This window comes from Coregonus clupeaformis, unplaced genomic scaffold (assembly GCF_020615455.1).
Source record: "Coregonus clupeaformis isolate EN_2021a unplaced genomic scaffold, ASM2061545v1 scaf3278, whole genome shotgun sequence".
NCBI classification, from domain to species: Eukaryota; Metazoa; Chordata; class Actinopteri; order Salmoniformes; family Salmonidae; genus Coregonus; species Coregonus clupeaformis.
In genome coordinates, this window is record NW_025536732.1 from 1 (window position 1) to 50686 (window position 50686).

Here is a 50686-nt window from a genome sequence, read left to right on the forward strand (position 1 = left end):
AACTTTGATCACAAGCAATAAATAGCCTACATCTCGTGGTCGCTGACATTCTATGGAAAATGTATGCATACAGTGCGGTATGAGTGAAGCGAAGTAGGCTACTAGGCTACAAGAACAAGCATTCATGGCTAACAATGAGTCAACAGTGATATTGTAACTTTTACAGAAGTCCAAAGTCGCTTCTAGGCTACGACTATGGGTTCCATTTTTTGATCTGAGCGCTGCTGTAAGACTCTATTTGCTGTATTGTTTCGTTGTATCTGTGGACTTCACTTTAGGCTTGGGACAAAGCCAAGATACTGAATTCACTTTTCTACTCCCTGCCGGCAGAACGGAATGTTTCTACCAAACAGCTGCGAAGAACGGAAGCCTGGAAGTAGAATACCAGGTAGCAGGCTTGGACAATTTAGTTTTCTGTGGTATTGAAAACACAGCTGACATTCTCTGTGTCATTCTCTCTCTGTGTGTTTGTTTGGTGAAATTGACAGTGCCTCTATTATAACAGTGTTATAAGTTGTATTAGTCAGTCAGTTACTGGATGCTTTATTGTTACAGCCAAAGGACTTTGCTCAGATGCAAATAATAAGATAAGGCATCTTCCTTCTATACAGGTGGAGCCTATAAGACAAAGCCAGCTTGCATAGCTGCTGGCATGCAATAATAATATGTTACCAAAGCGACTAGGGGGAGGAAGCTGAGCTACAGAGGACCACCAAGGCATGAAGGGCCAAGGCAGGGGAAGTGTTTGGAAAAAGGGATCCACTGTGTCAGCATAAGGCCAGATACTCAAACTAACCTCTGAGCTATAGTAGCTGTAGTAGGCCTATGGCTTCTTCCTCCTCTTTCCTTCAGACATGTAAGGAGAAGGAGAGAGCTTACCACCAAATGTTGGCCTACTTGGTGTGTTAGTTAGTAGTCAAGCGCTTTGCTGCAAAATGCATATTAATGATGAAGATGTTATCACTTATACTATAGCATTTTAGTCATTTAGCAGACACGGTTGCAGAGTTAGTCAGTTGACTAGTATAAAAGGGTAAACCATTACGGGTTAAGCCCTTCATAAATTAAAGTTGAAGTGATGCGCATCATGCTACCGTATCAATGCCTACTCTATGAAACCCAATCATCTGGCAGACACATGACTGTGGTAGGATGTCATGTTCCTCGCCACCCAACCCGCCAAGCCGTGACACATTTCTGTGGACTTTGTGTGTGTGTGTAGTCTGTGTGGAGCCTGGCAGGCTTACTGTGGTATCCACACAGCAACAGCTGAGACACACAGGGCTGAGAGAGACGACAGCTTGAGAGAGCAAGCTGAAGGACTGTGGGGATTGAGCCGTTTTATACAGCAGTCTGTGGTGTGTGTCTGTCTGACCTGCCTGTCTGTCTGTCCGTCTGTTACCCTCTCTCAACCAAGACCATGACACCACACTGGCAATGGCAGTGACTCATGCCTAAGGCCTAGTTTATATGGCCCAACATGCTGTGTTTCCCTCCTTATGTTTCTGCTGCCTGAGAGTGGAGTTAATTTGACATAAACAGACAGGTGGTGGGGAGTGGGTATAGTGGGTTTAGCTCATATCTACTGTGCTGTAGAGTTTGAATATGGCAATCAGAGACTGATAATGAGCTGTGCAAACACTTGGACAAATAATATATACATTGTTGTTGTGGAGTGTATAGTACACCTGTATACCCACTTATTTTTCAGTGGGCATTGCATATACTCACTTCTTAATCCCCACAATGCATATCAAAGTAGTGTAGTGGAGGTATACGCCATATCAATTAATAAGGCTGATGGAACAGATCAGAATGTTTAGCTTAAAACAATTATTTCTTGACAATTTAGGAGGTAGGCCTACGCACGATGGTTCCAAAATGAAATTTGAAGGGAGAACACTGTTCTAAAATATCAACATGCGAGCGGTTTCATGGACAGAGATGGAAATATCTGTTAGAAATGTAGAAAGAAGGGGGATTTAAAGATGCAACAACTATCATGGGTTGCTAATATGACTAGGATAATGCCTTTGGTTGCTAGACAATGAAAGAAGGTTGACCGAAAACCAATAGAACAGGAGAATGCATATGAGGAGGTCTTTATAAAATAATTGCCTCCACGTTTCTATGGTGGGATTTTGGCTTTAGGCTACTTTAGAGCAAGGTAAGACATGCCTCATATGAAGTAAAACGTCCAGGTTTCAAACAATTAAGGATCATGAAAAATGTAGCGATGCATAGTTGGAAAGGCTTTCCCAAAATCCTTATCAATTAAATGTTAACTAGCTACAAAGTAGCCTATGCTTACCTGGCAGAATGATATCATGATTATTTGCATCAATCCAATGGTCATTTGTTTTGCAAACTCCATATCATGTGCTACAGAAACACAGCTAACCAAACAACAGTGCTAGGTGCCTGTGCACTTGAATTAAAGGGTAACTACATTTTTCCCAGACCTCAAAAGTGGTATCCTGATGTGGTTTAAGCATTGTTATGGACTTAGAACATCACATTTAGTTGTTTGTCTATGAAGTGTGACTTTCAGAGCAAAAAAACTGAAGAAAAATATAAACAAATTCGGACTCCGTTGACAGCCTAATTTATGTTTCAATAGTAGGGCTATTAGTTTACTTGCATAGTACAGCTTGGGTTAGCCTGACTGTGAAAGACCAATATGGGATTTATCATTTTAGGTCGTTCAGAGTGTATGTCACTGTATCTCATAGAATGTTTTACAGAGGGCGCCTTTCCGTCGCCGGGCGGGCCGTTTTAGAAATGTTGGGCAACATTTGAGTATACCCACTTCTCCAGGCACCACTACAACACTGACTCTACCACCACTACAGTGTTCATGTGTCTACAGTATGTATGGACGTGGAGATGTGTGTGTAGACCTGGTGGCGTTCAGTCTGTCTATGGTGTCAGTCTGTAAAACTGGATATTCTCATAGGAACACTTTGAGTTAGATTATAATATAATTTCAACCATTCCCTCCTATTCCAGGTGATTGCAGGTGCAGGCCTGGATGTAGGCTTCACTCTGATCTCCCCTAGCGGATACAAGCTGGCCTCTGAGTTCAGGACATCTGACGGCATCCACACGTGAGTGGGCAAAACTTACTAACACAACCCTGACCTCCTCTAACCTCTCTGGAGTGGTATGAAGGTCTCACCATGCTCGAGGATGTATGATTCAAAGTCTGTGTATTTTTTGTAAGGTGATGCCAAAGACACCTTTCCATCCTCTGGCTTACGGACAGTAAAGTTCTACACTATTCTCTATGACAGTTTGAATACTGTCTGACTTGCTCTGACCCTCTCTGACGTCATGTTTTTCTTCCTCATTGGTCTGTCTCCCAGGGTGGAGCCTACAGAGGATGGAGACTACCGGCTGTGTTTTGACAACAGCTTCAGTAAGCTGTCTGAGAAGATGGTGTTCTTTGAGGTGATCGTTGATGGCCAGACTGGGGACGCCTGGGGGGACGAAGAGTGGGCTGACATGGCCGAGCCGGAGAGCATGGTGGAGTACAAACTGGAAGACATCAGGGTGAGAAGGAAAGGAGGAATACTCTAACTCTCAGCCACTGGGACTGGTGTCTTTCTATCACTCTGTTTTTACACATCCCTTTTTTTGTCTCTTTTCATCCTTTTCGTCTGTCCTGTCTCACGTTTTTCCTCTCTTTCCTGCTGTCAATGTTCTATCTGTATTGGAAAGATGTAGATGTTTTTATCACTGGTGTGTAACACCAACAAAATTCCTAGGAGCCATTTGTTGCACAGCAATACATTCCTGTCTCCCACCTTACCCACTGTCTCTCTCCCTGCCTCTCCCTGTAGGAGACCATGGACTCAGTGCACAGGCACCTGGAGCGGAGCCGTCAAGTTCAGACCATGCTGAGGGCCTTCGAGGCCCGGGACCGCTACCTACTGGAGGACAACCTGTGGAGGGTCTCCTTCTGGTCCTCCATGAGCCTCCTGGTCATCCTGACCGTGGCCGTCACACAGGTCTACACCCTCCGACGCCTCTTCGACGACAAGAAGAGGGTCTGCAAACCCTAGTGTCCAGTGTCATCTTCCATCACCCCCACACCCATCCCAGTGGTATCTTCCACCATCCCCACACCATTCCCAGTGGTATCTTCCAGCAGACCCACACCCTTCCCTGTGATATTTTCCACCACGCCCCACATCATGCCCAGTGGTATCTTCCAGCAGACTCACACCCGGCCCAATAGTATCTTCCACCACCTCCACACTCTTCCCAGTGGTATCTTCCTCAAAGATGCCATAGAAGGGTGTTGGGACTAACAGGACCCTACTGTAAAATAATGGTCTCAGAGATTGAAGAAGAGAGAGACTATTGACAACAGTGATGTGTGGTAAATTAGTGACTGTTAGCAAGGATTTAGTGATGTTTGTGTGTGATGAACTTGATTCAGCTTTTGAGTGGCAGAAAAGGGCATGTTTGTATGTGAGTCATGAACACTGTATAATGATGTTTTGACAATTTAGTGTCAATCTACGAAACAAGAAACCAATGCAATAATAGACCATGTGGTTGTATGTTTTTAACATGGGATCTTAAGAGTGACATTAAAAAGGTTATTTATTTAATGACATGGTTATAACATAACTACACCTAAATAAACACACACAAAAAACATTATACTGTGATATAAGTGTGTAAATGTAAATATAAGTTAATTGTGGAGAAAGAGTAGCCTCGCAAAGCCACTGATCCCGTCAGCTTATATTAAACACTGCAGCGGTTATCAGTCTGGTAATTACTAAGCAAGAGAAAGAGGTCTTAAATGAAACAATGACTGGTCTCATAAGGGACGGTTTATTGAATTACAGATATTACATTTTTATTGACATTTAAAGTGTTTGACAGAGATCTGGTGAGATGAAGCCAGGAGAATGTTGCACAGTCAACCACAAGCATGGTTGTTATATACATCTCCAACACCACAAAACAAGATACAATCATTAATTTGAAAATAGATTGTATTTATAAAACCATAAAATCTCCATGATCAATTCCTTTCAATTACAGGTAGTGCAAGTTTGAGTGTCAAAAGTGTGCGGCGAAAGAAAATAAGGCAAGCTTATTGGCTACAATAAAACAGCACTGGATTAAAGGCATATTGCAAAGTTCTGCAGCTGACAACAGTTGGATCTATTATTGACATTGTACTACATTATAATCACATTACCGGTATATGCCCTCTTCATATAATTACCCTTACTACAGTATAAATAAAGTGTATAATAATAATATATATATATGCCATTTAGAAGAGGCTTTTATCCAAAGCGACTTACAGTCGTGTGCATACATGTCACATATGGGTGGCCCCAGCTGTAATCGAACCTACGACCCTTGGCGTTGCACGCGCAATGCTTTACCGACTGACCCTTGCGTAAGGCATCCATTGGAACTGGAATATAGATGGTTTGAAGTTCTCTGACTCCTGAACATGACATGACCCTTGCTATTAAAAGTTGTGTATGCTTCTGTGCTTACTCATCGGTGCTGTACCCAGCACTACCTGATTCATTCAACTGTTCCTAGCATCCTTCACCTCATCCCATCAAATAGTCACCCTACCGTTTGGCTTTTGGGGCCCTCCTCCCAATACACTACCATAGAATATTAAGGCTTGTCATCATCCCAAGTGGTGTTCCCCAACTGACACATCAAGTGATTAACTGTAGCATCGAATACAATGCAGTATGAGTGAGATCTCAAATGGTCCTATCTACAATTCCACCTACACACAATGTATTTACAATAATCTAAATAAACCAAACTTCTACACTTCAATCATTTTTATGAGTTTTCTACAAACGTGTTCAATAGTAATTCAGACACTAATCTGTTGAGAAATGCCCATATTGCAAAACTGCACTGTACATGAAACCAAGAGGAGAGGTTGGGCCCCAGGAGATAGCTAACACAAACAATCAGTGGATTTCATTAAGAATTTGGCACATGAGCAGTCAAACTATTTGATCAGTACAAAAATAATTTAATTTTCTCAATGTTTGATTAGTATGGAAATAGTGAACAGAAGTTGAACCCGTACTGAGAATGGTGTCAGAATTCAGCCAGGCTACAGCTCACTAAAACCCCTGGAGGGGTTGGAAATGTCTGTGTAGGTGCCAGCTATTAAAGGTCCAATGCAGCGGTTTTTATCTCAATATCAAATCATTTCTGGGTAACAATTAAGTACCTACTGTGATTGGTTTCAGTTAAGAAATGTAGAATGAAACAAAAATAGCTTTTTAGCAAAGAGCAATTTGTCATCCAGTCAAAGCTATTCACTGCTCTGGCACCCCAATGGTGGAACAAGCTCCCCCACGATGCCAGGACAGCGGAGTCAATGACCACCTTCCGGAGACACTTGAAACCCTACCTCTTTAAGGAATACCTGGAATAGTATAAAAGTAATCCTTCTACCCCCCCTCCCCCACCCCCCCATAAAAAAAATTTAAAATGTGGTTGTCCCACTGGCTATAATAAGTTGAATGCACCAATTTGTAAGTCGCTCTGGATAAGAGAGTCTGCTAAATGATGTAAATGTAAATGTAAATGTCATGCAAGAATGTTGCTAGGACTGTCTGGGAGTGGTTTGAGCAGGGAGGGAAAAACTGAAAACTAGGTTAACAAATATACAGCCTGGTGATGTCACCAGGCAGGCTAAAACTTTATCCCACCAAAACAGGCTGAAATTTCAGGCATTTTTTTCAAACCGCCCTTACACTAAAAGGGCATTATAACTATATATAAACCACAGGAAAAGCACGCTTTTGACTGCACTGGGCCTTTAACAGTTTTAACGAGATGTTGAGTGAGGGTATCAAGTTGTCTTCTTTACCACGTGACTGTTCTCTCCCAGACATATTTTATTACAGCTTATGCAATGAGATTTCATTTCACTTGATAAAAAAGCATTTAAAGGAGGCTGATTTTCCTGAAATGCCTTCAGTTATTGTAAAATGAGTACATCTTTGACAGTTGCCATGGAAAAAGCTCCCTCTTGTATTTCATGTTATCAACTAAGTTATGGCTTTTAGAGTTTAACCAGCTCTGAAACCTATTATTTGGAGAATATTTAAAGTTAAGGTGTTCAAGGTTTATGATTCTTCACAGGGTCCGGTTCTCTTGCTGGTATGTGGACAGTGCATCTCCAATCCCATCCTGCTTTGGGGCAAGGTCACCACTGGTTACGACGAGCAGGAGCAGGCCGCCTGTTCAGGGACAATCATAACGACAGACCAACATTAATCACACTCTCTCCCATTCAAGTCTTTTTAATGCGTAATGCAGTTTGGTGATTGTGAGGGGTTTAGCAACTCACAACAGACCTTTTGAGAAAATATAGGTTTTTGTAAGGGAAGACCTAAGAACATTCATTTCCTATCATTAAGAGTTTGTGTCCATCTAATCTTCCTGCTTTATTTAGCTGATCATTCCTCCTATTACCATAGCTGCCTGTTTTCTATAGGCAATGTGATGTATTATGGGCAGCAAGAGACATAAATCAAATCAAGTTGAATAGACCATAAACATTTAATAGAATCAGTATAGTTGTAGACTAAAGGCCTTGTACAACCCACCTCCGCTATTGTTACTAACACTACAACAGAGTACTGCGTTCTATAGTACAGTATGTGCACCTTGCATTCAGAGAAACATCATCAGGAAGGCAGAAAAAAGGAAAGACTGAATAAGTTATTATTATTATTATTCCAGGAATTCTTGTCCTTCACAACTTTCATTCCACTTTTAACTCAAGTCAAAAGAGGCAGCCCGTTAGCACAGAAATGAGCATAGCAACATCCACAGTAGAGGAGGGGAAGAAGAAGAGAGGAAGATACCAGGAGAGAGACCCAGGAGTGAGGTCAACCAATGAGACAGGAGAGAGGGGGGACCACACAAGACACAAGGAGACACCAACCACCAGTCTCTTTATTGTACACAAACCTCTTTATTTAGCGCTCGTGTTCCAAATTGGTTCGTTTGTTTATTCAAATCCATTAAACTGCTACAGAGGCACTTGACAATGCTTTGCAAAAACAAAAGAAAGAGATCGATGCAGGTCGCCCCCCCAAGAGAGGGGAGTGGGTTGTGTGGGGGGGCACCATTAGGGAGAAAGGCAGTCACCAACATCTTACACTTCACAGATCAGGAAATGGGGTGTAGGGGGAAAGGCTACAGTGACAGATACCGTCAGGTGACAGGGACACTTTCATAAGAACGGGACGTGTTCAATTCCCCTACGACTCCTCAACATCGAGTGACAGCATAAATGTAAGGCCAATCTCTTCCTAGTTGGGGTTCTATACTTGGTCAAGAGATTGAAACCTTTGGGAGCATGGATAGACTGCATTTCCCAGAGGCTTTAGTTGGAGTTAGCTGAGATCAGAGTCAGACACCCACTAGCAGCACTGTCACTGTAGCCAGACCTGATGGAAACATAAGGGAAGAAAAAGCACATTCTGCCCAGAGAGTCTGTGGTTTTAGACAGTTCCTACCAAATTGACCCTCTACCTGTACCACATTTACTCATATAATGGATTTCTGTAAGGAGTACAAGGTATTGGGCTGAGCTCTATTTAGTTTGGACAGGTTCTCCAGGCAGGATGTGCATGTACAGCAAAAAGAGCAACAAAAGTATAACTTCCGTCACCCGCCCTCAATATTCATCATGAAATCAAAACAGAAAAACATCAAAGTAGTCCATTTGTCACTCACTCTCCGGACTCCTCCCCATCCCACCCCCAAAATACACCCAGTAAAGAATCACAGCTGTGAAGACAGACACTCTTCACTCCTATCTAAACCCTCCCAGTGGCAACAGTTATTCCAACTAGAACCCTGTAGTCTAACTCACTACCAGAAAGACTTTGTTTCCCTTTCTAGAGGGGGAGAAGTAGGCTGAAGGTGCTGTTTACAGCTGAAATCATTTCTATCAAAACGACACATGACAAATGCCCAGGGTTATAAATAATGAATTAATACGATCTGGAGATCAAATCAACGTTTCCCTACATCCCAAGCTAATTCAATATAACGGCTGTGTTAGTGCTTCAATTAGTATAACGATTACTACACAATAAAATGTTTGGTTTTCAATGAACACCATTAAACACCATTCTCCATCAGTCCTTTTTAAAAATGGAGACATCACCATCTCTGTGTGTCTGTACTGAGACTGTCCTTCAGCTATGTACAATGGTGTTTCCAAGACACCGGGAGGGTCTCTCAACCATAAAGACAAATTACCATTGAATTGTGACAGGAAGAAGTTTTGTTCCTAAACAGCCGTCTCTCCAGCTCTAACCACATAGCTCCCATTCCCTTGCCTGTCTCCCCACCCTCTCACCCTGCTCCAGGAAACCATACTGGACTCTCCCCTTCACCTGTCCTTGTCCTGAATGGGACTTTGAATGAAGGTCCACCCGAGGTTGGTTAAGGTCTCAGTGAGGTTAACAGACTTAAGGTGCTGGGATAACTCTATACTTAAGGATGAGTGGAGGAATCATCTCTCAAAGTGCTGACAACTCTCTCTCCTCCATGTTTATTGTGCATAGTCTTAAAGTAATGACAACCTCAACGCTACCAGAGGATGTATGGATGTACACAGAAGTGCTTCAAGTGGTATGAAAAAAAATTAAAATGTATGCACTCACTAACTAAGTCGCTCTGGATAAGAGCGTCTGCTAAATGACTAAAATGTCAAATTTAAATGTCAATCTAGATGACATTTTCTCAACGGTGGCAGGACATTCCAATAATAAACGGGCACATTTTATAAGGCTCCTCTCAGCCGCATGTGTTGCCCTGCACTGCTAAATTGTCTTTTTATGCCTCCTTTTGCTGTGATTAGAGACTGGTTTTTAAGCTACATACAGGGGGCACTAAAACGGACAAGTCACTCAAATAAAATAAGAAGAAAGTAATCATCAACACCACCGTAGTCATAATAATAATAACTATTTTCAGTATGAAATCAAGTTAGAAAAACCATGAAAAAAATGAACAGGATGAGTGTGTATATTACACAGAGGTCTAGGGTGTAGTAGAGCCTTTTCACCTTTTCAGAGAGGAAATGATTCTGTTGCTTAGGGGCATGTCACTTCCATGTACCCATACCCATCTGATGCCGTGAGTGCACCCTGCTGGTCAAAGGTGAGCGATTAACTCTATGAATCAGGTGGATCTTTTTCTATGGTACAATATCCAAAACAGTGTAATTATATAATCTTCTGATTCAGAATATTCAAGTGGTTATGGTTTCTTTGCTTCTTTAGAATGTGGAGACCAGAAAGACCCCACATGTGTTGGAGACTAAGGGAGGGTTAGCAGCTTATATCAGAGAACAGTTTGAGTCAACTACATTAGATAAGCCTGGTTGAAATAGTATATATATATATATCAATGTGCATAGATACTATATAGGCGCCCCCTTCTCCCCTCCTCTGTAGCCCTCCCCCTCTGGCCTCAGTACACACACAGGTGAACCTGGCTGGATCTACTGGGTAGTCTAGTCTAGCAGGGAGGGCTCGGCAGGGCGGATTATGGTGGGCCGGTGTGGAGCGCCAGGGGGTCGTCGGCTGCAGGGGAGAGAGAGAGCAAGAACAGGAGGTGAGATATGCTCACGGAGAGACATGAGAGACAGAGAGAGAGAGAGAGAGAGAGAGAGACAAACCCAGAGAGATAGAAAGAGCAGGAGAACAGAGGAGAGATCGTGAGACGTGAATGGAGAGAAACAATCCCACAGAGAGATAGGGAGAACAGAAGAAGAAAGAGAAAAGAAAGGGAGTTGAGCGCAAAAGAGACGAGGAGTTAAGAGAAAGGATTTTATGAAACAGAGAAGATAACCAAGTTCTAGAGGAGAGAGAAAGGAAGAGAAGTGTGTAAAGAAAAGGTGGTGGAGGTAGTAATGTGAAAGGTGGGTCTGGGAGGAAACGTAAATCCATCTATTGACATCAACAGACAGTCAGAGCCAGGTGCTGCAGTTATAGTGATAACCTGGCAATTCAACAATGAATAAAGAGGGTTACACAGGTTAATATAGTGTCCATGAGGAGATATTATTCCTGTGTAAGGATAGGTAGGTAGGTACTGCTCCCTCCTGAGGGGCGGAGGTGGTCTTACCTGGGCACGCCAGGGGGGATGCGAGCAGGCCGAGAGGGGATCAGCGGGGGGGCACTGAAGGGGTCCTGATGGTTGATGGTGCCAAAGGCGTTAATGGGCGGCGGGCCCGGGCGAGAGGGGATGGGGGGCCCCCAAACGCTGGGGAGGGGTTGAGGGGTGGTCCCGGCCTTGGGCCACTCACTGCAGGCGGACGGCTTGGGGGAGGGGCTGCTGCGACCGGGGGGCGGCGCTGGGGGGTGGGACTGGAGAGAGACGAGAACAGAGAGAAAGAGGCGTGGGGAATGGAAAAAAAAACAGACAATGAAATATACATCATTATACAAACAACTACAACAAGCTTTGGTCGACTGTACAGTCTCTCGCACATGACCCCCTTTAGTTCCGAAATGTGACAATGGATGAAGCAAAACATCTTCCATTATATGAATTTGAGAGAATTGAAGGTACATTCACTCAATCCATTTTTACGTCAAACTCAACAAATCCCTGTTGTGTGCGTATACACACACGCGCACACACACCCTCTCCTCTCCTCTCACCTGGCCTCCCTTCCTCTCCCCTCCTCTCACCTGTTCTCCTGCATCCAGCTGTCGTTGACGGGCGGCGGCACGGGGACAGTCACGGTGGTGGTGGTGATGTCCCCGATTATGTGCAGCGCCTCCTTGAGGGCGTGGTACATGCGAAGCATTTCATCGCGGCGCTGCGCCTGGTCAGCTGACTCCTCCATCAAGCTGTTTTGGTCACCTGATGAGTACAGGTAGGCCAGCAGCTCTGAGTGGATGAAGTCCTTAGCCTGGGGAGGAGGAGAGAGGAGAGGAAAGGTGAGGTGAGGAGAGGAGAGGAGAGGACCAACGACTATGGAGAAATGGTGGTGTCCTATTCATTTCAGTAGACTCACATCATATTAGTCTGCATGGAGCCATTGAAAGATGGAGTCACTGAATAGTCAACCCTCAGTGATGCTAGATGAGAGCACCTAACCTAAGCTCATCCACTAGAAAACACAAACACCCCGGCGCTTGTGGAAACACGTCAACACATAGGTACACAAAGCTGGCATGCAACCATTTCATGGAAACCCCTGCTATACGACAGAGCCTGCTAAGTATAGACTGTCTCTAGGCTTTTTTCACTCACGCTGTTGATCATGAGGTGCATGATGGTCTTGGGCATGAGGTCCCTGATGGACTTGTTGACGATGCCGATGTAGGAGTCCACCAGGTTACGGATGGTCTCCACCTGCCTCTCCAGCTGGGGGTCCATGGAGAAGGTTTCTGATGGGGCTGTATCCTCAGTGTCCACCTGGGGAACACAGAGAGAGATGTTACCTCTGGATGGAGGTAGAGGAAACATGACCGGTCCAAACAGGCCCTTTGAGTTGAGGCCACACATACCTGTTCTCTCTGAGTGTTTGAGGTCAACACACTATAGCTAATACTACTGCATGCCATTGGGATACATTGTGGTAGATGTATGCCATTGGGAATCATACATCCAATCCCTCTGATATTAGACAACATGTACCTCATAATCTCCCTTGAATCATGAATTGGTGTGCATGAGAAAAAAGAAAAAAGCCGTATGACAATCATCAGTGATGTCATCAATAAGTATAGGTGCATGCCTATTGTTAATCAAACACAGACAAAGGCTGTCACCACAATGTGTCCTGTTTGTTTGACCTCTGCTTCTGCTAACATTCAAACTTCAAGGGTCGGTTTCCCGGACACAGATCAAGCCTAGTCCTGGACTACAAAGCCCTTTCAATGGCGAAGCTCCGTTGAGCATGTTCTTAAGTCCGTCCAGGACTAGGCTTGATCTGTGTCCGGGAAAGCGACCCAAACGACTATTTGAGTGAGTTTGGGTCCAGTACCTGGTCCTTCTCAGGGTAGACCCCAGCCCTCAGGAAGGAGGCCTTCCAACTGTCCACATCCTCCTGGGTGTCACAGGCCAGCTCAATCTGACGCAGGTCCTTATACACATTCCTGCTTGATGGATGGCAAAACACAAACAGAATCAGGGGTCAATTCTATTTAATTTCAGTCAATTCACTGAGTAAATTTCCCTCAATGCTTCTCTGAGGATTTTGTAACATTTAAATGTCAGTTTACTTCCTGACTCCCTGAATTGAAATGACACTTCTGTGGAACAGGATACACAAGGACATACATACACACACACGGACCCACACACATACATTTCCCTGACCTGGATTCAGTGTTGAAGACGCCAAAGACGTGTTTGGTGGACATGAAGCCTTTCTCCACATCCCTCAGCTTCAGGTTATCTAGGGGCAGCATGTACTTCTTCTCTTTCTCCTAAAACACAGAGAGAGGGGGGATCTGAACTCACAGCAATAACATCTTGAGGAGCAAATCCTTGAAGGCATTAAAAAACACTAAAGTACACAAATAAGAGGAAGCCATGAAGACGGCCATTAAGAAACTATTCATGGTCAACTTTGAAAAACTGTGGAATACAACACTGGGCCACACTAGGCTTCTCCACCAATGAGCAGACAGAGTGGAATGCATTTCCTCTGTATGAGACTGAGACCACCAGGCTGGCAAGAAGAGAGGGAGAAAGGGAGGATGAGGGGAGAGAGGAGCAGCATGGGGGAGAGAGACGGGGGGAGGGATGCCAGCTTTGCACTGTTGAGGAGAAGCATCTGGAAGCGTTTATGTCTGCACGATCACAGAGAGCCGCTCAGTCCCAACAGTTACATCACTCAAAGCCTCTGCCCTCACCACACACACACACACACACACCCGAAACACAAATATATAACCACACACATGAAAACATACAAACACCCATGTGCTTGTGCAAACGCAAACACAGACACATGAAAGTGGCATACAACCACATAAATCAAGACAAACATACACCACCCCCCCCCCCCCCCAACCCGCCCCCAGTAACCCAGTACGATTTCCTGCAAATTCCAAAGTCAGATCCCTGCTGGAACATTTCAGCCCGCCTGCCACGTCAGTTTGCTTCCACCATCCTCCCTCCCTCGCTCCTCTCTCTCTCTCATGCACTTTCTCCTTCTTTCGCTCCATTCCGCCTCAGAGGACTGGTAGAAACTGAACGGTACCAGTTGGTTTTAGGTGTAGTCAGAGTTACTGGTTAAAGGTTTGTCTTTAGCTCTGGTCAGCGATCGGCGGTATCTTTTGAAGCTCTTTTCGTTTCGCTGGGAGAGAGAGGGGACATCTTTGCCAAAGCCTGGGCTGCTCTGAGCGAACCAATGGTAAGTTTAAAAGTAAGACTATATTTCCGAATACATCCGCTCCCTTGTGGTTTTGGTTTATTTCTTTAATATTATTTAAACTTTGTTCAACTAAAACATCATAAAATATATGTATTATCGATATGCCTTTTCCAACATTTTCCAGCCTTTGAAATGGCCATTTGAAATCTTGTTTTTTTGGGCTGACTGTGCAGAGTAGTGTGTAGTCACACAGAGTGGGAAAAAACTTTGCTGTTTTGTTATGGTGCAAAAAGTACTGAAAGTAAATACAGTAACGGCTGTTTAAACTTTAAGTTGATCAAAATCTATAAAAAAGTTGTAAGCTCAACATTTCTCCATTATATCATCATACTAAATTAGTCAATAGTTATATTTGGACCTCAAAGTCTGAGTGTGGTTGCTTTCTTTATCAGCGGAATGTTTACTCTCCTTCCATCTCTCTCCCCCCCCGTCCTGTCCCTAGGGCACTGACCTGCAGCCGGAGTGACCCCGCGGGCCTTCCCCCCCGCCCTCACCCCTCCTCACCTCCCCGCCTGCCCAGTGTTCAGACTACCTGTTCATCAGGCTGCAGCTGAACAGTAGTCTGCACATTGGTTAGGCTGGGCCGGGACACACACACACAGGACACATCTAACCACCGGCCGGCAGGGGCTCTGGTGAGAGGCTCTAGCCTGATCTGATTCTCCACCATGACAATGAGAGGGAGGAGGGAGCATGCAGTGCAGATCATATATCAGCCCAATGGACTGGTAGCAGAATTAAGATTATGGTTATGATAATTCATTTATTTTCTTTCTGGCAGTTTGTATTGTATTAGTATGTGTTGTATTGTACAGTATTTTATTATCCCAGTCTTAGACACTAACCTCCTCATCCTTGTACCAGGATAGTGACTCTGCGGTCAGGATGAACCAGTACTCCTTGGAGCCTCCTTTCATGATGCTGATGTTGATGGTGAGCCAGCCTTTACGGATCACCTGTTAGGGGAGAGATAAGGGTGGGGGGGTACAAGGTATACCAGGAAGATGGAGGGAAAACACATTTGTCATTAAAGTATTAATGAGTTTGCCTCCTGGAGATATTGTGATATGACTAAGTTAACTAATAAAAATATTCCCTGGGTACTAAGTGTGAGTTTTGATTTCTCCGGTCTTAGCAATATAAGCACTAAGATGTTCTACTTACTCTAAATAAACTATTCTATTCTGAGTATAAAGATTTACCACTAAAACAATGTTTCTGAACCTATATCACTGATGTATATAGTAAGCATACAAAAGCATCATTCAGAAAGGAGAATTAACTGGAGTTTTACACATTTTAAAACAGGAAACCTCAAACTTAATAACCTCAAAACAAACAAACAAATAAATATGGGGGCATCCAGACCAAATGGGCCCCACATGGGATCAGGGATCAAAGGTCGGCGGTGTTATGTTAGGGTAAGCAGGGTCAGTAAAAGCTAGCCTATACAAGGTTAGCCAAAAAGACTAGGGTTAGTGGGTTAACTGGGCAGAGGACTCGGACATACACTCCAGTGTAGGGCCTGTAGGAGGCTAAATACCTATCTAAGGAACAGGAGAAAGGGACGGGAGAGGCAAGAGGAGGAGGGCGAGAGTGTGGGAGAGGAATACAGCGATATGCAGAGACAGTGGAGACGGGTAGACTGAGCCACAGCTCACGGAGCGGACGGGTAGAGAGAGGGGGGATGAAAAAAATAAAATGAGGATTTAAAGAAGGGAGAGGGAGGAAAAAGAGATGAGAGGCAGGGATGAGAGGTTCTTTCTGTAGACAAGAGTTTATTAGAGCAGAGGTCTTCAACCTTTTCATGCCCAGGGACCCCCCTCGCAGACAAACCGGCAACCCAGGGACCCCCATCATACATTAGCAAACATTATTTTCACGTCTTGTTTATCAGGTGAATGATAATGTCAAGAAGTAGTAATGGTGATGTCTAGGAGAAGTAATAACATTTTTAAATGAATAGATTTGATAAATAGTTTTTCATTATTTTGACCTCCACACATTATAACTGGAAGAGGAAGTGTAAACTCTAACATAGCCTATTAGCTAGAAAGCTAACTCCAAATACATTTTTGCTAAGAACAACTGTTTAGCTGGTTAAACAAATGTTAGCCATGTGTTGCCAAAAATGTATGTCCTTGTCAAGAAAGCTTACCAGCAGCACTTGCCGCATTGGTAGCCTAATCGTGGGTGCTTTTTCAAAGCCTATGTCAGATACTCCAGTGAGCGCAATTGGCTCCAATGAGTGTAATTTGCTCAATATTAGGAGTTGAGAAATAAAGTTGACATAATTAGAAAGATACTCTTATTTTCAACTGTATGTAATTCAACATTTGTTTATTCTGTTGTTGCTAGTGATATTCATAAAAACATTTAAATAAAAAGCACTTTTTATTTTTTGGGGGACCCCGTGCAGTACGTTGGACACCTAAGGGGCTGCGGACCCCCGGTTGTAGTAGGCCTTATTAGAGTACTGCTCTTATTGTTAGTGCCATTTCATAGAACCATCAGGGGCAGCAGATATCAAGCTTTGACAAGAATTCTGTCAATTTATGCCGATAAAACAGAGAACATCTCAACCTCTCTCTCCCTCTTTTTCCTGTGTCAAAACGGCTGGTGTGGGTTTATGGGGGTGGGGTCATTAGTAGGAAAGTGACAAAAGAAACAAGAGAGAAAGAGGCTGTAACATAGGAGTTTGTTAAATTCTCAGTTTGCCTTGGCGAGGAATTCTCTTAAACCCCTCTGAAATGATTTAAAAATAAAAATATAAATAAATAACCTGGCTGGCAGTCAGTGGTAAGTGTTCAAGGTGAGAGACAGACAAGAGGAGTGTGAGGTGACAGAAAAGGGATAGTGAGACGCTTTTAATGTTATGACACTTCTTACCGCACTGTCTAAAAAGAAGCCCTGACATGCAGGATAGGTCAGTGATGATGACAAAAAGAAAAGTATTTTGCCTGTTCTATCTTTAGCTGTTGACTACATCTGATTTTAAGGTTATTATCGCTATAGAAAAGTTAGGGCACTTGATGGCATGATTGCCTACATTCCTGTCAAAAGCTTCCCTACATTGTAACCACTCATAATCCAGCAAGCATTTCAAAAGTAAACACATTATTTTAGGTCTTCTCACACATCTTGTTGTACTACCAGTTGGTAAATCAAACATGGATACATTAGATGTACGGATATATAAAGATTCCAAATGATTATTAAACCCAATTTATATTACTTCAAAATCATATTTGATCAGTTATTTCATGTAAATTATAATCATTGATTGAATCCTGACACCCTCCCTCTGCCCGTCCTCCTCTAGCGCCACCCTGTGGTCCCTGATTGGAATGACAAACAGCCCCAGAAGACCTGTGACTGGGTCCCACACAGAATGGTTTGTGGACAGTTGAGGTGTGCTACTAACATATTGTTATAGTGATGATTGGAATATTGAGTTGTGAAAATATTGAGTGGAAAGTTTACATGCAACGATAAGTTAGAGAGAAAACATCAAGAGGAGATTTCAAATGACACCAAAAGGATCGAAATGCGGACATCTAGTGTATGATTATTGGTGATTCATGTCTCCTCCCCACCCCTGAGATGTTCAGGACCATTCGACGGCAAGGCAAAGTGTGGCGGTCACTAGTTACACCCCTGGACAGGGCAGCATGGGTAAGGACCAAAAGCAGGAGAACTGACGCCAGCCACTCTCACATCCTCCCAACTCTTCCATAGTCTTTCACAGGGAATCATAACATTACACTTCAGTGTGGTACAAGAACGTGATTATTATTTATTTTTTAAATTACAATTCTGCCTGTGCTTGGACAGAACTGCTTTCAACAGGTTTGAGAGTATAAAGATAAAATGTTAGTAAAATTCTATCTACTTGTCCAATTAAAGACAATTGCTGTCTTGTTAAGTGAAACCAACAATTATTGAGCATAACCCGGATGTTATTGAGAAAGCCGTTACCGATTACGGGTAAAGCCGATGAGAATTACATCACTACGATACGATTCTAATTGATCTCCGGTTTGCCATTAGTCTTGAGACTAAGACTCTACTACCTTCTCCTGCTCGCCCTCTCTCAGTCCCTGTGGAGTAGAGAAGATATGACCAGAAAAAACAGCTCATCATCTTGAACAGGAGTTCTGTACAAAGGAGTAGGCTGGAACAAGTTGTCAAAACACCAATTCCCATAACCCCCCATTCTTCCTTAAGTGTCAGATGTCTGGCCTCAGTTCTCCTGCTCTGGTGACCCCTGCTGACCCCTAACAGGGTGTGGCTTAGATCTGTGGGGTACTTACCAGAATCTCACCCTGCAGGGATGGGTGGGGGGTTGGGGAGTGGTTAGGGAAAAAGATGGCAGGATAAATCATAGACAGGAGAAAAAGGGAGAAGCAAGCAAGCCATGGAGGTAGGGGAGTGGGAACATGGGTAAGGGGCAGAGTGGGGGAGAATGGGGCAGGAAACATTTGAAATGGTAGAATGAAAGGTTTGAAGATGAGAGAAGTGGAAGGAATGAGACAACCGGAGAGATGGAGAGAGAGGTTGAGGGATAGACACAAAGATGGAAGGAGAGAAAAGATGGAGACAGCGAGAGATGGAGAGAGAGGGAGCAAGAGAACAAGAGTTACATGCGATTAGATTTCCTTCAAGTACCACACGTCGCTTATTTGATATTGGTTGCTTCATTGAGCGAGGCTGGGTCCCATGCACATTCTGAATTACAATACAAAAAGTGCTTGGGTTAGTTGAAAAACATAAAACAAAATAATTCTGTGATTAAATGTTGCTTTGCTGTTGGGGTTCATGCCTTGGTTGTGTTACAGTGCCGTGCAAATAGTGATAAAGTAATGATAGTTGTAGTAGAAACATAGCTGGTCATTTCATATGCAGGGAAGCAGGGAGGGCTTGAATGACTCTAGTCTAAGGCAACTCTCCCCTCGTTGAAATACAGTGATATAAAAGGTATTTCTATAGGATATATCTTATAAAATATGTACACTTACTAGGTTTCTAGGAACCTGAGATGTGCACTCTATAAGTGTTGAGCACAGTGAAGCTGACATAACATTTTCACATGATTTTAGGTATTTAGATATCACATTAATAAAGCATATAGACTTCAAAAGACTTTCAGAGCTGTTTGGATAACACAGGAAAAGAGAGGTGCCAGGTTTATAACACAGTGGACAAGGGGTTAAATTAACATCTGACTTAACAAAGACAGGGTGGTATTTGGCCATGATTTGCAGGGGTTATCTTGAAGCTACTTATGTTTAAGTAAATAAGTGCTGTTAGGTTCTAAGTGTCAGGTTAGGTTACCAGTAGTTAGTCTATTAATTGGTAGCATAGGGTCAGGGGTCAGGTATGTTACAACATGTAAATATGGTAAAGGGGGAAGTGTCAGTCTGGGGCAGCTTAATCTGGGGGTTGATCAGATTGGGAGGGCTAGGTAAGTGAGAGGGTGGGACAAGGAGGGACAGTGTACCTGGTTTGGAATGGCCCTCTTCTTGTTCTGATGTGTATTTCTCTGCTGGGCACTGTTAGAAAAAGACAGATTCAGAAGGAAAACAACAAATTCAAAATCACAATCAGCATCAACAATGTTTGGGTAATAATGTGTATTGACCAATCAAATCATTTAACATCTATCAAACCGGTCCTATAATTCAAGTTATCAAACATAGTCGTGGGAACAGTGAGAGTGGGGTCTGGGGGAACGGGTGGGGAGGAGGAGGGAGGGTGACACTCAGACACCCCTGTGCGATTCGTGACAGCCCACCTGTTGTTGCCGTACCCTGGTGGGCTACCATCATCGTGCCTTCTGAAGTCAAGACTGGAAGTGACGCCACGAGAGACACGTTAACACTCCTACCTACCTGACCGCACAACACTTCTAATCAATCCATCAACCCATTCTCCATGCGGATGATTTGAAAGGAACCCACGCGGCATACAGAAACGCAAGGGGCCTTGCTATGTTACGTAATCAGAACATACCTCAGGCAGAGGGAAGAGACCATAGAAACAGAAGTCATTCTATTTCTATGGAAGAGACTTTCAACTCCGCTAGCTACATGCTGTGAACCCTACAGTAATTGCTACACTGGAGACAGTGTAGAGGGCAGAAGTCAACGCATGTCAAGCTCTGGCAGGACATCCAGTATGAGTGGCTAGGGCTGGCCTATCAGCAAGATGCAGGAACTCAGGATTCTAAAACACCATGTTATTATTAATAACCAATGCAGTCAACAGCTAAAAACTCCAGTCAAACTCACTCAAGTCAATCCCTTAGCACACAACAAATAAGGGTCCTTGAAAAATCAAAACAGCTCCAGTTAGTCAGGGTCAGAAAGGGAGGGAGCGCAACATATAATATAGCAGAGCTGAATAGAGAGAGTAATACTGATAGAAGAAGTAGTGGTAATTGTGGTTTGTAGCGACAGTGGTATCTGTGAGTGTATTTGGGGGTTGTGATAAAGTGGCCACACAGGGATTGAGGTATTGATTGTTTCAAGTCAATAGGGATACTGTAGGAATAACTATCAAGCACAAGCAGTCAGACACAAAAAGCTTATGGGGCTCTACCCGATCGATCTTCAGCAGAGTTCAGTTCAGTCCATGCCCAGTTCAGCAAGTACAGTACAAATCTGACTTTGGGCAGTAGTGAGTTAGTCTGGTGCCCTAGGACTACGTCACAATCACACCTTCAGCTGGGAGCTGGAGAGCGAGCATTAGGGTGAGAGGGGTAAGGGGGAGAAGGGTGGGGTACATTAGAGTGGGGGGGGTAGTAGGATTCATACTTGGCAAAGCCTATAAAGTCCTCGTGGTTGGTGTTGATGTAGGACAGCTCAATGTCAATCAGCAGCATCACCTAGAATGAAGACAGAGCTTCACTATGAGAATAGAGTTAATTTTACATCACATTTATTTACTCGTTGAACAGACGCAATTTACAAATCAGCGCATCAACAACCACTTATCACAATCAAGCAAGTACAGCATTCAAAATAGCAGCTATCTGCAAAGTCAGTGCTAGTACAGAAAAGACAAGCGCAAGAAAGGCAAGTACAAACAATTGATTCAAATGGAGAAATAGAAATGTATAGTATTTTTCTTAAAATCTCCTGTTGGGAGTGTTTCTCTGTCAGTGGTCAGGGCCTGCATTAAAAAAGCATCTCAGAATAGGAGTGCTGATCTAGGATCAGGTCGCCCTGACCATATAACGTAATTCATTATGATCTAAAAGGCTGAATTGATCCTACAAGGGCACTCCTACCCCGAGACTCCTGGTAAAAACAGGCCCTAAATGCACTGACCTGGTCCTTGGTCTTGCCCTCTCTCTCTCTGACGTAGGTGGTAACGATCCTCTCGGTCTCCTCTCTCAGCCGGGGGTAAGAACCCAGCTGCAAGGTAACACAAAATACAACTGCAACACTGACCATATAGACACACAGAGAAACACTAGCATACACTAACACTCTCGCATGATTATACAGGCAGACCTACCTCCCATTCACATATAGAGAAGACAGGAGATGAAGCAGATACAATGAGTGGACAAAACATTAGGAACACATGCTCTTTCCATGACAGACTGACCAGGTGAATCCAGGTGAAAACTATGATCCCTTATTGATGTCACTTGTTAAATCCACTTCAAAATCAGTGTATATGAAGGGGAGGACATAGGTTAAAGAAGGATTTTTAAGTCTTGAGACAATTGAGACATGGATTGTGTATGTGTGCCATTCAGGGGTGAATGGGCAAAGACACAATATTTACGTTTTGAGGCTCTTCTGAGGGCAAAAGGGAGTGCAACTCAATATTAGGAAGGTGTTCTTAATGTTTTGTACACTCAGAGTATAGGATAGGGGTAGGACATAGGTGTTCAGCAGTGAATATAGTAATCATATTGACTACCACACACACACACACACACACACACACACACAACCCCTTAACGGGCATGCACACAGGATGAATGTCTGTGATCTATGGCATAAGGGCAGGGCATTCAGCCACAGCTGGGAATGACCATGATGGACACCATGAGGAGTAATGTGGTGATGATTAGCTCTAGTTGACTGGAGTCAACCTTCAAATGGCTCAATGGATAAAATGCAGAGAAACATTTAGGAAATTAGATAATTCAACGTTAACTTACAGTTGACACTATAGTTTTCCGGTGACAGTAAACAATCAATCCGAGCTGACGGTGACTGCTGATATTATTTCATGTTAGTGAAGAACAGACCAGGAGAATGAAGAAGAGGAGGGTGAACGACAGAGTGAAGGGAGATCCTTTCTTCAGCTGAACTAATATCACAGAGGTAGAGTGACAGTGAAAGGGATGTACTGTGGTGGGTCTTTGAAATGCAATTCCCCCCTCCATCCACAAATGGCATGGTTGTTGAGCAGCACTGTTGCTATGGCTACGCCACCTGGTACAGAGCGCCAGCAGATATTTGTATTGTTTCCCTCATGTTGCTTTTCCATCTGGTTAGTCAGACAGAATAATGTCAATGGGTCAGTGCTGGGGCAGTGAGTGAGTGAAGCCTTATAGCCCTGGAGGCATTGATCTGTGCTCTGATCTTCTGATAGACAGAGGTCTGGGTCTTGAGGAGGGGAGATGGAGGGAGATGGAGGTGGAAAATCAGTCTTAATGTGCTCAAATCAAACGGTGGCACGGGTGAGGAGAGGGGCTACTGAAAGGAAGTTTTAAGATGCGCTGCTTAAAATTCGGACGTGATTTGCAAGTCAATGCTCGATCGGACACGTGTGGCTTGGACAAAAGGAGGGGATGTGCGTGGTGAGGGAGGGATACACACACAATCCAGGCACTGAGGATAGTTGGCGTGGGGGGGGATTTCATTAGGATAGGTTGCTGATTGGAGAGCGGTGGAGGAGAGGCACGAGGGGGACAGGGATGGGCATTCAATCACAGATGAGAGGATACGCTCCGGAACACTCTCTCTCTCTCTTCCTTCTTTTCACCCCCTCTTTCCTGTGAGGGGTGAGTCTGCTCTTGGTTACCTTGACGGAACACTTCATGACGAGCGCGGTCAGCTCGGACACCACTAGGTCCACACATTTCAGGCTGGGCTCTTTCAGTTTGAGGATCTGCTTTTTGACTATGGCCTCGAAGGCCAGGTCAGGGGTGAACAACCCCGTTCTGAGGGGGTATGGGGGGGGGGGGGGCAGCAGAGAGAGGGAGGGATAGACAGAGAAATAACAACAGAGGCGAGAGAGAGAAATACAGGAAAGAGAGAAATAAAAACAAGAAGATTCTTAGTTTAGTTAGTCATCTGTCAAACTAGAAATCTCGTCTTTAGAAATACAAGCAAAGCAAGAAGATAAGGACAAGCTGCAGGCTTTCACATCCTCTTCTCTTGACAGGGCAGTTCTTCTCAAGCTAGGTCTACAATATAGATATGTGGGCACATATTCAACTCACAGTACCCACATAACTAACACCCTAGCTATATAAGTCCTAAGTGTGTATCGGTCTTAGACAGATGAGACCTGCAGCTTGTCCATGTGAGACCAGTGATGCTCGGGGAATGGCCATCCCCAACCATTCTGTCTCCACGACTACGACACCACAACCGTCACAAAACTCCCAAAACACGACAGCGGCACCTGGCACACAGGCTAGCTGTGGCGGGCTGAGGGGGAGTCAAACTGTCCCCATATCTGCACCATCCAGTCCTCTGGACATATACCACACCTTATCTACACTATAGAAGTGTCTATAGAGTGGTTACACAGTAGACGTTCTGATTAGGGCCAGGAGTTTTTTTTACATGACTACATGACCTGACTGGAAAAACTCTGGGCCCTAGTTGTGCTATCTAAAGGGTCATAGAGACCATGGATGGACAGCTGTTGTGGAGCAGAGTGTGGGTCAGTGTTGTGCCCCCCTCAGCATCGCCCCCTGGTGGCCAGGCTGGGTCGGGACAGGACGGGAGTCCGGACACCAGGCTGCAGTACCTTGTTGGTGCACTGCCTGACTGTGTTGATGAGCTCCTGAATGACAAGGTCGATACATTTGATACAGGGCTCTTTCAGCTTAATGATCTGCTTTTTCACGATGGCCTCAAACGCCAGGTCGGGAGTGAACAGGCCCGTTCTGAGGACGCACAAAGACACAGACAGACGGACAGACAGAGGGGGACGGGGACGGAGTGACAGAGACGAACAGACAGGGACAAAAAAAACAGAGAGGCAGGGAGACAGACAAGTTATTGTCCAGTCAGAGAGATGACAGTTAGACAGACAGACAAGTTATTGTCCAGTCAGAGAGATGACAGTTAGACAGACAGACAAGTTATTGTCCAGTCAGAGAGATGACAGTTAGACAGACAGACAAGTTATTGTCCAGTCAGAGAGATGACAGTTAGACAAAGACAACAAAAGTTATTGTCCAGTCAGAGAGATGACAGTTAGACAGACAGACAAGTTATTGTCCAGTCAGAGAGATGACAGTTAGACAAGTTATTGTCCAGTCAGAGAGATGACAGTTAGACAAGTTATTGTCCAGTCAGAGAGATGACAGTTAGACAAGTTATTGTCCAGTCAGAGAGATGACAGTTAGACAAGTTATTGTCAAGTCAGAGAGATGACAGTTAGACAGACAAAAACAGATAAAGACGAGCAGAGAAAACAGTCCAGACAACGAGAAAAGTACATATAAAAAATGAAATGAAAAGATAAAAAACAAACAAAGAGACATTACAGACAGACAGAGAAGGAAAAGAGAGCAGAGCCAGAGTTATCAGCATACAAACACGAAACAGAAAAACAGTACACAAAACAGTGATTGATGTACGCACAAGGAAACAGGAAGGAAGATATTACAGACAAATAGAGGTGGGGAGGAAGGAGTGGGGGAATGGGGGAATGGGAGAACATTTAATGGGTTTAGATTTCACATAGAACAACAACCATTTGAGTGTATGGTAGGCAGTTCTGTGGGAGAGTGCTCTGTGGGCATTTTAGGCTCAGTGCTCTTTCAGTGATCGCTAAGCATGCTGTGTGTCAGTTTTACATGAAAGGAGGAAACAGAGAGGGTTGACAGTGAAGAGGAAAGAGCTGGTGGTGGTGTGCGTGTGTGGAGACACAGGACGGCCCCTCCTCTCCTCCACTTGCCTGACACCGTGGACATTCTTGATGGCATGACTGATCTCCCTCCTCAACTCCTTCTCATCAAACACAATCTGAGAGAGAGAAAGAAAAAAGAAAAACGGTTAATCCATTCTGCACTCTAAAATTCACACTTCTAAACAAGTCTATCAACTGTGGTCAAAACAATCAAGCAGGCAGATTAACTTCTCTTCTATAAATGCCTAGAAATATTGTGACAGTGAGTATTGAGGCTGCGGCGCTCACCTTGACCAGCTCGAAGGGGAAGCGCTCGTGGAAGATCCGGTTGATTTTGGCACCGCCCGACAGCTCTGCTGTGTCCACCTGGTCCCCAGAGCCCTCGATACGCTTCTCAAAGTCCACCCCAAACTGCTGCACCATCCTGGGGAGAAAGACAGAGAGTCAGGGTCACAACTCTGGAGCTCCTCACTATGGTGGTGTGTGTGTGTAGGTCTGTAAGCTCGTCCTCTACTCACTGCAGCAGAGCCTTGGTCTTGCGTGTGGGGTCGTCGGGACGGAAGTTCTTGTACTCCTCCACCTCTTTCTCCAGGGAGAGCACCTGGCTCTGCAGCTTACTGCGCAGCCCAGGCAGGGTGTCCCTGATGTGGTTGGTCAGTTGCTAAGGAGAGAGAGAGGGACACGATGAGTGAGGGAGGAGAGGATGGAGGGAGGGAGACAGAAGGATAAATGGAGGGGAAGAATGAGAGAGAATGAGAATAGGAGGGGATAGTGAGAGAGAGAGAGAATGTATAGGCAAAGAAAGAGCAAGTGAGTTTCCAAGGAACATTATAGCCTGGTTTAAGATCGGTTGGTGCCGTACGTCAGAGCTGATGTCAAAAACTGATCTGGAACGCAGACTAGAACAGTGTAGAACAACAGAAAGGTGAACGTTGAGTAATCTCTCACCTGGTTGAGTTGTTTCTGCAGGTGTGGGGTGCCCATGCGCTCGGCCATGTGTCTGTAGCCCGGGTGAGACAGGAAGAACTTCCTCTCAGCAGCCAGCGCAGCGCGGATGTCCTTCCTGCCGTCTATGTCCTTCTGACTGCGGTTCACCACGCCGATATAGCCTGGAGAGAGAGCACACACTTATTACTCTGCGGTCAATGATGTGTGTGTGTGTGTGTGTGTGTATCTCCTCACCTCTACGCAACGGTAGCAGTTTGTTCTCCAGGATGTCTTTAGCATCAGTCCCTTCGTCCATCAGGTCCAGCTTTGTGATCACACCAATAGTACGCAGACCTGAAAAGAACCAAGTAGTCTTCATCTCATCATATTAATCCTGACTACTGCCTGTCCACCCAGCCTTCCATTCCTCATCTCCTTTAGTTGAATATAATTGTTCAGTAGGGCAAACAATGGAAAAAATATGGAAAATAGAAATGAGCATTTCTTATTGGACAAATCCAGGTAGTGCGTCCATGTTTCAGTCTATTTGTTGCACCAAATGAACACCACCCAGAAATCAAGTGCCCATCCTCATCTTTTGGTCCTGGGAGTACCAATAGTGTACCAATAGTGTACCAGTAGTGTACCAATAGAGTACCAGTAGGGTACCAGTAGTGTACTAATAGTATACCAGTAGTGTACCAGTAGTGTAACAATAGTGTACCAGTAGTGTAACAATAGAGTACCAATAGTGTACCAATAGAGTACCAGTAGAGTACCAGTAGTGTACTAATAGAGTACCAGTAGAGTATCAATGGAGTACCAGCAGTGTACTAATAGAGTAACAGTAGAGTACCAGTAGAGTACCAGTAGAGTACCAGTAGAGTACCAGTAGAGAACCATTAGAGAACCAGTAGTCTAAAAATAGAGAACCAGTAGTGTAAAAATAGAGAACCAGTAGATAGTGTACCAATAGTGCCCCAGTACAGCACCACTAGGCTAGTCCCTTACCCTGTGGGTCCACCTCCTTGGCAATCTTGAGGGCGTCTGAGTTGGCCAGGTCCTGGTTGGCGGGGGTGACGGCCAGGATGAGGCAGCTCTCCTTGGTGATGAACTGCAGCAGCATGTCCCTGATCTGATGCTCTATGTCCAGCGGCTGGTCCCCCACTGCCACCTTAGTCATCCCCGGCAGGTCGATCAGAGTCAGGTTTAGCACTGAGGGAGAGATAGAGGGAGAGATGGAGAGAGAGGACATATGAATGTTGCCATGAAGACTGCATGATGTGTGTGTTACATTGTGAAGGTCGTATCTTTGAGAGGTTGATACATGAATGAGAGTGTTTGCTGCGCTTTTGTGTGTGCATGCATTTGTGTTTGTGTGTGCGTGAACGCATGCCTCCAACTGTTAAAATGAACAGTAAACAAGTAACTGTTGGTGAGCATTACCGTTAGGGGAGTAGACTCTGAGGTTGATGGGGATGGGGGAGATGCCCTTATTGGAGCCTGTGATCCTGTCCGTCTCCGCCTCGATCTCCGCCCGGACCTCCTCAAAGTCCACAAACTTCCTCCCTTTACAGTGTAGGAACTCTGCATACTCTACAGACGAGAGAAAGAGACAGAGAGAGAGAGAGAGACACAGAGAGAGAAAGCGAGACAGAGAAGAGAGAGATGAAAGTCTTTACCAGGCACCAGACAGTGTTGCTGAGTGGAGGAGGCAGGTCCATGGCAGCAGCAATGAGAAGACACACAAGGCCATGGTTGAAAGATAATTCAGACTCACCGGCTTTGTTAAAGCACAGCTGCAGGATGAGAGGTCTACGGGTGACAATGCCTGATCCTCGAGGAAGAAAATCCCTGAGAGAGAGAGAGAAAGAAAAAGAGAAATGAAAGAAGAGAGGAAAATATATTAAATAAGTGAGGGCGAGAGAGAGAAAGGAAAAGAAAGAGATAAAGAGAACAAGAAAAAGAGGGGGCAATCGACAGAAAAAAAAGAGAATGTCTAATTATTATTCATTACACTCAAGGTCCATTTCCTCACATCATATCCTGTGCTAAATTGATGAGCACGGGGAAATTTCACACTTTATGACCCTGTCTGTCAACAAATTAAAAGTGACAAAGTCATTTGGTCTCATGAAGCCCCTGAAGATCAATAATTTGCTCACCCACAATCGCAGCACGATTTAACAGTTGAGAGCCTCTTGATGAGAAAGCAAGGCGAGGCACATACTTTCAGTTGAATATTTCAAGTGATCGTGTGTTGCAAGCTGGCTGTGTCAATATGTAAGATATCGCCTAAGATACGTTGTCCACAGTAGCCTTGATACTTGACATTGTGCTAAAGTACATTTAACACATTCGCTTATCTGACAATTAAGACCATTCATTAGTCCTACCCAGTGCAAGTTACACAATCCACATTGAACATAAATATTTTAACTTTAATCTGACAAAAATCATGGGCATAGAGTGCAGAGTGGACTAGCCTGGCCATGTGTAACTGTGCAGTGTATATTATGTCTGTTTCCTTCTTAAAGTGACAGACCACCACCAGGCACCAGTCAGGACCATTCCAAACCCAACAGCCCAGCTGAGTCAGCTATCAGAGGAGAACCCATATCCCACCACCACCACCCACCACCCCTGCCTCCCCTCTCCCCGGGCCTCTCACGCTCTGGGCTGGGGCCCTGCTTGCCTGCCTGCTGTACCCTCTAGCCTGACTGTGCAACAGAAAACCCACTACATCTGGTGGTAATCATGCTGAACTCTGGGCCTTGGCACAGCACAGTCCGACAAGACAAACCTAACCCACATCCCTCCTCCTCTTTCTAACATAACATCTAATGCCAAATGTAGAGAGAAGCCTGAGGGAATGGAGATGGAGTCAGTCTGCTTTAGACTGGAAGCTATGTGTCACACACAGGACAGGACGATCAGGATGGAGCCATACTGTTTGAATATTACAGAGGCACTCTCACACTATAGACTAGACCTGTTGAACAGTGGGAACATTCTAGATGGCCTGAGTTCAGCACTAATGTTGTGTGATGCAGATAATGTAGAGTGTGTCATAGAGAGGGCCTGCCTAGCTGGGAGAGACGGAGTATAGAAAAGCTCTGGCAGGGGGAGAGAGAGAAAGGGAGAGTTTGAGAGAGGGAATAGGGGAGAGGGAGAGAGGGAATAGGGGAGAGGGAGAGAGGGAATAGGGGAGAGGGAGAGAGGGAATAGGGGAGAGGGAGATGGAGAAAGAGGGAAAGGGAGAGCAAGAGATGAACTAGCCTAAGTGGACACAGAGAGCAGACTGAGGACGTGCTGAGGGAGGGAGCTGAGGAGCAGAGTGCTGACCTCTCCAAGTGTTAATGTATTACACTGGTTACATCACCACCACTCTCACTGGACCTGTCATCCTCTCCCATCACCACACACACACTTCATCAGTTCAACTGGACAAAGACGGGACACACACAGCGACATAATCACATTATCACACAGACAGTCAGAACGAGATACTTCTGTGAGCACATGCACCTCGTGCAAAGAGGAAAGAAATGACGTAACACACACACACACACACACAACATATCCACAGAGACATACGGACATAAAAAGCCCCCAATAGAAGGGAAGAGAGGACATGTGGGTGCGTGTCCATTATTGATGTGCTGTAAATGATAGAGGAGCTGAACAGATTGTGTATCATTCTATGCATTATGGATAGGCCAGGCAAAGACCAGCAGTCTCGGAGCCTCCCTCCTTTAATGCCACTGAAAATAAGAGAGATAGAAAGAGAGAGAGAGGGGTCAGACAGAGCCAACATTGAACACTCCCCTGCCTCTGATCTGCCTCTCACTACCAGGAATTCCACTGCGATCAGGGTTGGGGTGAATTCCACCTAAATTCAAGATCAGGGTTCAGGGTTTAAATAGGATCCCTATGGAATAAATCTACAGACAGAAATGGAATTGAACCCAACTTCAACCAACCCTGACTGTTATACTGAGGTTGGGAAGCAGCCCGGCATGTTCTGGTTCAGAGTAGTAAACTGGATGACAGTGGTAGACTGTGTGTGACTGTGTGACTAGCCTATGTAATAGGCTCAGCTGTGCAGTAGACTACTAGACTGTGTGTTGTAGACTGTGTACCTGGATGACTGTGTAGTAGACTGTGTACCTGGAAGACTGTGTAGTAGACTGTGTACCTGGAAGACTGTGTAGTAGACTGTTTCTGGATGACGGTGTAGTAGACTGTGTCTCTGGATGACTGTGTCTCTGGATGACTGTGTAGTAGACTGTGGTAGACTGTGTAGTAGACTGTCTCTAGATGACTGTAGTAGACTGTCTCTAGATGACTGTGTAGTACTGTGTGTAGTAGACTGTGTAGTAGACTGTGTGTAGTAGACTGTGTATAGTAAACTGTGTCTCTGGATGAATGTGTAGTAGACTGTGTCTCTGGATGACTGTGTAGTAGACTGTGTCTATGGATGACTGTGTAGTAGACTGTGTCTCTGGATGACTGTGTAGTAGACTGTGTCTCTGGATGACTGTGTAGTAGACTGTGTCTCTGGATGACTGTGTAGTAGACTGTGTCTCTGGATGACTGTGTAGTAGACTGTGTCTATGGATGACTGTGTAGTAGACTGTGTCTATGGATGACTGTGTAGTAGACTGTGTCTCTGGATGACTGTGTAGTAGACTGTGTCTCTGGATGACTGTGTAGTAGACTGTGGTAGAATGTGTAGTAGACTGTCTCTAGATGACTGTGTAGTAGACTATGTCTCTGGATGACTGTGTAGTAGACTGTGTCTCTGGATGACAGTGGAGTAGACTGTCTATGGATGACTGTGTAGTAGACTGTCTATGGATGACTGTGTAGTAGACTGTCTATGGATGACAGTGTAGTAGACTGTGTAGTAGACTGTCTATGGATGACTGTAGTAGACTGTGTCTCTGGATGACTGTGTAGTAGACTGTGTCTCTGGATGACAGTGTAGTAGACTGTGGTAGACTGTGTAGTAGACTGTCTCTAGATGACTGTGTAGTAGACTATCTGGATGACAGTGTAGTAGACTGTCTATGGATGACTGTGTAGTAGACTGTCTATGGATGACTGTGTAGTAGACTGTCTATGGATGACTGTGTAGTAGACTGTCTATGGATGACTGTAGTAGACTGTCTATGGATGACTGTAGTAGACTGTCTATGGATGACTGTAGTAGACTGTCTATGGATGACTGTAGTAGACTGTCTATGGATGACTGTAGTAGACTGTCTATGGATGACTGTGTAGTAGACTGTGTCTCTGGATGACGGTGTAGTAGACTGCATAGTAGACTGTCTCTGAATGACGGTGTAGTAGACTGTCTCTGGATGACTGTGTAGTAGACTATGTATCTGGATGACAGTGTAGTAGACTGTCTATGGATGACTGTGTAGTAGACTGTCTATGGATGACTGTGTAGTAGACTGTCTATGGATGACTGTGTAGTAGACTGTCTATGGATGACTGTGTAGTAGACTGTCTATGGATGACTGTGTAGTAGACTGTCTATGGATGACTGTGTAGTAGACTGTCTATGGATGACTGTGTAGTAGACTGTCTATGGATGACTGTAGTAGACTGTCTATGGATGACTGTAGTAGACTGTCTATGGATGACTGTAGTAGACTGTCTATGGATGACTGTAGTAGACTGTCTATGGATGACTGTAGTAGACTGTCTATGGATGACTGTAGTAGACTGTCTATGGATGACTGTAGTAGACTGTCTATGGATGACTGTAGTAGACTGTCTATGGATGACTGTAGTAGACTGTCTATGGATGACTGTGTAGTAGACTGTGTCTCTGGATGACGGTGTAGTAGACTGCATAGTAGTCCTCTGTAGCTCAGCTGGTAGAGCACGGCGCTTGCAACGCCAAGGTAGTGGGTTCGATCCCCGGGACCACCCATACGCAAAAATGTATGCACGCATGACTGTAAGTCGCTTTGGATAAAAGCGTCTGCTAAATGGCATATTATTATTATTATTATTATTATAGTAGACTGTCTCTGAATGACGGTGTAGTAGACTGTCTCTGGATGACTGTGTAGTAGACTATGTATCTGGATGACAGTGTAGTAGACTGTCTATGGATGACTGTGTAGTAGACTGTCTATGGATGACTGTGTAGTAGACTGTCTATGGATGACTGTGTAGTAGACTGTCTATGGATGACAGTGTAGTAGACTGTGTAGTAGACTGTCTATGGATGACTGTAGTAGACTGTGTCTCTGGATGACTGTGTAGTAGACTGTGTCTCTGGATGACAGTGTAGTAGACTGTGGTAGACTGTGTAGTAGACTGTCTCTAGATGACTGTGTAGTAGACTATGTATCTGGATGACAGTGTAGTAGACTGTCTATGGATGACTGTGTAGTAGACTGTCTATGGATGACTGTGTAGTAGACTGTCTATGGATGACTGTGTAGTAGACTGTCTATGGATGACTGTAGTAGACTGTCTATGGATGACTGTAGTAGACTGTCTATGGATGACTGTAGTAGACTGTCTATGGATGACTGTGTAGTAGACTGTGTCTCTGGATGACTGTGTAGTAGACTGTGTCTCTGGATGACTGTGTCTCGATGACAGTGTAGTAGACTGTGTCTCTGGATGACAGTGTAGTAGACTGTGGTATACTGTGTAGTAGACTGTCTCTAGATGACTGTGTAGTAGACTGTCTCTGGATGACAATGTAGTATACTGTCTATGGATGACTGTGTAGTAGACTGTCTATGGATGACTGTGTAGTAGACTGTGTCTCTGGATGACGGTGTAGTAGACTGTCTCTAGATGACTGTGTAGTAGACTGTCTATGGATGACTGTAGTAGACTGTGTCTCTGGATGACTGTGTAGTAGACTGTCTCTGGATGACAATGTAGTAGACGGTGTGTAGTAGACGGTGTGTAGTAGACGGTGTGTAGTAGACGGTGTGTAGTAGACGGTGTGTAGTAGACGGTGTGTAGTAGACGGTGTGTAGTAGACGGTGTGTAGTAGACGGTGTGTAGTAGACAGTGTGTAGTAGACAGTGTGTAGTAGACAGTGTGTAGTAGACAGTGTGTAGTAGACAGTGTGTCGTATGACGGTGTGTAGTAGACGGTGTGTAGTAGACGGTGTGTAGTAGACGGTGTCCGTGGATGACTGTGTAGTAGACGGTGTCCGTGGATGACTGTGTAGTAGACGGTGTGTAGTAGACGGTGTGTAGTAGACGGTGTCCGTGGATGACTGTGTAGTAGACGGTGTGTAGTAGACGGTGTCCGTGGATGACTGTGTAGTAGACGGTGTGTAGTAGACGGTGTCCGTGGATGACTGTGTAGTAGACGGTGTGTAGTAGACGGTGTGTAGTAGACGGTGTCCGTGGATGACTGTGTAGTAGACGGTGTGTAGTAGACGGTGTCCGTGGATGACTGTGTAGTAGACGGTGTGTAGTAGACGGTGTGTAGTAGACGGTGTCCGTGGATGACTGTGTAGTAGACGGTGTGTAGTAGACGGTGTCCGTGGATGACTGTGTAGTAGACGGTGTGTAGTGGACTGTCTCTGGATGACTGTAGAGTAGACTGAAATGCTGAGGTCACTGTATGGTTTACCAGGAGGGGTGTGGAACACAAACATGTGTCTGAGGTTTGGTGAGAGCCGTGGGATTCACTCATGTGCCATCTTAGACCTCTATCATTATGGTTCCCACATTCACAGCCTCAAGTCTGACTGCCTCGCCAGGCTTTCAGTCCAGACTTTCAAGAATCAAATAGACTACAAAAGCTGAGTGGACAGTGTGTGGCTGAGATTTTGCAAAGATGTAGCTTGATGTACAAGACAGATTTTTGATTGTCAACATTCCTATTGCTTTTCCCTCCAAGGGGTTAGCATCATTTCCCCTCAATCTGTGACCATTTAGGCAAAACCTTCCAATTCGCAAACCATGTGAGTCAGTCAGTTCCTGGTCACCTCCCAGGTTTACAGTCCACTATTCTCCTCTACTCCACCTCCAGCACTGGCACAGCAAATCGGATTACAGCCTAGCCCCAACCAGCTTGCAGAGCAAGATATGAACTCCATACTCCTGCCACCAGGGACAATGACATCACAGTCCAACAGCCACACAGAGAGCCAGAGTGGAGACCTCATGATCCTCAATGATAGACCAATAACACACACACATTAAAACGGGAGAAGCCTGGAAAATGACATTTTACTAATACCACAGAGTGCAATTCAGCACACAGAACCATTCTACAGAAAGCCAAAGCCGAGTAGTAACCATTTCATGGCGGCATCTGCTAATAGGCTTCACCAGAGTTTTTATTGTCCTTAGTGTGGTATTTGTTTATTAGTGTACAGGTGTTTGTAGTATTTCAGCAGTTTAGATGCTGCCATGTCAGAGGACTCTCTGAGAAGGAGAGTAGTAAGGGACAGGATGGTGCTCCTCTATTACTTATTCACTTTGTACTGGAACTTAGATGGCCTAAGTTAGCTTATTGCCATGCTCAAATGCACAGAAGCTTTTAACATGCATTTCAAAATATCCTCCTGGGTGTCAGCAAAGTCTGATATGAACCCTGCCCCTCTTTGGTTGTCCTTCTGATGTACACAGAGACACACAGACAGACACACAGACAGACACACAGACAGACACACACCGTTGCCGAGTTTGTGAGTGTAATTAGATTTGATTAGATTTAGAAACATGTCCTAAAATCACGCAACACACAACCACTCTGTTCAGTTCTTCAGGGAACAACAAGGAAAGTCGATCACGTCTCCAACATAGACAGAATACCACAGGCAAACTCCATCCCACCTGACCAACTGGCTGCTGGCAGTAAATAGCAGCACGGCTCCTGGGAGACTGACATCCACCTTCAATTAGACTGCCTTTTGAAATGCCTACTTCAACTTCTGCTACACTTTCTCACCACTCATTACAAAATATCTTGCGGTGGTACATTTCAATGACAACCGAAATGACTTTTGCAAGTCGTGAAATGTCATAATCATTGATGGAAGAAGAACGCATGAGTCAGAGTCAAAGACTTAAGCGGCTGCCAGTCAACCATTAGGCTAGATGACATTAGAGCTCACTGGAATTGACCTTGCACAACAAAAGGGTGTAGGCAGGCAGCCAAAGCTGAACAGAACAAGAGCTGCTCTAATTTCCTGTGTGTATTCCCATTCCCACTACTACTGCTGGACTCTCATTCATTGTTGCTGCTGTAGACAGAATAGATATTATACGGCCAGTCCCTACACACACAACAAACTGAGAGAAACCTCCACAACCAGTGTCCGTCACCACACTTCTGTCACGTCTCCATGTCCACAGTTCACACTGACAGAAATTACCATCATCACCCCAGAGGAACTTGTGTGATGGTATGACACTACTTCAAAAGGATATTCATAAAAATGAGTCAAACACTCTTCTCTTTCAGCAGGTTTCACTTCCACCCACATGCCACGTCTGTTTGCTTCTGTAGCTAGCATTATGCCACAGCCACACTCTTAAAGTAAGCCTGTCTCAAACCAAGAGTTTGAACACTTCATATAGCCTAAGCACCTCAACAACTTGTTGTCAGTACACTGGCATTGTAGTCACAGTATATTCTGTAAATGTTTACAATATATCCTTCTTGTTTTTATGACAATTTTTTTTGTATTACTTTATTCTACACTATTATTACCGACAGTATTTGTTTTTGTGACAGCTCTAGTTTTACTGCTAGTTGTATTATTACTGACAGTGTTGAGGCAGCTCACAAGGAAGCATTTGACTGCACCGTTTATGCTGTATCCTGTGCATATAACGAATAAGCGTTGATTTGAACGTTGACCCAAAAACAACATCAAAACAGAAGAAAACATTTCTAACAACAGTCTAATTGCCATAGTGATCGGCGGCACCACCCAAACCCTTCAGTGTTAAGATTGGACTTGACCTTGGAGCTAACGGTGTGTGCAACAGCTCCTGCTAACTGACCCTAGGGACAAAGGCTACGTCCTCTAAAAATACGTTCCTTCTGGTGTGGTCAAAGTTCAGCATGCCATAGGCACATTGAACAACTTTGTTAGTTGTTGTGTTTGAAAGGCTTCAATATGTGCATGCAAATAACAGTCTATTTGTAGGTATACATGCTGAAGCCATGTGTAATGGCGTGAAGAACGCGCCGTAACCTCACTCCACAGCTAGCTTGAAATGTTGCAGATGGAGATATCCAATCGGTACCTTTGTATGGCTCAAATCGGTTTGCACGTTGTCAAGGAGGGCAGTCACGTGTGTTGCGAAGCAGAGGATCACAGGTTCGAGCCCAGTATGGGCCTGACGACTGATACTAAATTGTTCCGCTGCACTGTGATTAGCTACATACCTTAGTCTGAGACTGCAATCATTGAAGTCGTTTGTGGTGACGAGGGGCGTTGTACCAAACAAAGTAATCAGCGATTGGATCGTCTCTAACCAATCAGTGTATCAAAGCCAACGACTAATTTTTTAAACAGCTGCTTTACCCACGTGTGTTCTGGCTCAACCCATCGTTTTCTGGACCAATCAGACGGCCCCGAATGTGTTCGCATTCGGTGAAGGGTCGGGGAGGTACTCAGATCCAGACTCATTGCTGAGAAGGAACGAAGGTCCGTGGGCGTGACGTAGCATTTGGCCGGAGCAAGGTGTCTGGGTAGCCAGGCAAGTGCAGTCGGACCGTGGAGGAAGGTAAGCTGTTAGCAGCACACTGACCCCCGCTACACGTCCCTCTCGTATGGCATATACCTATGAGTGTAAAACGGCTTTGTTGTGTTTTTGTGTAGGCATGTTTGAGAGGGACTTGTGTGTGTGTGTGAGCCTACTTCCTGAAGAGCTGTCAACAGGGGAATGTGGGAGGTCTGTTCTGGCAGGAAAATTGAGGTCAGCAGCAAACGACTAGCCTAATGTTAATTACAGCTGAGATGTGTCAAGTGCTGTTTGAGTGCAAAGTCCCTCTCATCTGAAACGACATGTGTGTTGAGTGGTAATCTAGTATGCTTCCATTTGACTATGGAAATGCTCCATGTATTTGAGGTCCAGGGCTATGCATAGCTAGAAAAAGGGTGTGTGTGTGTGTGTGTATGTGTATGTGTCAAATTCTTCTGAGTGAGTCTTTGAATTGGGAAAACCTGCTTAGCGAGCTGCTTTTATTTGTGCTTGTTTTGTGTCTTTATCTGAAGGGTGATCTCACACACTGCTGATGTGGGAGACAGAGACAGGACCAGCCTGTTAAAGAGGGCTGTGGGTTAGAGCGCACAACACAGACAGGCAAGGAGAGATTGTGAATTTCTAATGTTCAATAGAAAACATCATCAAATGGGTGAGAAAGCAGAAGCACTAAGTGGAAATTATGAGTTGCTTATTTCTGCAATAAGCTGTACGAGTCAACACAATTCTATAGTAGTGAAATTATTTTTAATGCCTATTTCTTGCTGACAAAGATTATTTTTGTTTAAAAACCGACTAGAGCAGCGAGATACAGGCTAAGCAGAAAATAGGAAATGATGACAGAGACTAGAGTGATGTTTTGCCCATAACCCCACAGGGTCAGGTACACACCTGCTGTTTCTACATCTGCATCATACACCCATCCTATTAATAGTCTCCTCAGAGCCAATACTAAACTGGGTTAGTGAGTGAGAGGGACAGTCAGTGCATTATAAATGAACTAAACTGGTGCAGCTCATGTATAGAGTACACATTTTCATTAATTAGCCTAACAGGAGGAAAGTATTAGGCCCAAGGCTATTATGTGCAACACAAAAGTATAGGCTGTAGCCTAGCGATAGATCTGCCATATTGTAGGTTGTGATAGTCCCGCTGCCGATTTCCGGGTGTGGCATGGAAGTTATAAATAGACCAGGGGGAGACAAGCCTACACCTGGGTCTCCCTTTGCAACAAGGGCAAAACACCAGTTAGCCCAAGATGTACTCTTAAGAAGCCTACCGTTACTCCTTAAGGTCCAAGGATCTTAAATTATTTTCAGAGCTAGACTGGCTCTGGCAGCCAAAACAGCCAGATACTCCACCTAAACGTGAATCGAATCTCAATTGTGATACGGTTCTAGAAACATAAAGCCCTTTACTTTCATGTCACACCAATATAAATTTCACTACGCAAAATATACACTTACTGTACAATGTTTTAACAGGCTTTATCACAGTTGCAGCCGACAGTATTTTTCAGTGACATGTTTCTGGCAGCCGTCTTCCGTCTACACACAGTTGGATGCATACTTTCGATAAATCCAATGTATGCACCACACAGAACGCACTGCAACTGCCTCTGCAACGCAATGCTGCAGGGCAAACGCAGTGGTCCATTGGAAATGAATGTACTTCTTGTGTACCAAAATGCAATGACACTGTCGGTGTGATCGAGGCGTTAACGTTCAGACCGAGCGTCAGGGATTTTAACAAAACTCTCCCGTACAGAAGACGCCATCCTCCAATGACTTGTGTAATGTAATTGAACGGAGTCGTTCAAGGGCTAAACACCAGTGTGACGCAACACAAAATACCCTTTTCTCCAGTTTCCACTACACCCACCTATTCCCTCTGTACTAAACTCACCCACTATAAACGAGTTCTTTGGACCCCACAAAACTATACAGTATATTTACACAGGATACATTGCCTAACTACCGGAAATATTTTTTGTTTTTACTGGCCGGCACGGTAGTAACACTGAGCAACGGGTATAGAAATTATACATAACAGCAGGTCCTATGCAAACACCATTGGTAAACCAATGTTGTTGACATCTTTGTGGCACCCCATCTTGCCAAGTGGAGCATCATCTTCACAGACCACAGCAAGTGCAGAGGAAGTGGATAAAAGGAGGACAAGCAGCCTAATTTTCAACAAAATGTTTTTCACTTACCTCAATTCTACAGACTACACTCCATAAAGATTATGCTCAACATAGCCTCAGACTGAAACAAGCAGATACTGTAGCTAGTTGTGTTCTGTTGTTGTGTAATGTCATGTCACCTAGAGAGTTATAAATTGCATACATCTTACATGGAAAACAATTCAGTGTGTACTGGGAACAGTCTACAATACACAAATAATTAAGTTATCAATCTAATCTACTGATCAGTCGACTGAAGTAGCCTGGTTTAATTTCCGTGTTCGGCCCTGCTGACTGCTTACAACCGCTGACACTTGCAGGAGCAAGTTGCCCCAAAACGCTAGATAGCAAAGTTATTTGGTCCATATTTATTGAATTTAGTTGAATTTCCTTACATAAATAGATACTAATGTGTAAGAGATTTGTGGTCCTAGACCACAGTGCCTCCAGGCAACTTTTCACGATATCCTTTGAAACATGTGTTATTCAGCCTGGCTTGCCACGCAAACGTCGCATCTAACGTCAACATTTCATTCCTCCTTTTTCATTTTGTTTTGTTTGCTTACGCCAAGTGCGTAAATGTTGTTTGAGTATGTCAGCAAATACCCGTTTAGGAGCACGAATCATCTCACAACTACCAACTGGTGATCTAGCTAGCGAAATGCCTTCCTAAAAGCGGACTCCAGGGAGATTTTACAAATTCAGTTGAGTGAGCTAAACCACAAATATGATAGCAGTCTAGCTAACGTTATCTTTGAGCACCACCAACCTGCCAACGAAATTTTCCAAGACCGAGCTTTTTCCAGCACTCTGCCCACCGACCACAGCAATTTGCGGTAGGTCCAAGTTACAACTCTGGCCGATGGAACTGAAAGCGTCCTGGAGTTTGTTGATAAGGGGGATCAAATCTTCCATCCCCCGGTTCCCCATGGTTTCGTTGGATCGGCTCCCCTCCCGAAGAGTCTAACGTTAGCCTACTACGTTACTAGTTAGCAAGGGTGCTCGGGTTACACCGAAGTGTTGAATTCCACCTTTCAAGCCGCCCTGTCTTCACTCTGTCAAAGGAAAATATGCTGTTTACAATTGTGTAACGCCCAATTTAGTGGAATTACAATAACGTGTTCTTATAAACACGAAAAAAACTCAAAGTTAACCAAACGAAATGGGTAGAAAACTCACAAAACAAAACTTCCACCATCCGGTCAGGCAAATCGACATCCGACCTAACCGGTGATTAGGCTACCGCCTCATGTCAATTAAATAATTGGTCAATCTCACTGCTCGTCTCTAATCACTCTCCTTTCATTGGCTAGTTGTTTTAAACGTAAAAGGGGTGTGTTCACCCATGGGCATCGCTTCAATGGGCAAATTAGGTGTCAATCACAATAATATTTACGCCCACTAAAAAGATAATAACACTTTATGATACAATTATTAAATGACAACACATGCAACGATAGCTTCTACGAGTTTGCTGTCAATAGTATTGTAATGAAGACATATTTTTGGCAACGCAATGCAAATATTAGATTACTGTAGTTCCGGCAAGTCACGTGCTTGTCGTCGTCGTCTGTGTGCAACAACATGGCTGCGTCCATAGCCAGAGGAGCTGCAACGAGCAGCCTTGAAACAGGCATGGTGGTCAAGAAAGCAGTTTCCATCGTTGCTCCGCTTGCTCTCCGAATCATCGCCGAATGTCCAGTGACCAAAGCGAGGGCTTGTGATCTCACACTTCCTCACTGTATGGTCAGCACCCCAGTGTTCATGCCTGTGGGCACACAAGGCACGATGAAGGGAATCACTGTGGACCAACTCGATGATCTGGGATGTCAGATTTGTCTTGGCAACACATACCACTTGGGTATGAGGCCGGTAAGTGTAGCCCAAGAATGCAAGAAAGGAGCCTAACGTTACTCCTTATAGTCCAAGGACCTTACATGTTCTGTTTAAAGGGGCAATCAGCAGATGCTACATCCATTTTTGGATTTATACATTAATGATATGTACCCATTGATTCTTGAAGAATATAATTTCTAAATGCCTCATGAGATTAGTTCAACTGTCATACCCCAACAGATCTAAAATATAACTTTGTTTTACTCCAATGTTTGCAAACAAAGTAAATGTAAACAAACACAGTATAGCCTCAAAACATGGTTCAAGCTATAATTCTGATATCATGGATGGTCAGTCCTTGCATCCATAGCTCTGTCTATGAATTTGAGAATGGTTACATATCTCCAGCCCCATCCCTCAGCTTTTTAGTGAAACAGTGGTGGAGAGGGGCTTTGTTATTGTTTCAACTGCTGAAATCCAAAACAGCCAAATACTCCCATCTAAACGTGAATCGATTCTCAATTGCAGTACGGTTCTAGAAGCTTAAACCCCTCTACTTTTTTATCACATCAAAATAATTTCACAAATGCAAAATGCACACTTACTGGTTTTCAGTGACAAAAAGCTGTAAAGCTGTGTATAACCCTATAAAGCTGTGTATCAATTTAACCTTTAGTTTTTTGAAAATTATTTATTGCTGATATGGAAGATATAAGGTCTTTATGCTTCCAAAACCGTACCGCAAGCGATGCATGTTAATGTTCAGACTGAGCGTCAGGGCTCTTAACAAAACTCCCCTGTATAGAAGACACCTTCGTCCAATAACTCTTATGTGTAATGTAATGGAACTGAGAGTCATTATCAAGGGCTACATTAAGTGGTGCTAGGGCTATTCACATTGTGTATCAAAGATGATTGACCATGTAGACAGCTCTTTGTTGTCAGTGTCTGGTGTGCTGCAGACAGTGAGGATGGTGTTGTCTGTCTGTCCCATGACAGGGTCCTGAGCTGATTGAGAAAGCAAATGGCCTGCATGGCTTCATGAACTGGAAAAGAAACCTTTTGACTGTGAGTATCAGCTAATGTGTTGACTGTGTGAAATGTCTGCTTTCCTCTATTGAACCCCTTAAAGGAAAACTCCACCCAAAAACTATACTTTTGGTATTTGTTTCCTTAGTCCATTGTTGACATAGTCCCCAAATGTTTTGCTTGTCAGCACTCAAGTTTTCAAGATATGTGACTTTCAAAATACAGAAATCATCCCTGTATGATGCATTTTGCATCATGCAAAATACATAATACAGAGATTATTTCTGTATTTTGAAAGTCACATATCTTGAAAACTGTGAGTGCTGACAATGGACTATTGAAACAATACCAAAATATAGTTTTTGGTTGGAATTTCCATTAACCTGCACAATTTCTACGCAGGACAGTGGGGGCTTTCAGATGGTGTCTCTTGTTGAACTATCCGAGGTTACTGAGGAGGGGGTCAAGTTCAAGTCTCCTTACGATGGGAAGGAGATCCTTCTGAGTCCTGAGCAGTCAATCGCCATACAGAACAGTCTGGGTGAGAAACACAATCCAGTCTCATTCATAGAATATCCACTCCCAATTAATCAGTCCGCAAAGTAAAGCCACTATACTTCAGGTAGTACTCCTGTTCTTAATTTTAATATCGCACCAATTCCTGTTTTGTCCAGGGTCAGACATCATGATGCAGTTGGATGACGTGGTCAGCAGTACAGTGACTGGGCCGCGGGTGGAGGAGGCTACGTGGAGATCGATTCGCTGGCTGGACCGCTGCATCGCGGCCAATAAGAATCCAGACAGACAGAGCCTGTTTGCTATCATCCAGGGGGGCCTGAACGCAGAGCTACGCAAGGCCTGTCTAGACGGTAAGATGTTCCCCCCTGTTTCATCTATGTCCTTCCATGACTGATCTGCCTCAAAGCTATTCAGCACAGCAAATGACTCATGTCAATTAGCTAATTAGTTTAACTTCTTATTTTAGAAATACAGTGGAAAAGAGATAATGAAAAATACATGATCTGTGCAGATGCTGATACCAATGCCGTAAAATATGCATTCGCGTATTTCCAAAGGATACATTTTGTTTCTATTTTTCTGTTCCTGTGCTTTTTACAGAAATGACAAAACGTGATGTTCCTGGCTTTGCTATCGGTGGGCTGAGCGGAGGTGAGGAGAAGGATGATTTCTGGAGGATGGTGACACTCAGCACAGACCACCTGCCTCGGGAGAAGCCTCGCTACCTCATGGGGGTTGGGTATGGCTGCCTTATGTTGTAACAGCACATATCCATGCATAAATGACATGAGTTGCAAATGTTTTGTTGTGCCATACAGATATTTGTATGTATGTGATTCATGTGTTATTGCTGTGGGTTACAGTTATGCAGTGGACCTGGTGGTGTGTGTTGCTCTGGGTTGTGACATGTTTGACTGTGTCTTCCCCACCCGCACTGCAGTAAGTATTCCATTCTCTTACATATTATGAGTCACCTACTCTCTATTCATTTACTGCAAAATAAGTATTCTTGTCACAAGTGCTGAGAAACCCAATAGCTTCTTTTGTCATTTAGTCCATAGCAGTACTACTTTCTTTATAATGATTATATTTATGATGAGATGATGATAATGAAGTGATCTTCCTCCTTTCATCCCAGAGGTTTGGCTCAGCCCTGGTCCCGTGGGGATCTCTGACGATTACCAAGAAGCAGTTTGCCAAGGACCTCCAGCCCATAGACCCAGACTGCCAGTGCCCCACCTGCAGGAGGTAAAGGCATATTAACCCTGGTACACTGGGGGTCAGAATACAGAGGGCTGTGGGATGGTTGAAGGAATGGAGTTTGTAGGGGTTAGGGAAACTGGGTTACAAATCTCAATTCTCTTCAATGGATGTTTTTAGTTGTAGGCAGAATGATTCTGAGGATTGTTTTCTCATACAGTATTGGTTTTCTTTTGCTCCCCCAATGATTCCAGGCACAGTCGGGCCTATCTGCATGCTCTGTTCAAGAGTGACACCGCAGCCATGCATCACATTACCATCCACAACATCTCCTACCAGGTCTTTGTTTCTATAATGGTTAATAGTTTCCTTTAGTTACTATTTGGCATAGATTATATAATAACCTTATCCTCTGTCTTTGCGTCCAGCTCACTCTGATGCGGTCGGTGAGACAGAGCATCATAGAGGGTCACTTCCCAGACTTTGTGAGGACGTTCATGAAGAGAATGTTCCCCTCTCCTGAACAGTACCCAGGCTGGGCGGTGGACGCTCTAGGAACGGTCAACATCACATTGAATTAAACTGGTAAACTCCTTCCTTTACACAGACTGGGACTTCTCTGCAATGGCCAATAAGACCTTTTATATGAGAAATCAGATCTCCTTTTTAAGAAAACATTTTTTTCTACTTTTATGCTTCAATTGGGCAATTGCTTCTGCCTGTATATTCTGTCAGCCTTATTAGTGAAAGGTTCAATGATGTTGATGTGCCTGAATATTTTACTGTCTTGATGATTTAATTACTTTCATGTTTTGTTACAGTAAGGTTATAGGTTTTTTTGTCATTTATATGCTAAACAGTCTGTTGAAAGTTATGAATTTACATTGTACAGCTTTCAGCTCCTGTCAGACATACAGTACTTCTGTGACATCCAGTTTTCACTCTGCAGACCTTTTCAGTGTATGATAATGTAGGAGTGGAGTAGTGTTGTTGAAATCCAGGAACTGTCTCCTCTGATATGTTCAGACACTTTTAGTTGTTACCATGGCTACAGACCAGCGGCCCACCATCTTTAAAATTCCATGCATGACTTCTGACACAGAAATGTGGTCATAAACTAACAATTATAGAGCATTTCGGAACATTTCCTAGGGCTTATTATCGACCTTTACCAGCAGGAGGAAGCGAATACATTTCTATAATTGAGTTCTGTTTTGTTGCGCAAGTGATGAGGACACAGGAACCCAAGTTTGTGTGATTTTGACTTTGGGCCACTAGAGGGCAAAAATCTACTAAACCTGATGAAAATGCACGTGAGCCAGATTATGCCATCTGTTTATTTGATATGCTGGAGAAGTTTAATAGGAGGGAATGGGAATAATACCCACCAAGCTTGGTTCAAAAGCAGAGAAGTAGAGCATGTATGGTTTAGTCAGATTTGCATGCTGAGGGCAGACAGAGTAGTGGCAAACCAGTTCTCTAGGAAGTGGTTTTGAGGATCACAATTTCCTGTGTCTCCCAAGTGCTACTTTCTCAAACACAAGATGACACCCAATACAATGAATTCCAGCTGTCAAGACAGTCGAGGACAGAGAATAATAGGGTGTCATAATCTGCCATTGAAGCAAACCAGGATCAAAGACACCTGGGAAAACAATAGGCATGTTCTTTTTCTTTGCTTCCCATGTTTAGGTTTTTGTTCCGGTTCCTGTTTTTCTATCTATAGTTTTAGAAATTGAGGTCATTTCCATTTCAGTTTTTCATTGTAAGACATCTAATAAAAGCTTTAACAGGCTACATTGCAGTTGTAAAAGCACCTGTTGCCTCTAGTTGAGAGACAAGATCTTTAAATAAAGCCACCCTTTATAGGCTACAGAGTTTATAAATGGTTTGTAATTGTTAATACCTGTCAGTTATTTCTTTATAATGCTAAACATATAATAATAATAAACATTAATAGTAATAAACAAGTTATCCTTTAATGAATCATCACTGTTGACAATCACATGTTTAGCTAATTCTGTGCGTGTCACTTGAATTAGATTATTTTATGGGATATTGTATGCCTATTGGATAAATAGGAAAGAAATTGAAAGATAATTCGTTTCTCTAAGAACATTGCCTTTATCTGCACAGTTGCACAGTTCTTTATATTGCACAGTTGCCTGCACAACAATTGGCAAGCCATGCAGAATCGACCAAGTGTGAAAAAATACAATTTAACTGTTTCTTAAAAACGAACTTCCAGGGGTGTCTAACTCATTTTGCCCCAGGGGCTGCATTCGGTCTTCAACAAGGTCAGGAGGGCCCAAAATGTGTTATATTTCCTTGTAGTCAAAATTTGCAAAATAAATTGCCCACTATCCATCGTTTTGGGAATGTTCTATGCTCTCTGAATGTTTGGGGATTAGCCTATTAGCGAGCTGGACAGTGAAGAAATTGTATGAATGTAGGTCCATTGACTGCACAGTGATGATTAGCGAGCTGGACAGTCAATAAACTGTATGAATATAGGTCCATTATCATTTCTACACAGTTTTGATTTGGTTTTAGTCATTTGAAAGTATATCGATATATATATATATATTTTTACTCGAACCACCTCACGGGACTGATCCATATGTTGCCTGTATGTTTGATACCCCTGACATAATCTGTGGCATCATGCAACGACTAAAAATACCCCAAAATGAGAAATGATGTCCTTAAATGGATTAACATAATATCGCATATGACTCATAAATGGTTTATTGACCTTATATGAACAAGAATTAGAACATGTCCTGAATAAATGAAAAAAAATAAACCAGGCTTCTTCAATAAAACGACAACACACCACTTTAAAGCTCATGCAAATATGACTAGCTTGTTCAGTATTTCAAATGTGCCCTGCAGGGATTTGGGCTTGTAACCTACTGCTCGTAGACTCAGAGCATGTAATTGTTCGAGCAAGTGGATCTGCTTTCGCTGCGTCCTAAAGGAGCCAGCGGATGTTCAAATAGACAACCAGTTGCTCGCCAGCCTGTCACGCCAAAAGTACTCAATTTCATGTCACCGCAGAGCATCCTCGACCTGTTGCATTGGAAGAAGAAAATTATTACATTGTGGCAGTAACACATTTGCTACATTTTAGGGTGCTCATACAGGTATGTGTTATTTGGAAGTTGAATAACAAAATAATAGTTAATTTTGATAAGCTCCTCTAGAGGCGTCTCTGCTTGTTCGCATCTCCATCTCTGGCATTGTGCACTGGTGGGTTCCGCGCTCAGGAGGGGACCATGGTAGTGGTAGAGCTGGAGAAGGAGGTGCTCCCGCTGCCTCCACGGTACCGGTTCCGAGACCTGTTGCTGGGTGACTGGCAGGCGGATGACAGGTAGGAAACCTATTCAAACTTGTTTATTCAGAAGAAACCTGTGTTGACGCCTACCCATGGTAGCATGTAATTGCTCACAAAGTTAAATTAATCCTAATTTTCAGTCCATCACTTAGCTAAGAAATTCATCTTTGCGTTGCCATCGCAACTAAAAAAGAGAATGTAGGCTACTGTAATATTGTCATTTTTATTGATCTGGCTCTACTGATGGCGCTGTGAGAGAGGGATAGGCTACGACGAAGCCACTGTGCAGCAGCAGCAACAGGTTTCATAATGGAAAATACTGAACTAAATGCACAGACTCTATGTTAAATATTGTGTGCGCGTGTGTTTGCATACATTACGTTTTTTCACCTATGGATCTATACTCCTGTCCATGCGGGGAAGTCAGGCATGCCAAATCCATTTTAATATTTATAATTATGAACACACATTAGGGAAAGTGTTAATAATTAGGTAATAATGTGAGCCTCTGGCAGCCATTAATTTAGTCATTATACCACCTATCTATTATTTATCAAGCCATAGATTGGGTTGACTTATTATGCTCCCTTCTGTTAACCTGGCTAGGTATGGTCAGGGTTGTTCGAAAAGCAGAACACAGAAGGCTCGATATACACTGAACAAAAATATAAACGCAACATGTAAACTGTTGAGCTGAAATAAAAGATCCCAGAAATGTTCCACATGCATAAAAAATGTATTTCTCTCATATTGTGTGCAAAAATGTGTTTACATGCCTCTTAGTGAGCATTTCTCATTTGCCAAGATAATTCATCCACCTGACAGATGTGGCATATCAAAAAGCTGATTAAATAGCATGATCATTACACAGGTGCACCTTGTGCTGGGGACAATAAAAGACCACTCTAAAATGTGCAGTTTTGTCACACAACACAATGCCACATATATCTCAAGTTTTGAGGGAGTGTGCAATTGGCATGCTGACTGCAGGAATGTCCAACTTGACCATCAGTCGCCGCCAATGTCGTTTTAGAGAATTTGGCAGTACATCCAACTGGCCTCACAACCGCAGACCACGTGTAACCACGCCAGCCCAGGACCACATCCTGCTTCTTCACCTGTGGGATTGTCTGAGGAGGGGGAGGTGGGGGTGCTGAGGAGTATTTCTGTCTATAATAAAGCCCTTTTGTGGGGCGGGCTGGGCCTGGCTCCCCATGGGTGACTGGCTCCCAAGGGGTGGGCCTATGCCCTCCAGGCCCACCCAGGCTGCGCCGCTGCCCAGTCATGTGAAATCCATAGATTAGGGCCTAATTAATTTATTTCAATTGACTGATTTCCTTCTATGAACTGTAACTCAGTAAAATCTTTGAAATTGTTGTATGTTGCGTTTATATTTTTGTTCAGTATAAAAAGGGTTGAAGAAAGCTTCCATTTAAACAACGTTTTCCAATACTACAGTGTAAGGTTCTGGTTTATTTTCTTAGTTCACCTTGTGTTTCTTGAACGTAGCCCTGTTTCTTTGTGTTCTTGAACGTAGCCCTGTCTTTCATTTTTGTTCATTGATTTCACCTGTGTTAGTTACTCACCTGGTCTCATCAGCTCCTTATTTAGTTCAGTTCTTTCTGTTTATGCCTTGTGAGGTATTGTTCGTTTTGACTCTACTAAGCATTTTCCTAGCTCGTTTGTGAGAACCAGTTATAGCCTTCAGTCCTAGTTTTGATTATCCTGCCTGTTTGCCTACCTGTGTATGACCATTGCCTGCCTGTGACCACGATTCCTGCCTTCTGTGAAGGTGAAATAAACACCTGCCGCACTCTGCACGTGAATCAACACCTTTTTCTCCCTGAGTATTCATTACATACAGAGGCAGTAATACTACGGTTGAATGGCCCTTGTTGCAAAAATAAATGCTATAACATTACTGAAACAACATATGAGATACGTCACAAATGGGGTGTTCCAATCGTATTTGTCTATCAGACTGAAAAGGACCCTCACTTACAATACTGTTATTTCACATGATCTCCCGAAGGCCTTATTGCTCAGTGTGAAGTACAGGCCTTGTGGTCTGTGCATGGTCATCCTCTCACTAGTAGCCTCTTGTAATGTGTTAGCTATTGCCTAGGGACCATGTGATAAAGCGAGAGTACAGTGTAACCTCACTCAGATGGGGAGAAAGATAAATCCTGGTTACGGTTCAGTGGTGAAAGCTAAGGTTGTCTTTGGCACAGTGAGACACTTTCCCTTGTTCGAAATGCAGTTAGAATGTGATCTACATAGATATCTGTCCATCCAACCCCTAGAAAGAGTAGAACATCTGTCTTCCTGGTATTAACTAAAACACTGTAACCAAATGTCTGAGGAGGATGGAAAATGCATGTGACAGAAACAAAGTGGACATTTAGTGGGGAACATGGGGGCCATAAACATTGGGACTGTCCCTATTGTCTGCATGGCTGAGAGCATCCAGGAACATTGAGCAGATGTGCTTCAACTGCTGCTCCCAGAGAGAACACATTGCTGGACTACTCATGTATAATGTATTCCCTGCTGTAGTGTTTTGGAGATGGCTGGGGGCTCATCACTCCAAAGGCTTCAGCAGGCACATTGCTGCTCCAAGTGACACTGTGGGATCTCTTCATGCACACACACACACACACACACACACACACACACACACACACTCTCTCTAACTCTGGCATGTCACACACACACCTACTGTAATCACACACCCAGCAGTTGGAACTGAGTGCCACTCCTCTTCAATGGGACTGGGTTTCAATAAGAGAAAAGTGACTAAATGATGTTTGAAGCTGGTGCGGTGACAGGAATGTAAGTGTGTGTGTGTGTGTGTGAGGTCATGTGAGAGAGAGTTAGTGAGAAAAAGAGTGAGAGAAAGACAGAGACCGAATGAAAGCAAGAAGGAGGGATGCAGGGCATTTTATCCTATCCTGATTCATGGTGTTGATCCCATTGGCTGTGGGAGTATTACCAGGTAAAATATGGACTCGGTGCAGAAGAGAGTCGGCTGATTAATGGGTGACAGACAGCTTAATTCCCAGGCTGAATCACAGACAGTTTGTCCCGCATGTCACAATGTTCGCTCTATTAATCAAGGCTTCAACACTATCCCACTTACACACACACACACACACACACACACACACACACACACACACACACACACACACACACACACACACACACACACACACATATATATCACATGTACATACTCTCTCACACACACACACACACACACACACACACACACACACACACACACACACACACACAAACAAACAAACACGTACATACTCACACATGCTCACATACGGATCCTCACACACCTGCTTACATACGCACGCACAAAC

General features: G+C 43.9%; 3 protein-coding genes and 2 long non-coding RNA genes across 5 annotated transcripts; 3 read left to right on the forward strand and 2 right to left on the reverse strand.

Moving 5' to 3' along the window:
• Window positions 1-4619, forward strand: tmed1a (transmembrane p24 trafficking protein 1a). Its single transcript, XM_045220168.1, has 4 exons — window positions 1-61; window positions 3010-3107; window positions 3366-3552; window positions 3843-4619. The coding sequence occupies exons 1-4, from the start codon at window positions 53-55 to the stop codon at window positions 4062-4064; spliced, it is 516 nt and encodes a 171-aa protein (XP_045076103.1). The 5' UTR covers window positions 1-52; the 3' UTR covers window positions 4065-4619.
• A 2275-nt stretch (window positions 4620-6894) lies between these two features.
• On the reverse strand, window positions 6895-8108 carry LOC121568861. Its single transcript, XR_006001300.2, has 2 exons — window positions 7689-8108; window positions 6895-7259 (listed from the first exon to the last, which is right to left on the reverse strand). It is a non-coding gene; the product is annotated as an uncharacterized LOC121568861 (long non-coding RNA).
• A 1580-nt stretch (window positions 8109-9688) lies between these two features.
• Window positions 9689-40625, reverse strand: LOC121551311 (dynamin-2). The gene is given in 22 exon segments (XM_041863903.2): window positions 9689-10628; window positions 11173-11308; window positions 11311-11414; window positions 11742-11965; window positions 12310-12474; window positions 13046-13157; window positions 13381-13490; window positions 15289-15399; window positions 18757-18768; window positions 19944-19995; window positions 21259-21329; window positions 21775-21861; window positions 23492-23630; window positions 25607-25674; window positions 25847-25982; window positions 26077-26219; window positions 26507-26667; window positions 26741-26839; window positions 27497-27700; window positions 27932-28081; window positions 28266-28339; window positions 40161-40625. Coding segments are annotated over 22 exon segments (2589 nt in total). The 5' UTR covers window positions 40322-40625; the 3' UTR covers window positions 9689-10558.
• Window positions 14115-18236, forward strand: LOC121568860. Its single transcript, XR_006001298.2, has 3 exons — window positions 14115-14422; window positions 14886-15078; window positions 15308-18236. It is a non-coding gene; the product is annotated as an uncharacterized LOC121568860 (long non-coding RNA).
• A 212-nt stretch (window positions 40626-40837) lies between the features above and the next one.
• qtrt1 (queuine tRNA-ribosyltransferase 1) lies at window positions 40838-45770 on the forward strand. Its single transcript, XM_041863887.2, has 9 exons — window positions 40838-41263; window positions 42227-42295; window positions 42659-42797; window positions 42931-43125; window positions 43376-43514; window positions 43639-43714; window positions 43914-44023; window positions 44230-44314; window positions 44404-45770. Exons 1-9 carry the CDS (start codon window positions 40976-40978, stop codon window positions 44554-44556), a joined length of 1254 nt encoding a protein of 417 aa, XP_041719821.1. The 5' UTR covers window positions 40838-40975; the 3' UTR covers window positions 44557-45770.
• Window positions 45771-50686: the final 4916 nt, after the last annotated feature.

Coding starts and splice junctions, on each gene's coding strand:
- qtrt1 (XM_041863887.2), top strand. CDS start 40,976: ATGGCTGCGTCCATAGCCAGAGGAGCTGCAACGAGCAGCCTTGAAACA. Junction 42,296..42,658: donor GGAAAAGAAACCTTTTGACT/GTGAGTATCAGC, acceptor ATTTCTACGCAG/GACAGTGGGGGCTTTCAGAT. Junction 43,715..43,913: donor TCTTCCCCACCCGCACTGCA/GTAAGTATTCCA, acceptor CTTTCATCCCAG/AGGTTTGGCTCAGCCCTGGT.
- tmed1a (XM_045220168.1), top strand. Junction 3,108..3,365: donor ACATCTGACGGCATCCACAC/GTGAGTGGGCAA, acceptor TCTGTCTCCCAG/GGTGGAGCCTACAGAGGATG. Junction 3,553..3,842: donor ACAAACTGGAAGACATCAGG/GTGAGAAGGAAA, acceptor CTCTCCCTGTAG/GAGACCATGGACTCAGTGCA.